A 72,089-nucleotide genomic window follows, 5' to 3' on the forward strand; every position below is an offset into this window, starting at 1 on the left:
CAGAAAAACAGGTTACAAAGTGGCTTGCTCCAGGCAGCATCAATGAACAGATTATTGCAAGAAAATACAACTCATTATTCGCGGCCATATGGTTTCATTGCTGATTTCAGTTTGGAGAGAGTGCCTTAGGTTTAACAATTACCATTAGATTCTATGGGCAAGGTTCAGCGGACTTGAAACTGGTTTCGGGCATGTTTGCGTAGTTTACATAGTTTTACATAGAACATACAGTGCAGGCAGAGTGCATGCGAACACTCTGCTGATGTCACTACACGTCACGTGTTGCAGAATCAGCAAGAATATATTCCCAGGTGCATAACAGTAATTGCAATGTAACCATAGTCCTAAAGATGGCCTGACAAGTTTGGTAGTTTGGCGGGGTGTTTCTCCATGGTTACAGCGCCGAGATTTACCCCGCTATTCACTCGCACCTCGCCAGTTATTTTGAGCCTCGAGGACGTTTCTCCCCACCGAGGCCACGCTTTAGTCGATTTCCTGAGCAGGAACCGCTCCTTGCAGATCGGGGTGCCATTTTGATCAGCAGCCCCGATCTCTGCACCCCTCTTTCAGGTCCCCCCTGCTTTCTGGGCCCTCCCAACCTTCCATTGGCCCTTGGAACCCCCTCTCAAATAGCCAATGACCTCCCCACTCCCGGGCTCAATCCCTGGAATTGCCAACCTGGCACCATGGCACGATCATCAGGGCACCCTGGCGCTGCAGTCCAAGGAGATAGATGTCAATATCATTCATAAAATGTGCCACTTTTGTCTTCATAATTTAGTCTTGGAGGAAACAACTGAACGCTTGTTGGATTGTGACCCATTCAATGTGGATTTAGACCACCTTCACTACATTGCTTACCACCCACCCGGCCGACCCTCACACTTTCTCTCTGCACACTCCTCAACCTCTCTCTCTCTACACTCCCTCCCCCCTCCTCTCTCTCTCTTTCTCTCTCTCCCCCTCTTTCTCTATGCACTTCCCTCTCTTAAAAGTTGGAACATTTTGAACTCCCTCTGTGTGTGAATCTGTGTTCGCCATCATAGCATTGATAAAAAAAACCCTGTAGCCACCTTATTGCAAAGTCATTGGAAACTGATTCTTAGATGCATCACCCCAGTAATGGGTGAACTCATCAGCAAGAGACAACTGCAGTTTCACGTTGAATACCTTTTTAAATCGGGGGTGTCATGTGGTGAGCATTGTGCAATTAAAACATGTTAATTATAGCATATGCCTATGAGATCGTAAATTGCACTCATAACCTGATAAAAGCAAATACAGATGCTGGAAATCTGAAATAAGACAGAAAATACCTGACAATTTCAGCAGGTCTAGCAGCATCTGTGGGGAGAGAAACAGAGTTAACCGGCGCGTTTGAGCGGCCAAGCTGTGCCCGACAAGCAGCGCGCCGGAGTGCAGCATGGCCGATAGAAGCCGGGAGACCCCACTCCCAGGATCTACCCAGCTCACAACATCTCGCGAGATCTAATGTAATCTTGTGAGGCATTGCGATGTAAATCCCATTAATTGTGGGTGGGATCACATATTAAAATGAGACAGCTGGACTCACTTTAATGTGCAATTGCCCAAGGTACCTGAGGCATCGGGATCTGTACCCTTCGAGAGAACGACATTCCGTATGGGTATCCACAAACGAGTACCAGATGGAACGGCATTCGTGGGGGTCTCCCAGGGCAGGCCCCCAGGTGCATGTCCCTTGGGCAAGGTGGTACCCTGGCAATGCTTGTGCCACCTGGGGTACTGCCAGCTTGGCACCCTGGCAGTGCCACTTGGGTGCCAGCTGACACTGCCAAGGTTCCTAGGTTGCACTTCCAGCTGGCAGGGGCACTGCCAGGGTGCCAGATTAGCACTGCCAAGGTGTCAAACTGGCATTTTTTGCAGGGTGACGATTGGGCCGGGGGTGCTCTGCTTGGGTGTTGGGGGGGGGGGGGGGGGTGGGGAGGTCGGGGATTGATTCAGGGACTCCACAGGCCAGGATGCCAATTAAAACTGTCGTCCCGCTCTCTTGCTGCACTGAGGCGTTCCAGTGAGCGGAGCTCCTCAGTGCACAAAACGGGACTATGTACGGCAGCGTGTTCCCCACTGAGGCCCCCTATTTAACCTGGGCACCATTTTATAGTGCTGTATTTCTCGGCTCATGCTCACCATGGGACTTTGATCCCATTTCGTTAAATCCCACCTGATGTAAATGATGTTAAATCACTGAGCTAAATCGCCGGCTTTTAAAGCAGACCAAGCAGGCCAGCAGCACGGGTCGATTCCCGTACCAGCCTCCCTGGACAGGCGCCGGAATGTGGCGACTAGGGGCTTTTCACAGTAACTTCATTGAAGCCTACTGGTGACAATAAGCGATTTTCATTTCATTTCATTTCATGTACCATCAATTGGACGCGAGGCACGATGAAGATCCAAACTGTGGCTTTAATCAGCTAGTTATTAGCCCGGTGGTCGACTACAGAGAAAGGCCGACCGCCGGGAACTCTGGGTACTAATACCCCGCCTCGGAGGCGGGGTCTACTTGCCTCTCGACCAATTGGTGAGCAATCACATGACTAGTCCCAGCCAATCAGACGAGAGGCACATGACCAGCCAGAGCCAATGGGAAACCAATGCTCTGCACCAATGGCAGTGCTCCCATTCACACCACCACGCCGCCCAACGTTTCTTCTTCGGAACTCAAGAAAAAGAGGCGTATTCAACTCAAAACATAAACTCTGCTTCCCTCTCCACAGATGACGCCCGGGCTGCTGAGCTTTTCCAGCACATCCTGGTTTGCATCCCAACTACATTGATTTTGAAAAGAGTTGAAAGCTGCTTGTATGGCGGATGCAGTACTGCTGTTGTTTAAAAGGATGTATGCAGCAAGGGGTCATATGCCTTGGCTTATCTCCTAGGTGTTTAAATTATTTACAATTAATAATATATTTATTATTTACAATTATGGACAATTGCGCAGTATGGCCTATCAAACTGCAAACTGTTCTAAGCTGGTTGGTTTATGCTGTAATGAAAGAGGAAAGATGTGTTCATACAGGTGATTGTACCTTGCTAAAGAGACTGGAAATGACATTGTAGGTTGCTGGGACTAATCGCTGGAAATTAGCTGAGATGTAATCCTCCTGTTCATTTCTCAAGGCAATTATTCAGCAGTCTAGCTGTTCACCATTGTACAGTGAGGTGGCAACTAGCAGGCACTAAAGATTTTTGTAGTCTGTTGACTGAGATAAGTGCTTAAACCTACATTACTTTTCTTTCATTTGGTCTCCGTACACTGACGGGCTTCAAATTAGAAACCATTTTCACTTTACAGTCAGTTCAGTAATATATGCATTTGTAATTGAGATTACATTTAAATTAAGGGAATCTGCAGTTATTTACAGAGTTTAGGAGATTTTAAGATTCTGTCGCGTGTTCGGACAATAATGCCAACATGGAGTATTTTAAGAAAATTATTCCTGTGACGAAACTGTGAGTGGTACAAGATAGTTTCACTTGAGGGGTGGGGGAGGATGTACTGAATTAAACCATTTTTCAGCACTACTTTGTTGAAAATTTTCGACAGACCCTACCTAGTCTGCTCTCTAGCTCAAACATGATTATTAGTGTTCAATCAGAACACCTTAACAGTGTATTTGATTTCTGTCTCCATACCGGCTTGGAACAAATTGACTACAAATTTATCAATTTATTATTGCACTGTAATGTAGGTGTTGCTTTAATTACAAGCAGTACAATTATTCTTCCATTGTGGACATGTAATATCAATAAAATGGCAATTATTGAGAACCTCGTAAAGCGGTTCTGTTGGGGGTGGCGGGGATGGTGGGGCGGGGTGGTTGAGGGGGAGGGGGGGGGGGTGAGAATTGATTCCCGGTTTACAACGCTCTGATCGTTACTTCAAAACAAAGAAACCAATTGCGACTGTCACATTTTGATTTTATTTATGGAGGGAAGGTTTTCCGAAGCAACTTCTGGAAAATAACAGTTATTGCTGCCTTACTTCGTTTTGTCAAATGGGATTTCTGATGTGGTACAAGCAACCCTTTCCAGGTTGCAGTTGCAATGCTGGCTCTCCGTTTTTATTTTATTCCGGGGTCCTCCAGCTCTTTGATGGTTCCCTCTGGACCCCTTGCTCTTATGAGCTCTGACTAAAAGCTTCTCTCAATGCCTTCTCCACCTCCAAGCAGTTTTTCTTTCTGCTTCAGATGTAATAACTACCTGGTACCAAAGGTCTCAATAAATGAGAGGATACCTACAAATAAGAAAAATTAACTTTTAATGAATCACTGTAGTTTTAAACGGGGAAAGCTGCCCGCACAAAGTGACATTAGCATTGCAATATAGGCTTGTCATCTGCAGCATCAAGAATCATGATCACTTGAGCTTTGACATCTTGCATCATGAAATACATATTGGCCTTTTGTTCGAAATAATCTGAAATACTTCCCTCAGATATCAACCAAATATGCAACCTTATCAACAATTGTTCTAAATATCACATGGTCACACCCTACAGAGTGTGGAGTTTGTAAAGCACATACGCATAATGGGTAATTAAAAAACATTTATTCGTAAGTGTTAATGATCAACTCATTGCTCTTTACAATTTATTACCGACAATAAATAATGGCATCCGATGAACAGATATTTTCAGTATTTGCCTTAAGCATTCAAAAAAATGTCATCGGTGACGAGGCAGTCAGCCTTAGTAAATGGTAGAATCGGCGCAATCCCTTAGACAGAGTTAGGGGTGGGTGTCGCATATTGCAGTGGAACTGGAGAGACAGTGGGCCCATCTTTGGAAGCACTTTGAGCTCAGAAGATGTGTCACAGCCAAGGCAAAAACCAGCTGTGTAATCAAAGTTTAGTTCTCAAAGCAATCATGCCATTATTCATAGATTTCCCGGCCAGACTTGCCCAAGGAAATATTTTGTATTAAAGTATCAAGCATAGAGAAGTGCCGAAAAAAGCCACCTCCAGATCTCCTGAGGAATATGTAACTACTGGAAGCGGTTTTCCTCTGACTCTGTGGAGCAAGTTGCCACTAGAGTGGTGATATTGGCTCTATGTGTATAAATTTTCAAATCGGTCAAGGATCATATTGTTGAGTGGGAACTATAATACAATGTTCATCCAAGCTTATGTATCCCCTGCAATTTTTAGTAAGGGACTCTGCATGCATGTTAAATTGATGACACACAGGGGTAAAAAAAAAAAAACCTCTTTACATGCACCACAACGCAAATGAATTCTCCTCGAGTTCATTTTCTTCTCCATATGGATTATCAGCAGCCCCGGGGCATGTAGAATTTCATAAACAAACTAGTGGTAATGTGAGTATCTCCAACACCATCCTTACCCCATGAAGTGTGTAGCAGAGTCAGAGAATCTGCAGTATTCACTGGCTGAAGCTGATTCTGGCCCATATGTAAGTAATGACATATATCAACACAGTTAGGTGGCATATTTCTGTAGAAATTGCTTTCCCCACGTTGAAAATGGACCATTGGCTAGATGTGAACTTAGGTTCTGTCAATTTATGGATTGCAATGCAGTCCACATTTGTACAACAGCATATTGAACTCAGAGTATAGATTTTGATACAAGATGCTGTACTTATTGGGGATCATAAGCCACACTTTGGAGCAGCAGAGATTTGAGAGGCCATTCAAACTGCGTTTGGCCAAGTAGATTGATCCCTGAAAGCTACTTAAACACAACCAGAGGAAACTTCTGTTTAGTGAGCACTGCCACTGGATTAGTGCTTTCTTGAAATGGTGCTTCTGGATATATGAAAATGGTGGATTGGAAAAGACTGATTGGTCAATCACAGGATGGGGCAGAGGGTCAATTCATTGGCACAGGATTATAAAGGCATGGGAGGGGGATGGACAAAGACATAGGTTTGCGTGGATGGTATGAGAGCCATAGGGTGAGTATATGTCGGCATGGAGTAGAGGCAAATGTGATGTAAATAGACATAAATTGACATGAAGTGTTTGAGGTGCCATGAGGGTTGGCAGAGAGGCATATGTTGTCGTAGAGGTTTGAGGAGCCATGACGTGGGCAGAGGGGCAGAGGTTGGCATGGATGGGTATTAGAGACCATGGGTGCTGGGTTTGGGCATGATAATAATAATCTTTATTAGTGTCACAAGTTGGCTTACAGCAACACTGAAGTGAAGTTACTGTGAAAATCCCCATAGCGACTGTGAAAGTCGCCACACCCCTTTCTCCCAGGCCGGGTTTGCCGGAGCTAGGAAATGTATCGACTCTGTGCTCCCGACACGTAAGAGATAATCCACTGGGGCCCAAAATGCATCTGAAAGATCAGATTGGCCATTGAGTTACATTACAAGGTAATCTCTGCCCCAGTCAGGAACAGGTCAACTCTTCGTTGAAGGAGTACAGCGAATCAGCATTCATCAAACAAACTGACAGCATGTTCGATGGTCACACTGCTCTCTAGAATAGGAAGAACCGGCCAACGTTGAGCCTACGCCTGCTCATACATTACAAGTAGACATGATTCCCTGATCCTGCCTAACCTGCTAAGTTGAAATAATTGGTCTACATGCACACAAATAATTGACTCAACTATTCACTCTGTGAATGAAGAAACTATTTTACCCAATTTAAGCATGCCATTAATTGCTTTCTCATATAACTGTGATGTTTCTGTCTCTGAGCTTATTTGAGTCAGTTATTAGTTTATTAGTGTATCGCTGAACTAAGGACATAAATTAGCATGCACTTCTGTGAAGAAACAAGTCCTCTCTAGGCTATAACCACAGTAAGTGGCAATGATTTGTTGGGATGTTGGTTGGCTCTTCTGGGAGAACAGAAGAATCATAAATTCACCTCAACATACATTGTGATGAAACCCTCAGTCATTGTGGACCAGAGTCACAAAATATTGGACATAGGACATATCATATGCAATATTTGTCAATAAATAGGATCCTATTGTGTCACAAAATTCCACACAAAGTGTTTACTGATCTCCAGCCATAACATTATCAAGATTGAAAAGAGCAAGATTCAGAAGCTTGCATTTATACAGCATCTTCCACAACCATCAACCCAGCCATCAACTAGAAACGCTAACAATGGCTGCAGGCTTAGCTCAGTTGGCTGGACAGCTGGTTTGTGATGCAGAGCAAGGCCAAACAGCGTGGGTTCAATTCCCATATCGGCTGCGGTTTTTTGTGGAGGCCCCACCTTCTCGGCCTTTCCCCTCGCTGAGGTGTGATGATCCTCGGGTTAAATCACCACCAGTCAACTCTCGCTTCAAAGGGGAAAGCAGCCTATGACCATCTGGGATTATGGACACTTTGCTTTACAATCAAGGGCCAAAGTTTGCATCAAGCAATTGTAGTGACACCAGGCACTGAGAGCCTCCATTCCAATACCTTTGATGTTTGGTCACCATTCCTAAAGTAGGGTAATTTGATAACTCAAGTAGGAAAGAAGGTTATAAAATGAACAAGTGCCAGTTAAGTTACACCTAGCTGGGACTTTAAAAACTTAGACAGGAAGGGTTAGATTGACAGAGGTAATGATGTCATGGAGAGTTTCACATGGCGTCATATAGCTTTGGAAACTTCCATTAGAAATTAGACTAAGTGTTGGTTCAGTATTGATGAACAACTGTATGCAGTTGTGAATGTTTGTCTGAAACATCCCATCACGATGAATCTACCTGAAATGATTGAGTGACATAACTATTCATAGCAGAGTAAATGTTCATTGACGATTACCGCTACCAGTTTAAATAAACTTGATTGTGTCTGTCTGGAACTGATGTCATGACTGCATTAAAACTTGCCTCGTGAATCAAAATCACTTCATGCACAAAAATTGCTGGAGGTGCTCATGAAGACAGAGCCGCTGTGGCCAGAGAACCAGATTAATAGGTGGAACACATTCTCCCCGTGTCTGCGTGGGTTTCGCCCCCACAACCCAAAAATGTGCAGAGTAGGTGGATTGGCCACGCTAAATTGCCCCTTAATTGGAAAAAATTATTGGCTAATCTAAATTTTTTAAAAAAGAAGAAAAAAAAAGATTAATAGGTGGAATGTTACCAGAATCAGACTGAAAACTGGCGTAGAACTCTCCAGTTGCGCACACCAGTTTCTTTCCAGATATTGAGCCTCCTTAGAGAAGAGTGGGTGCGGTTTACGCTGTTATCTGACGGGGCGGACTCTGAGAAAGCTGTGAGTGGGGTGCCATCTTTAGAAGGCACCCGATCCGCACTGAGACCTACGACCCCCGGCCCCCAGCCCCCATCACGGAGGTATCGGGGGCTCTCCCCCACCCCACAACAAGCATTGCCGACATGCCCCTTTTCCCCGCCCCTGAAAATCATCACCAGCATTCCTCATCCCCGCCCCAACAATCATCGCCGGCATTTCCCCACCACCACCACCGCAGATGTATCAACAGTACTCCCCATTCCTCCTCAATGCCCGCCCCCCCCCCCCCCCCCCCCCTCCTCACCACACATAAATGAGCACCCCTCCCACTCCCATGGGGTTCCCACTAGGGCCCAACCCTGGCACTGCCTCCTGGTTCAGCCAGGTACCTCCAGGCTAACTGGGCATGTCCCTCTACCCCCCTCCCCCCCCCCCTCTCCGGGGGCTATACTTACCTCTGCGCCCCCAGAAGGATCCCTTCGACTCAATCTCATTTGGCCAAATGCATTGTCACGTCGACGAGATATGGATATTTAGTTAGGGGGGATCGTAGGCGGGGTGGGGGGATGGGGAGGGGGTGGGGGGGTGGAGGGGCCTGTTAATAATATTCAAATACTCAAAACTCTATTTAAATAAGGTCCATGCCCTCTGTGGACGTGGATCGCGTGCATCGCCTGCAAGGTAAGGGGAAAATTGGGAAAAGCGATCAGCTTCTGTCGCCGATCCTGCTTACGGCTAGTGTGGGCTCAAAACTGCCCCCAACATTTAAGGTTGTTGCCTTTTTGATCACAACTGATGCTGCCTGGCCTGCTGAGTATTTCTAATATTCCCTATTTTTTAATTTGAGGTTTAGAGCCGCTGCAGAATTTTGCATTCACCTCGGGTACCGGTGTGCAAACAAATAATTGGTTTTCAGAGTGGCTATTATAGTATAAGTGGAGGTCTTGTGGTGCAGTGGCCGCATCCCAATCCCAAGTACAAAAGCTCCAGGTTCAAGTATCACTTCAGGACTTGATGGCAATAGACGGTGTATTCATAATGGCCGCGATTCAGTAGACATGAAACAAAGTCTGGTTTCGGGTGGGTTTTGGTGGAGTGTGTCTTGGCAGCTGCAGACTGAGATTCATCCCGCTATTCATCAGCACAGTGCTGGCTTTTTGGGCCTCTGGGAGTTTTTCACCACCGAAGCCACACTTTAGTCAATTACCTGCACTGGGGAGCTGAGCTCACCAACAGGATCGGCGCCCTGCAGATCGTGGCACCATTCTGACTGGCTGCCCTGATCTCTGCAACCCCCCCTTTTCAGGTCCATCCCCGGCTTTCTGTACCACACCCTCCACCCTCCCCCAACCTTCTAGTGGCCGCTGGAACCCTCCCTCAGCCCACTTCTAATGGGTTAGGCACCTCCCTGCCTAATCCCTGGCAATTCCAACCTAACACCCGGGCATCCTGGCACCCTCGCAATGCCCCTGGTACTGGGGGAGTGCCGGTTACTGCCCTGCACTGTCTCTGACTACCCTGGGATCTCTAATAGCCTGCAAGACCCCCTGAGGTGCCGTGACACCTACTCCACATTTGTGGAAACCAGTGCTTAATGACACCCAGTTGAGGTCTCAGAGGTGCGAATGTTGACTCCCGGGCGCCAGGTGAAAGCAGTGTGAAATGAGCCTAAAGACTCATTTAAATATGCTGATCTGGATCACGCCCAGTGAAGACATGATCAAAATCGCTTCTGGTGACTTGCAATTGGCCCAGAGCAGAGCCCAATTTGGGGCTTTCGCGGGATCCGGAGCTGGGTGCAACGCAATGGCTGAATCGTGCCCAACGTGACCAAGCTGGCTGATTGATTGATTGATTTATTGCCACATATACCGAAGTACAGTGAAAAGTATTTTTCTGTGGCCAAGTACGTACACAGTCGACAAAAGGAATAATTGACAAATAGTGATCGTTTACAGTGTTAAGGGCCAAACAAAGCAAATACATGAGCTAGAGCAGCATAGGGCGTCGTGAATAGTGTTCTTACAGGGAACAGATCAGTCCGAGGGGGAGTCGTTGAGGAGTCTAGGAGCTGTTCTTGTGGGGAAGAAGCTAGTTGATTATCAGCCTATAAATCCTTCCATTATGCTTGATGAGCAGGAGAGTTTCCTGGTGAGTCATATTGCAGAAGGCAAAAGCAAACCACTGCAGTAATTTGTCAAGCATAATCACGGACCAATCCAATGGGAGACCATGGTCACCAATGCCTTCTGAGGGCCTGGCACCTGGAGGAGGAGGAGAAGGAGGAATGTAGTATTAAGCATTAATGTCAAAGATATAAAAACATAGTTTATATCATCAGCAATATCACAGGACAACTGAGTATACTGAGAGAGGTTCTGTGAATAGTCTCGTGTTAAGTCCTGTACTCTTCATAGAATGTTCAATAAAAGATAAAGTTTACCAACAGCCTTACCTCCAGCAGTATCTAGAAATCCTGTTCATAGACAATCTCACCTAACACCCGCAACAATAGATGGTGGCAGCGGAGAAAATGACAGAAAATGCTCCAAGTAAAGAGCCTATTGACGGGAAGAAGCAGCAGGGGAAACAGCTGTGGGGTAAGGACAGGGTGGGAAAAATGCCAACAGAACCCGAGAAAAGGGCAAGTGAAGAAAAGCCATTGAGAAAATCTAACCTTTACCGTATTTCTGTGACCACTTGGAAGGCCTAGATCAAGCCAAGATGTGGCAGATCTGGCATTGTAGGTTAATCAGGTACAGAATAGCTTTGGGACTAGCAGAGAAGACTAGCAAGGAGTGGTCAGTACCCTGCTCTATGCCATTGGCAGCAGTGCAGACAGCATAATGGTCAGACAGGACATAAATAAAGAGGCAGTGACACAGAAACAGGTTATCAAAGCCTTTGATGCTATTTTAGCCTTAGAAGGAGCATCATTATAGAATAAGCGAAGTTCAACACATGTAATCAATGACCAGGAGAGAACATAGATTCCTTCACTAATGGCTTATATCGATAAGATGAGAATTGCAAATATGGAGCCCTGAAAGATGAATTAATTCGGAATCGCGTTATTGTCAGAGTCTTAGAAGAAAATTTATCAGATTTTCTGCCGTTGAGAAAGGATTTGACCCTATCAGAGGCTGGCAGAGATGGAAAAGCAAAATCAGGAGCGGGATTCTCTGATCCCGGGGCCGGGTCGGAGAATCACCAGGCCCGGAGTGATTCATGCGACGACGCCCCGACGCCAGTCCACCGATTCTCCGGTCAGCAGAGAATCGGCGCCATTGACGCCGGCATGGTCAGCGCAGCGCCGAGCGCCCCCCCCCCCCCCCCGGTAATTCTCGGCGCGGGATGGGCCGAGTGGCCTCCAAGATAGCCCGAGACCCACCAGCGCCATTCACGTGTGGTCTTACCTGGCGGGACCTCGCCGTTCATCCTGCGTGGGGGCGGCCTGGAGGGAGGGAGAGTGGATCCGACCCCAGGAGGGCTTCCACCGTGGCCTGGCACTTGATCGGGGCCTACCAATCGGCGGGAAGGCTTCTCCTGGTGGGGGCCTCTTTTACTCCGCGCCGGCCCCTGTTGCTCTCTGCCATGTTGTGTCGGGGCCAGCGCGGAGAAGGAAGCCAGCGCGCATGCACAGGTTTGCGGCGGTCGCAGCGCGCATGCGCTAATTCCTGCCAGCCGCAGCGCGCATGCGCTAATTTGTGCCAGCCGCAGCGCGCATGCGCAGACCCCCGGCGCCCGTTTGACGCCGGTATCGGCAGCTGGAGCTGCTGTGCTGCCCCCCTGTAGGGCTCAGGATTGCTGCTCCTAGGGGTCTGTTGACGCCATTGTAAAACGTGACGGCATTTACAACGGCATCAACATTTAGCCTCAGGATCAGAGAATCCCAGATATTTATTTGAGGTAACAAAGAAACTTCATGGAAAAAAATGGCTGATACTGTGCAGTGTGTAGGACACAGAAGTAGCAGTGCACCTAATCCAAAACAGTGACAGGATGAAGAAGGCACAGCAGCTGCCGTTATTCAGTGTTCTGGCTGTGACAGGAAAAGGTTCCACCTACAAGGATACCCCACCAAAAATGCAAAGCCTATTCCGGTAAGAAGTGAGGACATTTTAAATCCAAATGCTGCAGCAAAAAGCTCCTGACAGAAAAATGAAACGAGGAATATTGTAAATCATGTTGCATTGAAGAAGTTGAAGATGAAAAAGACAATTGAGTGCTATTCTTGGGAGGAGTCGCACGATGGGAACTAATCAAACTACTGGAATGCAGATGTTATGATCAACAGACACAAAACTACCTTCAAATTAGACACTGGAGCAGGGATTTCAATTCTTGCAGAGATAGAACAGTGGCCAAAGCAAACCTGACTCCAACCATCGACCATGCGACTTCATGGCCCAGGAGGCATTCAACAGAAGGTCAAGGGACAGTTGACTGCTACACTTCAGTACAAAGGAAGAGCAATCACAGAAACTTTGTGCGTGATCTAGAACCAAAAGTGTCTGCTGCTCAGTCGGAAAGTTTGCACAGTACTGTAAAGTAGATGAATTGGAATGCCAAGAAAACTCAGGATAAAACTTCCAAAATGATTCAAAGCTCTTGGGTAGACATTTAAATCTGTAAAGTGCTCTAATACTGCTAATTAAATTATTATTTTACTCACCTTTATCTCACTTTTGATTGCATACACAGACAAATGTGGCATTTCAGGCAATGGGCAGATTTGAACCAATTATTGGTTTTAATTTGTGGTTTTCCTATTTTTCCATTTTGTGCATTAAAAGTTATAAATGGCATACCGATCTGTAGTGCCACAGAATGGCAGGGCACAGATTTGATCCTACATTCTGCTGGCATGCCAAAATTAGATAGGAACTCATCAGGAGGCAGGCGGAGCAGCCTATTGGCAGCCAACCAATAGCTGTCACTAATGGGAGGCCTGGCAGCACGGACTCCCTTGGGCCTGGCCATAGGAGGTATGCGGACTAGAAGCGAGAAGTAGGAGGAATAAACTTGAAGGGGAAGAGAGGTAGCTAATTGGACTAAATTGCAATAATACCGAATATATTCCATTCCACCCCCACAAAAAATATTTGAACGCTGGTATCATTAAGATATCGCGCTCTGACCTCATTTAACCTGGCACACTGCACAAAGCAAATAGAATGAGCAAATTGGACTCTTAAATATTCTGTTTAATCTGAACTGACTCAAGACCATTGACCTGACAGTCATATAGAACCATTAGAATGACTGCTGGCTCAGGAGAAATCAATGGGCAAAGTGTGCATTAGTCAATTATGACTGCACTGTATTTGAAAACGGAAATGCTGTGCCTGCTCCTTTCTACATGCTGGTTTGCTGCTTGCTTCTGCCAATTCCAACAGCGTCTGCTGCGTGTTTTGTTGTTTTGGATGTAATGTCCCTGTTGCAGATTCAAATTGCTCCAGATCCGGTTCCTCATTTTGCCAAAGAACAAATTATCTCAGATTTTTTGTTTAAACTCTAAATGCATTGGATCAGCCATTAATTAATTAATTAATTAATAAACTTAACATATAGAGAAGCGATTCAAAGTGGTGGGCCAACACTATGCAAACCAGAGCAGTCTTTATGAATTTGCAAGTCTGATGCAGAGCATTTATATATATACTATATGTTTATATATATATATATGAACTTTAGGTCCAGAGGTCAGCATGCCTTTCACAATTTGGCATAAATTAATTTTAACTAATTTAAATGGACAGAGTTTGGGTGATATGCATTAACCTTTGTGTTCAAGTTCCAAATATGCATTTTGATCACATGACTTTCAGGACTGGGCAGCACAGTAGCGCAATGGTTAGCACTGTTGTCTCACGGCACTGAGGACCTGGGTTCGATCCCAGCCTCAGGTCACTTTCCATGTGGAGTTTGCACATTCTCCCCATGTCTGCGTGGGTATCACCCCCACAACCCAAAGATGTGCAGGATAGGTGGATTTGCCACACGAAATTGCCCCTTAATTGGAAAAAAAGGAATTGGATACTCCAAATGTTTTTTTAAAAATAACTTTCAGGACTGGGAGGTCAGATCCGTAAACTCTGTCCCACAAAGTCCCACAGTCGCAATGGTCGTGAATGAGCAAGTTGATATGCCTTAAATGAGTGCAGGGAATCTGCGAGTGAGCATTAATGTGAAACGTGAAGAGGCCAATGGGCCTATCAATTTCATTCCTTCTACAATTTGCTCCATCATGGAACCTACTTAACCCACTTAATCTCACAAGGCAGTGACCATCCACAAGTACAATGATAAAATTATAACATCTCTTCCCAGACCCTCAAAGGTAATCAAGCAAAAACACGGGGATATCAATCTGATCTTGAAGAGGCTGAAAGCTTATCTCGTTGATATATCTACTTTCAGAAGGTATTTCATAGCATTCATATATGAGGTCTCCCCTCCCCCACTCGTCACAAGCCTCAGTTAATCTAACAGTGCATTGTGGCTTGAGTAATCACTCTCTTGGTGCACCCTATACATTCATCACTTCCGCCCTTGTCAAGCTCTCTGTTCGTCAGTGTATTGACTTCCAACTCCTCAAACATGTTTTCAAATCCACCACCCACACACATCCACACCCCCCCCCCCCCACACCCCCATCACCCCTCCCATCCCGCACTTAATTCTCCCGTCTCATTCCACTTTATCTTTCTCCAGCAGCATATTCCTAAACTGCAAAACTCCCAGCTCCTACTGTGGGATTCTGCATCTCCTCCTGCTCTCTTTCCAGGCTATGCCATTGGAGGCAGTTCTTTCAGTAAATAAGCTTCGATTTTTGAGGATTCTCCCAAAATCACCTTGCCTTGCCACCTCCATCTTTCAGAAGTCTCTTCCACAGTTCCTCCAAGAGAACCCTTCAGGTTTCCCCACCTGCAGCCCAGTGTCCTGCTCCCTTCATTGTGCAGCACTTTTGAGATGTTCTGGTGTATGTCGGGTGCTGTATCAAAACATATTGTGCCGTACGGCAGACGACGAATTGTTGAAGAATCAAGTTGACATTGAAAGCAATGAACGATTATAATGCAGAAGGAGTCAAAATGTGGCTGGTAGTGATGTACCAGCATTTATGTTTCTCGGCCCTACTGTGTATACTATTCATAAAAATTATACAAGAGGATTGATTCTGCCCATCCAAGTTTATAATTTCCTCATCAGATCTGTGCAGCCAGGAGGTGAAGATAAAGGTCGTACGATGACATTCAAAGCAACTCAGTCCAATTTGGTGAATGACCAAAGAGTGGAAGATGGCGTTTAACATAAGGCAAATGTGCAGAAAACGTGAAGCATGCGCAATTAGCAAAATCGCTAAAGAAAATTAGTTCTGTTGTTTTAGATCCATTTTTCAAAGCGTCAGATTATTGTTAATCTGCTTTCAAGAAGCTCAACACCATACAAGGCAAAGCAGCTCCCTTGATTGCTATCACATCCACAAACATTCAATCCCTCCACCACCAATGAACAGTAGCAGCCGTGTGTATCATCTACAAGACGCACTGTAGCAACTCACCAAGGTCCTTAGACAGCACCTTCCAAACCCATGCCCGCTACCATCTAGAAGGTCACGGGTTGCAAATACATGGAAAGACCACCACCAGGATGTTCTCCTCCAAGTCACTCACCACCTTGACTTGGAAATATATCGCCACTCCTTCACTGTCGCTGGATCAAAACCCTGGAACTCCCTCCCTGACAGCACTGCAGGTTTACTTACACCTCATGGACAGCAATGGTAGAAGAAAGCAGCTCATCACCACCTTCTCAACGGCTGAGGGATGGGCAATAAATGCTGACCGAGCCAGCGATGCCCACATCCGGTGAATGAATAAAAGAAGAAGACTAATTGAATTTGAGAGCTGTTGATTATAATTTGAAACATGTTGGCTGTGATTTAACCAACGCGTTGCGCCAAGCGCAGATCTGAGCATCAATTTTGTTTGCACTTAAAATTAACGTTCGCATCAAGCATCTAAACATTTTCACTTATTGCATTTACCTAACAGAAGACAAATTGAAGAGCCATGGGAAATTATCTGGATTTCAATTGCACCGCTACCTATAACTTTTTACCAGAACAGCTCACACATGGGATATTAATCCTATCAAACAACTATCTGACCATGTGTGGTGAATATGTTGAGGCACATTTATCCTCAGGATATATTTATTCGAACAACAACTACCACGTCAGTGGAGATCTGGGCAGTTTGCAACTGTCACATGCTAGATGAGTGCATCCATATAACTGGAATGACCTGACTGAGAGAGGATGAGTACAGCTCATCACTCCCGCTGCTGTCATTGGCAACTCTGCTAACTGATGAGCCCCTCAACTGAAATCCTTTAAGATTGTGCCAACTCACTGCCTGCCTCTTATTCCATTTTTATGAAAGGTAAGGGTTTCTTTTTTTCCCGCAAGTACTTTGCATGAAAAATACTGACTTTGATTTACTTACAATGTCCTCTGTCAAATGATCTTTTTGGAATAGTTTTAATGGCTCTTTAGAACAAGGAAAACAGGAAATCCTTGGAGCCTCCATGAATTATGGTCATGCATTGGCCACTGGGTTTATGATTCTCTTGCATATTAAGTAAAATGAGATAATGCAATTGTCAAATCTAAGATCAAGTTACTGAGATGAAATCACTCCTTTAAAAATTGCTTGAAGGTTGTTGGCAGTTCGAGTGCATTTGCCTAGCAGATCATCTTCCCTCAGTGCTATTCCCTGGAAATTTACATCACTGTTCCTGGTGGACAATGGTTTCAGGGTGAAGTGGTCGAAACACAAACTAAATATGGATTAGATGTAGGCAGTAGTACAGTGAACAAAATCACCCTCTGATTTACTAATTTGCTGCAGTAATAATATTTATCATTACAGTGCTTCAGATTAATATAACATAACCATTATGTATGGTGTTTACCAGCTGACAGTTATATAATGGTATGAGATCAACGCTCATTAAACATCATTAACAAAAATTGATCAGAAATAGACATGGTATATATCGAAAACAGATTGTTAAATAATTTAACCTATTTAGATATATTTTGTTTCTGTTCAATAGCCATGACGGACGTAAAATATATTTAACTACATGTCAATTGATATCAAACATTAAAGTTATGTCTTCAATTTTCTCAACATTCTCTACTCAGATGTATTTGTCTCCAACAGAATGTTTTTATACATTTTCACATTTCTCAAAGTTTGAATCTTTTCGTATATGTTATCCTCCACAGGCATGTTACATTTTTGCAGCATAAACAGTAAAGTTTCATTTGAAGGCTAATCTGAGCTAATGCAAAATCACAGCTGCTCCCTGGAAAGAATTCAACTCGAGTTGTTTTTGAATGAATGTGCTGCTCTCCATCTCTTGGAATGTATCCATGCAATTCGCAGTCGCTTCAGTAAACATTTGCAAAAATGTTTTTTATTCGTTCATGGGATGTGGGCGTCGCTGGCTGGGCCAGCATTTATTGCCCATCCCTAATTGCCCTGAACTGGCTTGCTAGACCTTTTCAGAGAGCATTTGATAGTCAACCACATTGCTGTGAATCTGGGGTCACATGGAGGCCAGACCAGGTAAGGACGGCAGATTTTCTTCCCTAAAAGACACGACATACAGTTTTGGGGTCTTTATGAGAATCGCAATGATTTTACAATCATCATTAGATTATTATTTCCAGTTTTTTTTTATTGAATACAAATTTCAACTTCTGCTCTGGTGGGTCTCTGGATAACTAGTCCAGTGACAATACCACCACGCCATTGCCACGGTAGCATTGTGGATAGCACAATCGCTTCACAGCTCCATGGTCCCAGGTTCGATTCCGGCTTGGGTCACTGTCTGTGCGGCGTCTGCACATCCTCCCCGTGTGTGCGTGGGTTTCCTCCGGGTGTTCCGGTTTCCTCCCACAGTCACAAAGATGTGCAGGTTAGGTGGATTGGCCATGATAAATTGCCGTTAGTGTCCAAAATCGCCCTTAGTGTTGGGTGGGGTTACTGGGTTGTGGGGATAGGGTGGAGGTGTGGACCTTGGGTAGGGTGCTCTTTCCAAGAGCCGGTGCAGACTCGATGGGCCGAAAGGCCTCCTTCTGCACTCTAAATTCTATCATTCTTACGACACGATAAATTCCAGAATCGTTGGTCAATAATTAGTCTTGAATCCTGCAAACTGAATCAGCCCAAACAAAGGGACATAATATACATTTTTTTTGTGAAAAGTTTGAGAAATGTGCCAACACTAAATTCAGTCAGAGCCGAACTTGTGAGGAACGTCAAACAAACACTTCTAACTATCATACTTCACTGAAAATAGACAAATAAAAGTTAAACTGTGAGCACTGTTTAATTACTGATGTTTTCTGTATTTTCCTTTTTGCTAAATACTTTTGTGCCTGTCTATCTTTTTAGCTGATTCCATTGCCCTGTGTGATGAATTTGAAGGCAATGGTTGCATAAAGGGCCCTGGTAATTCAGCCTTCTGTCATTCTGGGAGACGAAGGTTGACACCGACTGCAAAATTGGCAGCAAGAAAGGAAGGGAAAAATCAAATATTTAAATCAAGTTTGTGATATTAAAATTAAATTCATATCTGTTGCTGGCCTGCCTATTTAGGCATTTGAATGTTTGGCTCCGAAACAAAAGGCCACAAGTTTAATAGTCATGGGCGCGATTCTCCGCACCCGCGGAAAATCGCGAAGTCGGCCGTGAAAACGGGCGACTTTTGCGACGGCCCAACACGGCCCAGTTCCAAATGGGCTAGGAACGGGCGTCAATCACGTGCGCGATGACGCTGGAACGCGGCGACGATACGAACACGCCCACGTGACGCCGCCCAACGCCGTAAAAAGGCGCGGGCGAGCACAGAAACTAGGCCAGGATGTCGGAGCTCAGGAGAACAGCCCCGCGATTCGTTGAGGCTGATGTGGAGACGCTGCTCGAATCAATCGAGCAGAGGAGGGGCATCATCTGCCCGCGTAGAGGGCATCGCCAACCTGCCAGCGCGGTGCGCCAGGCCTGGCGTGAGGTGGCTGCTGCCGTCAGTGCTGTGGGGCAGACCCCTCGCTCTGCAGAGCAATGTCGGAAGAAGATGCACGACCTCACCAGGGCTGCCAGGGTAAGTGCCAAGAGGGTGCCCCCGGGTCACAACCATCCCTCCCCTCTTTACTTAATCACCCACCTCCTTCCCCCCCCCCCCCCACCCCGGCACGGGGGGTGGAGGGGGATTGGGGCAGAGTGAGTTGAGGGTGGTTCACTAAGTAGTCACAGACCCAGCGCTCTGGCCCCCGTGGAGAGATGCAATGGTCTTATTACAACTTGACCCCCAAACTGTGCCAGTATCTGAACGGCCTGCTGATACCTGCCGTATTGTAATGATCTACCTATGCCGCCTCCCCCAACAGGACAAGACCGCTCACAACACTCATGAGCGGAACAAGACTGGAGGGGGTTCGTCCATCCTGCACCCCCTCACCACATTTGAGCAGAGGGCACTGGACCTTGTTGGGGGATCTGCCACCTGGGAGATCGCGCAATGCGAGTTTGGCGGAGCTGCAACAAGTGAGACAACACTGCATGACAAACACCCCCCACACCCCCCCCATCCTCTGTCCCTTCACACCCTGCCCACTTGGACACCTCCCCCATCCTCTGTCCCTTCACACCCTGCCCACTGGGACACCTCCCCCATCCTCTGTCCCTTCACACCCTGCCCACTTGGACACCTCCCCCATCCTCTGTCCCTTCACACCCTGCCCACTTGGACACCTCCCCCATCCTCTGTCCCTTCACACCCTGCCCACTTGGACACCTCCCCCATCCTCTGACCCTTCACACACCCTGCCCACTGGGACCGTCCAGCGCCCGGCCGAGCATATCTAAATAACCCGTTTCATTCTCTTCCCTAGGACGTGATGCCGAACGACCAGGGCCATCTGCCTCCAGGTAGACACAGGCATCTGCCCCCACCTCACCCAGGGCCGCACAACAGAGGGTGCCCGATCAGCGGGGAGTCCCATCCTCCCCAACCGAATCTGTGGAGCAGGACGCCAGGAGGGTGGCAAGAGAGCAAGAGAGAGAAATGGCCCGCGAACGCCCTGCGGCCTCTCAGCGGGCCGATGACATAGAGGAGGCGTCAACCCAAGACGACCTCGAGCTTGCGGCACAGCTTTCTCCCACACCATCCACCATCCCAGAGACACTCACCCCGGCTGGCCTATTTAGTGAAGAGTCTCCTGGGTCACAGTCTGGGTCGCACATCACAGCTGAGCAGGTACAGCAGGTGGGGGTCAGAGCAGCCGAGAGCCCGGACTGGCGGAGGCCAGGCCAGGACCAGCATGCAGCTGGCTCCCAGACGTTTTCCGAGTTCCTGGACTTTCTCAACCCACCCGCACAGCCGATGCATCAAGCAACCCAGGGACACAATGACGGGATGAGGGCTGTCTTCCAGACTCTGCAGACGCTGTTAGAGGAGTCGAACCACGTCCACGAGCAGGGAGTGGTGCCGCTCATGGCAGCAACCCAGGCCGACACCGCACGGGTGGCATCCGCGGTGGAGGCAATGGGTCAGGTTATGCAAGGCGTTGGGCTTAATGTGCACGCGTCATCCTCGGCCCTGGACAGGGTTGCCCTCTCACAGGCCGCAATGCGCCAGAGCCAACACGACATTGCCGGTGCGCTGCGGGCCTTGGCCGAGTCTCAGCAGGTCATGGCCCAGTCGCAGCACACCATGGCACAGTCACAGCAGTCGATAGCACAGTCCCAGCAGTCGATGGCACAGTCCCAGCAGTCAGTCACGGAGAGCATCAACCGCCTGACACATGTGCTGGATGGCGTCGTGCACTCACAGGTTGAGATCGCACAGTCCCTGGCGGGAATGTCTAACTCCCTGGACTCCGTGTCTGCAAACCTTCGGATCCTGGTGGATACCGCTGCAGACCTCCAGGACTGGCAGCGCCAGGTGTCGGTGGCGCGACGGGGCACCTCCCCGCTCGCACCTCTGTCCCAAAGTGAGGCCCGGGGGCCACCGGGCTCCCCGAGGGAGGAGGAGGTTTCGGGGCCCGTCCCATTAACTCCGTCACAGGACGTCCCGGAATTCTCGGCCTCCCCCCGTCCCATCCCTGGTGCATCGGGTGGGCAGCAGGCAGAGCAGGGTGGCACAACGTCACCCGAGACACCCGCAGAGCAACCTGGCAATTCAAGGCCAGGTCGCCCCAGGAAACGCTTGCCGAAGGAGAAACAAGTCGAAGGGGGCGATTCGCAGCAGTCCTCCTCCACTCCTGCTGTATCATCTGGGGAATCACTTAGACGTAGTGGTAGGGCCCATAAGGCAACTAAGAGAGACACTGAGTAAGTTGGCACGGGTGAAGGGCACAGTTTAGTTGTAGGAGCTAGGGCACCTGTAAATTATTGTTCACATTAAACGCACTGTTCCACCTTACTTGTAATACCGTGTGATTATTCCACAGCCACAGGAATCGTGATGGTGACCGAGTGTCGCTGGGGTTGATGAGCGGTGAAACTTCGGTGCCGGGTGTGCAGTCCCTTCCCCCCCACCCCCTCCCACAGCTAGCCCACGCGGGCACGTGATGGAGTGTCCGTGACGATCTCAGCGGCCACCAAGGTGGATGGTTCAGCTATTGCCATAGTGCAGACTCTCGCTAACGATTCTGAGCTCACAGCTCATTGCAGAGCGGGCTGTCATCATTCCACATGGCACTGATCACACCCGCTGACACAGCCATCAATGTTGTGCCATACCGTCTGGACCCAGTGGTAAGGGTGATGTCGAAGTGGAGCAGTGTACACTGAGAGGGGGTGGGGGGGGGGGGGGGGGGGGCTGTGGTGGTGGCAGTTGTGTGTTGACCCTCTGTACGACTAGCGATGCAGGTGGCGGTTTGGTGTTCAGCGGGGACGTCACATACGACGCGTGAACCGTGCTGCCACCAAGGCGTCGCGTGCCCGCCGGGTCCGTCGTGCCGCCTCCTGGACATCACCAGCACCTGGGTCGTGTCTGCGTGCTGCGCCCGCCACTCCACCAGCCTCCTCCTCCTCCCTCTCCTCCTCCTCCTCCTCCTCCTCCTCTGTGCTGGCACCACTGCCACTGGCTTCTCCCCTCCGCCTCCTGCAGCAGGTCATCTCCCCTCTGCATCGCGATGTTGTGCAGCGCACAGCAGACCACAACAATGCGAGCGACCCTGTCGGGCTGGTACTGCAGGGCCCCTCCGGAGCGGTCCAGGCACCTGAATCTCATCTTCAGGAGGCCAAGGCAGCGCTCCACCACACCCCTGGTTGCTGCATGGGCCTCGTTGTATCGGGTTTCCGCATTGGTCTGAGGCCTCCGTATAGGCGTCATCAGCCAATACCTCAGCGGATAACCCCTGTCGCCTAGCAACCAGCCCCTCAGCCGGGGGAGACGTCCCTCAAATAGCGCAGGGATGTACGACTGCGCCAGTATGTAGGAGTCATGCACACTCCCTGGGAACCTTACACAGACGTTCATGAACGTCATGTGGGGGTCGCATACCACCTGGATATTCATGGAGTATGTCCCCCTCCTGTTTGTGAACACCTCCCTGTCCCCTGCAGGCAGGCGCATGGGGACGTGAACACAATCGATTGCCCCCTGCACCATCGGTATCCCGGCCACGCTGGCAAATCCACGAGCTCGTGAGTCTTGAGTTGCTCGGTCCTCGGGAAAGGTGATGTAGCGGTCCGCGATGGCATAGAGGGCGTCGGTCACATCCCGGATGCACCTGTGCACTGATGACTGGGAGATCCCGGAGACGTCCCCGCTCGGAGACTGGAAGGAGCCGGTCGCATAGAAGTTAAGAGCGACCGTCACCTTGATGGCAACCGGGATCGGGTGTCCTCCCCCCGTTCCACGTGGGGCGAGGTGCGCCACAAGGTGACAGATATGTATCACCGTCCACCTACTCAGCCGGAGTCTCCTCCTGCAGGTGATGTCCGTCATTGTTAGGAAAGAGACCCGGACACGGTACACCCTCGGCCTTGGTCGTCGCCTCTGGCGCTGTGGCTGCACCCTCACTCTCTCCTCCTCCCCCTCCTCCCCCCCCCCCCCCATGCTGCTCGACGACGGGCAACTCCTCGGCCCTTCCCTCTGCTGCTGCAGCTGGCCCTGCATCCACTGCGGGTTGTGGCTGTGGATGCTGCTGCATCGCCAAATGCAGTGCAGCGGCCCCAACCACTGCGCAGAACATAGCCGTTCAGTTCACAGACATTGTGCTAACCTACAGAAGGGTGGTGGGGGGCAGAGAAACGGGACATGTTAGACGGAGGTTAGTCGACACCTCGGCAGCCGCCTGCCACGGGATACCTGTGTGTCCCGGTGGCCTGGACGCGCTGCTGACACGCGGGCAGCCTAATCCCTGGTCACTTTCTGCATCCAACGGGCAGTTAACTACGTCCTCTTCACCGGTGCGTCAGTGGCCTGTGTCCGTAAGCCACAGGGCAACCAGCGGCCGTGTCCTCATGACCGGCACGCCATGGCATGGTGGCAGACATTTGTAACTGGGGTTGGACGGGTCACTCGCTCACTCTCTCCCTACCCCCCCCACTCCCACTCCCCCCTCCGTCTCCCCCACTCCCCCCTCTGTCTCCCCCACTCCCCCCTCAGTCTCCCCCACTCCCCCTCAGTCTCCCCCACTCCCCCTCAGTCTCCCCCCTTCCCCCTCAGTCTCCCCCACTCCCCCCTCCGTCTCCCACACTCCCCCCTCAGTCTCCCCCACTCCCCCCCTCAGTCTTCCCCACTCCCCCCTCAGTCCCCCCCACTCCCCCCTCTATCTCCCCCACTCCCCCTCCATCTCCCCCACTCCCCCCCTCCATCTCCCCCACTCCCCCCCTCAGTCTTCCCCACTCCCCCCTCAGTCCCCCCACTCCCCCCTCTATCTCCCCCACTCCCCCTCCATCTCCCCCACTCCCCCCCTCCATCTCCCCCACTCCCCCCCTCAGTCTCCCCCACTCCCCCCCCTCAGTCTCCCCCACTCCCCCCCTCCGTCTCCCACACTCCCCCCCCCTCAGTCTCCCCCACTCCCCCCCACTCCCCCCCTCAGTCTCCCCCACTACCCCCTCCGTCTCCCCCACTCCCCCCCGCTCTGGACTCCCCTCCCGTTCTCGGGGATGCCTTCCCCGTTGTGGCCAGACTCCAGCAGTGCGCTGAGCGGTGCGCTGAGCGGTGCGTTCACCTACTCGAAGCTCTCGTCAGCCAGCGCGACCGGTTGACGAACTTGAAAAGCAGGTGTGTTGGCCGGCGTGAAAACAGTGCGTGATGACGTCGGGACTTCGGCCCATCCGGGCCGGAGAATAGCGGGGGGCCAATAAGTTGCGATTCTGGTCGTGTCGGGGGGGGCTTTCGAGGCCTTTGCCGGGAATGCCGACGTGTAGTTTGTGCGGGGTTCGGAGAATAGCGGGAGGGCGTCGGACCGGCGTCGCCGTGAAAATATGCGCGGCCCACTATTCTCCGAACAGGCGTGAGTGCGGAGAATCACGCCTCATATCTCTGTGTTGGGACATTATTTTCCACTCTCAGTGAAGCAGCAGGTGGAAAAATATGTGGAAGACCTATGGAGGACTGCAAGTGATAAATCCATAATTGTTCAACTGGTTCTGCTTAAGTCTGGTCCTGCTTAATTGGAGGATAACCATTATTCAAGAAGGGAGAAAGAGATGAACCAGGAGTCTGACCTCAATGGTGGGGAAACGATTGGCAGCAATTCCGAGAGACTGAAGTATACCTGCATTTGGTGAGGCAGAGATTAATCAAGAACAGTCAACATGGATTTGTTAAGGGGAGGTCATATCTGACCAACTTGATTGAGTTTTTCAAAGAGGCGACCAGGTGTGTAGATGAGGGTAATGCACTTGATATAGTCGACTTGGACATCAATGAGGCCTTTTATAAGGACCCTGATAGTGAAGGCAAGAGCCCAAGGAAATTTGGAAAATTGGATCCGAATTGGCTGGGTGGCAGGAAGCAGAGGGTGTTGATCGAGGGTTGTTTTTCTGAATGGATGCCTGTGTCCAGTGGGGTCCTGCAGGGATCAGTGTTGCTGTCTGTGGTTTATATAAATGATTTAGATATGAATATAGGCAGGTTGATCAGTATGTTCGCGGATGATATGCAAATTGGTGGGGTGAGGTGGATAGCCTTCGATTACAGGAGGATATAGATAGGTTGGTCAGATGGGCTGATCAGTGGAAAATGGAATTCAATCCGGATAAGTGTGAGGTGATGCAGTTGGGCAGGACAAACAAGGCAAGGGAATACATGATAAATAGCAGAACCCTGGGAAGCACTGAGGATCAGGGACCTTGGTATGCATGTACAGGTAGCTCGGCAGGAAGATACAATGGTTAAGAAAGCATATGGTATACTTGCCTTTATTAGCCAAGGCACAGAGTTTAAGAGCAGGGTGGTTATGCTGGAACTGTACAAAACATTTGGTAGGCCACAACGGAGAATCGCCTGGGGCCGCCTAAAATCCCGCCCCCGCCGTGGCAGAGATTCTCCGCCACCCGGGAAATGGCGGGGGCAGGAATCTCGCCACTCCGATCGGAGAGGCCCCTGCAGCGATTCTCCAGCCTGGATGGGCCGAAGTCCCTCCGCTGGGAGGCCTCTCCCACCGCCGTGGTTTGAACCACCTCTGGAACGGTGGGATCAGCGGCGCGAGCGGGCCCCCGGGTCCTGGGGGGGCGGGGGCGATCGAACCCCGGGGGGGTGCCCCCACGGTGGCCTGGCCCGCGATCGGGGCCCCCCGCTCAGACTCCGGGCCAGTGCCCTGGGTGCACTATATTCTTCCGTGGCCGCCACTGCCTTCGCCATGGCGGAAGCGGAAGAGAACCCCACATCGCGCATGCGCCGGCAGTGACGTCACCGGCCAGCTGCCGCTGACGTCACTGCCGGCGCATGCGCCGACCGGTGAAAGCCTTTCGGCCAGTCCCGCTGCCGGGGGCACCGTTTTTTGTGCCAGTCTTCTGGTGCAAACCGCTCCGGCACGGGGCTGACCCCTGAGTGGTTGGCGCTACTCCCCTACGCCGGCACCCTCCGTCACGCCGGGTAGGGGAGAATGCCGCCCATTGTGTGCAGTACTGGACTCCACATTATAGGAAGGATGTGATAGCACTGGAAAGGGTGCAGAGGAGATTTACCGGGATGTTGTCTGGGCTGGAGAGTTTTAGTTATGAAGAGAAACTAGATAGGCTGGGGTTATTTTCATTGGAGCAGAGGAGACTGCGGGGGGGGGGATATGATTGAGAAGTATAAAATGATGAGGGGCTTAGAGTAGGCAGGAAGAAACTTTTCCCCTTGGTAGAGGGATCAACCGGGGGCATAGATTTAAGGGAGAAGAGGTTTAGAGGTGATGTGGGGAAACCTTTTTCACCCAGAGGGTTGTGGGAGTCTGGAACTCACTGCCTGATAGGGTGGTGGAGGCAGAGACCCTCATAACCTTTAAGATGTATTTAGATCTGCCATTGAGATGCCATGGCCTACAAGGCTATGGGCAGGTGCTGGAAAATGGGATTAGAATAGTTAGGTGGTTGTTTTTGACCGGCGCAGACGCGATGGGTCTTTTCTGTCCTGTGGAGCTCTATGACTCTAAGTTATCTTTACCAGCTCTTTTGATTGCTGCAATAGAAAAGCTTAGCTTTGACAATCTTCTGTTAGAGCTGGATGTGTATACATTGCTTACCTCCATGAGAGGGACAGAGGGGCATCGGGTGGCACGGTAGCACAGTGGTTAGCAATGTTGCTTCACAGCGCCAGGGTGGATTCTGCACCTTCTGGGCGGCCCAATACCAGAGTGGTTCACGCCCCTCCTCGGCGATGGAATGGCCCGCCCCGCTGGGTAGGGGAGAATCCCGCCCTTTGCTTATGAGGATAGATTGGAGAGATTAGGACTATTCTCCTTGGAAAGAAGAAGGCTAAGAGGAGATTTGATAGAGATGTTCAAACTCATGGGGGAGGTGGATAGAGTAGACGGAGAGAAACTGTTCCCACTTGTAAAAGGATCGAGAATGAGAGGCCACAGATTAAAAGTGATTTGCAAAAGATTTGGGGCAGTACGGTGGCATGGTGGTTAGCATAAATGCTTCACAGCTCCAGGGTCCCAGGTTCGATTCCCGGCTGGGTCACTGTCTGTGTGGAGTCTGCACGTCCTCCCCCTGTGTGCGTGGGTTTCCTCCGGGTGCTCCGGTTTCCTCCCACAGTCCAAAGATGTGCGGGTTAGGTGGATTGGCCATGCTAAATTGCCCGTAGTGTCCTAATTAAAGTAAGGTTAAGGGGGGGGTTGTTGGGTTACGGGTATAGGGTGGATACGTGGGTTTGAGTAGGGTGATCATGGCTCGGCACAACATTGAGGGCTGAAGGGCCTGTTCTGTGTTGTACTGTTCTATGTTCTATGTTCTAAGTAACCGTGATGTGAGCAAAATCGTTTTCACACAGCAAGTGGTTCGAGTCTGGAATACCTGGAAGCACGGTGGAAGCAGGTTCAATCAAATTTATCTAAATCGATTAAAAACAATGGGCAGGGTTACAGGGAAAAGGCAAGAGAATGGCACAAAGTCATGATGTTTGTTTGGCGGTGGCGCAGTGGTTAGCACTGATGCCTCACAGCGCCGAGGACTCGGGTTCGATCCCGGCCGTGTGGAGTTTGCACATTCTTCCCGTGTCTGCGTGGGTCTCACCCCCACAACCCAAAAGATGTGCAGGGTAGGTGGATTGGCCAGGCTAAATTGCCCCTTAATTGTGAAAATATTTTTTCAATGATGTCGGTTTGGCGAGCCGGTGCAGACACAATGGGCCAAATGGCCTCCAGCTGCACCGTGATGATTCTGTGAAAATAGGAGAATGGCACGAATAAATTAGCAACCGGTACTCAGATTAATTTGGCTCTGAATAATGAGAATACTTGAAAAGATATTACTCTGTACTTGAATTTCATAAGATAAACCATTCGTATCCAACATATTGTTAATGTTACTCCTTGGGAAGATGGATTTGGAAAAGCAATATGGGACTGGACCAGTATACAATGAATCATCGTAGAGGATATTTTCTAGCAATACACAGTCTGTAGAAACCTTATGGTACATGTCACCTAGAGCAGTTCATAGCATGGGTCACAGACAAATTTGCTACACCAGGACTTGAAGTGAAAAGTTAATCCCCATGGAATCTTGCAGCACAGAAAAAAGGCACTTGGGCCATCAAATCGGAGCTGGCTGTTTGAAAGAGCCAATCAATTAATCTGACATGAACAAGGTGGAAAAATAAAATTAATTTGTGGATCATCTGGGTGTAAGCTGTGCTAAATTTGAAGTACAGAGATAATAATAATGGAAACTTCTCTGAAGATGTTGAATGATAAAAGCATGCAAGTGTATTAAAGTATATAGTATTACGGCATGTTTTGGATTTAAACACCTTTGGAATTGCTTTTAACAGCACCCGATACGTTTGAAAATTTATTTTAAAAAGTTGTCATAATAAAAGTTGTGAAGAAATTGAAAAAAAAGTCACGTTTTTATTTTGACATTATCAGTTGAAACTTTTGGCAGCAGTGATAGGAATGTAATGATAGACACAAGGCCCATGATCAAACTTGTATCAACCGCTGGCACTTCATTTGTTGCCAATCTGGGAGAGTTTTATTGTTGTGTGGTGAATAGTGAGCAATGAATTGTTTGACAGGTGTGCTGCAACACATTCATGTGTGCATCTGTAATCCATTACCCCGACCATCCCTAAATTAAAGAAACTTAAAGAAAGTGGTAAATTCTTTAGTTTAGTGCTGCTTTTCTCTCTCTCCCTGGTCCAACAGATGGTGATGTACATTTGGCGGAATTCTCCATTTCAGAGACAATAGGTGGGATTCTCCGCTTGCCGACACTGAAATCGCGAAACGCGATCGGGGGGCAGAATCTGTTTTTACAACCGAATCCGGGGCGGCAGCTGTTTTTGGATGCCCCGCCCCCTCCAAAACAGCATCGTCGAGGAGCAGGCCGCATGCCTTTGGGAGGGCCTCAGGGCGTTACCTAAAGACCCTCCCCCGGTGCTCCGTCCCCGATGGGCCGAGTTCCCGACGGGTGCGGGGGGACGTGTCGTCTCTGCTGTCAGGAACCCCGCGTGGCGGCTGTGGACTATGTCCAGTGCCGCCACAGTCGGGCGGGAGCCGTGCTTCTGGCCGGGGGGAGGGGCTTCCGCGAGGGCTGGGGGGGACTGGTGGGGGGGTCACCTAGGTGTGGCGACGCGGTGTCCAGGTGGCACGATCTGGCAGGTCGGGTCCACATGCGGCCGGCTCTATGTTGTATGGCACGATCGGTGCAGGTCGTCACCGTGCGAATGCGCCACCAAGGACCTGGCAATTCTCCAGGCATTTATATCGGGAAGGCCGTGCTTTTTAACGTGGTGTGGCTCACAACCCCTCACCAGTCGGAGGATCGGTGCTGGGGCCTCGCCGATTTTTCCCACGTAAGACGCCATGGACATGGCCCCAAAATCGGAGAATCCAGCCCGAAGTGCTGATGCCAGGATTGCATTGGTGGTGTTCTATGACCTTGAAAACGGTGTCGATCCGGAGCAATTCAGGATCTGTTAATGGGCTAGCACCGGCGCCCCCCAACTAGTGCAATTCCAATGCATGGCACCGTCCGATTCACCGGAGTTTGGTTTGACACTCGAGAGGCTGACAAGCTGCAGCTGCAGGTAAACACTCCACTCCCCACACACACTCATTCCAGCCAGGAAGATGACACCCCTGAGAACGGCACCCCATTTCGCCTATGCAGAGCTCGAAACTCTGCTGGACACCCTGTTCACCGGGGTGGGAAGGAGGCTGCCACTTGCTATACATGGGCCTGGGTTCAGGCGGCAGAGGCCGTGAGCGCCATGGTCCATACCACCCGGTTCAGACAGTAGTGCTGTAAAACGCTGCACGGTCTCCTCAGGTTGTCCAGGGTGAGCAAGCATCACCATGCCCCGGCACCAACGCCCGTCCCACAAACCCGTATCCCCCCACCCAGAGGGCGACCGAACCCCACCCTCCGGCAGTCTGTTCACACTCCACCCTGCACCACATTCCAACATCCATACTGGCTGCCATGGCCGGGGTCTCTGCGCACACAGGCCATTAGCTGCCCACCCCCTGTGCTGACCGCATCCGGCTGCGGCACACTGTGCATTTCCCCAGCCCCTCTCTCCCCCCCTCTACCCCTCCCCCCAGGAGAAGGCGGCAGACAACCACAGAGAGAGGGAGCAGACTGGAGGGGACCGCCCGACCCACGGCCTCTCAATGCGGGCGGTGGACCTGGTCAGTGAACCCAGACAGCAGGCCGTCACCGAGGCAGAGGTTGGCATTGGGCAATCATGTGAGCCACGCTGAGTTGGGGTGTCCCTATTGCATGCATGGCACCACCCCCACACCACCCACTGCCCCTCACCCCAGAAATCCACCACCTTCACACCGCCACCTTCACACCACCCCTTTACCGCCCCACCTCAGAACCCCACCACCTCCACACCACCCTACCCCAACACCTTACCACCCACCGCCCCCCATCCTAGAACCCCATCACCTCCACACCGCCCCTCCAACACCCTACCCCTGCTCCCACCACCTCCACATCACCCCTCCACCAACCCCACCCGCTATCCAACCATGCGAGGGGCTGGTTTAGCACAGGGCTAAATCGCTGGCTTTGAAAGCAGACCAAGGCAGGCCAGCAGCACGGTTCAATTCCCGTACCAGCCTCCCCGAACAGGCGCTGGAATGTGGCGACTAGGGGCTTTTCAGAGTAACTTCATTTGAAGCCTACTTGTGACAATAAGCGATTTTCATTTTCATGCACCATGTCTTGTGTCTGGCAGGATCACCTGGCGATGGGGGCGGGCCCTTCTGGTGCTCCCCCACCCCCGGCCACAACCCCAGGACACATCCAGTGATGAGGCGGGACCGGACAGCGACGAGAGCCCCCAAACGGCAGTCCGCGACACTCCGGAGAACCGGGGACGACACCGACTTCCCATCACAGCTGTCTCCAATACCCTGCACCATCCCAGAGCCACTCACCTCGGTTGACATTATAGTGAAGAGGCTCCTGGGGCACTATCTGGTGCGCACCACACACGTGCAGCAGTACATCAGGTGGAGGTAGGAATCCCTGAGGGGATGGACGAGTCTCTAAGTTAGATTATCAGATGCTTCCAAGTGCTCAGTAATGACCCATCAGACATTGGAGCATCCTGGGCAATTCCCATTCAGTCACTGCGTGGCGACCACCAAAGGGTTTCCCGGCACATATTCCAGGGTACATCCAGGGTACAACTCCCCTCTCTGCTCCCCAGAGAATGGACCTCCGATGGGCCTTTTTATTTTAAATTCTCCCACTCACTGCTCCCTCTCCTAAACGTTCCCTATGAATGAGAGCTTGGAAAAAGAGCAGCGAGAAGCCACATTTAAAAAACAATATGAATTGTAGAAGCCCGAGCTCGATACTTCTGCCCCATTGGGACCCACGCTTCCACAATATAGACACTCCGGCTACAGGTCCAGGAGTCGGAAGCAACAAGAGGATGAGTCAGGGAGTGGGAGGATCAGTGAGAGGGTGGATTAGGGAGGGAAGTGGGGAAAGAGAGTGGGGAGGGAGGTCGCAACCACGGCAAGGTTTAGCAGGATACGTCACCCAGAACCATCTCTCAGTCAGCTCTATATCATATGTCATATGATCTCATATTAATAATCTATTGTCACAAGTAAGCTTACATTAACACTGCAATGAAGTTAATGTGAAAAGCCCCTAGCCGCCACAGTCCTATTCAGGTACACTAAAGATTCAGAAATGATACCTCTTAAAACTGAATAGTTAGCATGCCACTAGAGTAGTTTTACTTAAGTTATTTTATTGAAGATTGAGATGAGTTATAGGACTGAGTAATCATTATTAACCATTAAACATGTAATTTTAGGACATAGCAGTAATAAGTAATCGAATGGGGTTTAGGATAGCTAACTTGTCCGGAAGGACAACACTTCTGATATCTTGTCATACACATAAGGGAGAAGTCAGGATGTCCAATTCATCTAACAAGTACATCTTTCGGGACTTATGAGAGGAAACCGGAGCACCTGGAGGAAACCCACGCAAACATGGAGGGGAGAACATGCAGACTCCGCACAGACAGTGACCCAAGCCGGGAATCGAACCCGGGTCCCTAGCGTTGTAAAGCAACAGTGCTAACCACTGTGCTACCTTGCCAGCCACTGATAATGTGGACTATCTATTTAGATGTTAAACATTGGGTTGGGTGCCCAGCGCTGTGGATCTTAGTGGCGTGCCATTCGCTGGCAGCGGGATTCTCTACTCCCGCTGCTTGTCAATGGCATTCCCCATTGAAGCCACACCAAACCGCTGGGAAACACGCGGATGGGGGTCCTCTGCCAGCAGGAACAAGGAGCGCGATTCTCCGCAAAGGCGGAGATTCGTGAAGGCTGCCACGAAAACGGCCGTTTCACGGCAGCCTCCGCGCCCCCTCCCGGGACCCAATTCTGCTCCCCGGTCGGGGCTAGCATCGCGGCCCCGTGAACTCCGGCATCGCGGGCTTAACGAATTTCGCTAAGCCCGCGCGCCAAAGTTAGCGACGGCTGACGCATATGATGATGTCAGCCGCGCATGCGCGGATTGGACGACTCCAACCCGCGCATGCGCGGATGACGTCATCCGCGCATATGCGTCAGACATGCGCATGCGCGGTCCGTAATGCCCCTCAGCCGCCCTGCGGACTTATCCTGCGGGGCGGCAGAAAGGGAGAAAGAGTGCACGGGAATCGAACCCGCTGCCCACAATCGGTGCCCACCGATCGCGGGCCCATGCCACCCTTGGCACGACCATGGTGCGGCCGTGCCAATCGGTGGCATGGTTGTGCAGAACGGTACTTTGCCGTCGTTTTCACAAACTTGTATAGCAGGTGTATTAAAATTTGTGAAAACGGCCGTAAAGGCCTTCGAAATCGGCCCATCGGCCAGGGGAGAATCGCAGCTCGCCGTAAAAAAACGGCGAGCAGCGATTCGTGTCGGGGGGCGAGCGTGGGGGGGGGGGGGAGAATAGCGGGAGGGCGTCGGACCAGCGTCGCCGTAAAAATTTGCGCCGCCCGCTATTCTCCGCCCCGTCGTGAGTGCGGAGAATCGCGCACAGAGAATTCCGATGGCTGGAGAATTCCGGCCATTAACTACGGTACAGCTACACTTCCCGTGTAGGCAAAGGCACCAAAGAGTCTCTACACAGCCCTGGCCCACGATTAATCAATTTTGTTTGATTTACTTAGATTTACCCATTATTATTATTTTTTAAAACACACATTTCATGCAGAGCCTGTGTACCCAGACCCTTGGAATAAACCAGCTGTTTGAGAAAACTGTACATTGCTTTGTAAATTGGCCCAGCAGTTTATCAAGCTTTGTTTTATTTCTTTCAATAGAACCATCCTCATTAACACTAATGGTCATTATTTCCACTGTTGACAAAATGCTAAATTGGGGAATTGTATTTCACACGTGCACCTGTATCGTCTAATGTGCTCATAACCCTGCAGTGCCAGTGAGGTTTATTCAGTCATTTTGAAGAACGCTACATTTTTAAATAATCAATTACTCCCGCATCGCAGGAGAGAAGCAAAAATAGGTGAATAGACGCTGGAGATCATGATACTAAACAAGCTCCAGGGAAATCATTTAGTAATAATGAACAATTTATTTTCATTTTGGAAATGTGTGATTCAACGTCGCTGAAGATGTGTGTGATATTCTTGTGAAGCAAGTGAGGGGAAGATGGAAGTCTTAATGAAGTGCAGGATACCACCAACACAGAAAACCACAGGATGGAAGGTGAGATTGGTTAAGAAGTGAAGTGAGGGCAGTGTTTCCGCCAAATGTGGGCTTTGTGGAGGAAGGAAACACTGTGGGACATGCAAGATTTCCGTGGCTTTGTTGACTTGGAAAGCATTGAGTCACAGCGAAGAAGAAGAAGCAAGGGGGTCTTTATTTGAAAAAGAGGATGCAGGGAGGCGAAGTGAGTGTGTAAGATATGTGTTTTGACCCTGAGCACAACGACAGAGTAAAGTTCACACAGCAGTGACCATTAAAATGTAAATCTCACGGCATCCTTTCACTTTTCACTTTTGCAATAAATACATTTTATCTGGCCCTTTCATATAAACAAGAAGGTATAAATCTCCACTGTAGATAACAGATTTTAAACAAAGGGCTGCCTGCCATAAACTCCAGTTAGCAAACATAACCTGAAGCTATTTCAGCTTTCTGTGGACTAGCCGGTTTAAGCGCACGGCAAGAATATGTGCAGACTTTTTAAAAACTCAGCCAGGGTCTGTGGAGCAAAGTCTATTAACTTACTTGGCTCATGGAGGCTCCTGGATTTCTAATTATTTTATGTTTCTGGCAATTTTCAATCTTGTTTCCTATTCAATTTGTAAAAAAAATAATTATTATTCCTCGGTTTTCATAAAATAACAGTTGAAGTGAACAAAACGATTTTAGTTTTTGATCCTTTGATTTTTGATGTTTTTTAAAATTTCCCTTAAGGATCCTGAGCTGACTGTGATTTAGTGAAATAGCACCTCATGTTAAAATCTTTAATGTCTTACCTTCTGACTTGAAGGTTAATTAAGAGTGACTTGAGGGTTAATTAACAATCTATTGAGCTTTTTTGATCTTAATTACCTTAGACCAATATTTGTTTTTCACATGATATATACTCGGTACTAATATGCTTTATAAATCATGCTTTGCTGGCATTCTGCTACGCTACAGTTGGCAGTGAATGAATTTGAAGACATCCTTTGCTGTGCTTTTTATACATAGTAGGAACGAGGAATCCTTGATATGTTTTGGAAAACCGACTTCCAAACACGTAAATGAAATCTCACTTTTCACCCCAGTGGAATGATCAATTCAATTCAACATATGTTTTAACTTAAAGACAAATTGCCAATTGAAGAGAGGGACAGAAAGGGTTTACTGACTGAAAAGATTTAGAAAGATTCAATCAGCCACCCGAGTCTTCAGCACACTATCCTACAATTCTCGCAGCGTGATGCTATCTCACCTTTCATTTTTAGACTCCTTTGGTGGACAAAGGTGACAATGCAATTCGCAGAGTCACAGAATCATTACGGCGCAGAAGGAGACCATTCGGCCCATCGTGTCTGCACTGAGTTATAAGGAAAGGCTGGATAGGCTGGGACTTTTTTCCCTGGAGCGTAGGAGGCTTAGGGGTGATCTTATAGAGGTCTATAAAATAATGAGGGGCATCGATAAGGTGTCTTGCAGAAAACAGGTGGCCACTTGGCCCATCGCCTCGATTGAACCTGCCTCCACCACACTTCCAGGCAGTGTGTTCCAGACCCAAACCATCTGTTATGTAAAAAGGTTGCTTCGATAGTCAACATTTTTTCCCAAAGGTAGGGAGTCTAAAACGAGAGGGCATAGGTTTAAGGTGAGAGGAGAGAGATACATAAGGGTCCAGAAGGCAATTTTTTCACACAGGGTGGTGAGTGTCTGGAACGAGCTGCCAGAGGCAGTAGTAATGGCAGGTATGATTTTGTCTTTTAAAAAGCATTTAGTTACATGGGCAGCGGGGGTATAGAGGGATATGGGCCAAATGCGGGCAATTGGGACTAGCTTAGTGATAGAAACTGGGCGGCATGGACAGGTTGGGCCGAAGGGCCTGTTTCCATGCTGTAAACCTCTATGGCTCTATGACCTCTATGGCTCTCCAAATGAGCATTGTGAATAAGTGCCAATCCCCTACCTTTCCTTTGCCCCTTCCACATTGTTTCCACTCAAGCAATCATCTGATGCCCTTTTGAATGCCTCGATTGAACCTGCCTCCACCACACTTCCAGGCAGTGTGTTCCAGGCCCAAGCCATCTGTTATGTAAAAAGGTTGCTTCATTTGCAAATCACTTTAAATCTCGGCCATCTCGTTCTTGATCCTTTCACGAGCGGGAATAGTGGACGGGATTCTCCGACGCCACGCCGCTGGGCCGGAGAATCACCGGGGGGCGGCGTGAATCCCGCCCCGCTGCTGGATTCTCCGGCGCCGGTTTTTCGGCAGGAGTGGGAACCGCGCCGCGCCAGTCGGAGGCCGTTGGCAGTGCCCCCCCCCCCGGTGATTCTCCGGCCCGCGATGGGCCAAGTGGCCACCTGTTTTCTGCATACACCAGGCCCTTACTGGCAGGACCTGGCTCTGCAGGCGGCCTGAGGAGTCCTTCGGGGAGCGCAGGGGGATCTGGCCCCGGATGGGGGGCCCCACAGTGACCTGGCCCGCGATCGGGGCCTACCGATCCACGGGCGGGCCTGTGCCGTGAGGGCACTCTTTCCCTCCATGCCAGCTGGTGTAATGGTCCGCCATGGCTGGCACGGAGATGAACCTCCCTGCGCATGCGCTGGGATGACGCCAGCACACGCTGGCACTCCCGCGCATGCGCCAACTCGGGCCTGCTGGCCAATGGGTGGTCAAAGGCTGGAAATGGGGTCGTAAGGAGGAAGGGAGATGTGAGTCTAGATGCATCAATGATCAGAGATAACCCAGTCTAAGATTGAGATAATCGTTCTTTGCTCCTTGCTCATCAAAACAATCTTCATAGAATTTACAGTGCTGAAGGAGGCCATTTGGCCCATCGAGTCTGCACCGGATCTTGAAAAGAGCACCCTACCCAAGCCCACACATCCACCCCATCCCTGTAACCCCACTTAACCTTTTTGGACATGAAGGGCAATTTAGCATAGCCAATCCACCTAACCTGCACATCTTTGGACTGTGGGAGGAAACCGGAGTACCCGGAGGAAACCCACGCAGACAGGGGGAGAATGTGCAGACTCCGCACAGACAGTGACCCAAGCAGGAAATCGAACCTAGGACCCTGGAGCTGTGAAGCAACTGTGATAACCACTGTGCTACATGCTGCCCTCCTCCTAAATCTTCTCCTAAAACAAACCCCATCCCCCGCCCGAACTTTGAACTCCCATATTTCTTCCAGTTTTTCTTCCATCTGCCTCTGGGCTCAACCAATTAAGGAGATCCATTCCTTGCTCCCATTAAACTGAGGATCTCCCAATTCCTACTCTCCGGCCCAGCTGCTAATTGTTTGCGCTAGCATGTACTGGCCCCGGCTTTTCAAATCTGTCATTATCAGAAACATCATCAAATAAAAACGCCATTATCTAATCTTGAAAACTAGTTTCCTATCTCCACCTTATCATTCTTCTCTGAAGTATTTGAATATTTTGGCACCTCCAGCCTTTTGCCTATTTTTCAGAATGCTGTGTTTGAATGTGGGCAATCTGCTCACCAGCTCTGCCGCAGAAATGTCCTCAATCAACCCACAATTGACATGCTATGTGACTGTCCTTTCTCATCTTTCTCAACCCCTCTGTTGGCACAGTTCACCACACCATCAGCATTCAATGCATCTCCTATGTTATCCAGACGAGTTTTAAAAAATTATTTCCAGGGATGTGGGTGTCGCTGACTACGCCAGCATTTATTGCCCATCCCTAACTGACCTTGCGAAGATGGTGGTGAGCTGCCTTCTTGAACCGCTGTAGCCATTATGGTGAAGGTACAATGGATTTTACTCAGTGACAGTGAAGGAATGGCAAGATATTTCCAAGCCAGGATGGTGTGTGGCTTGGAAGGGGACTTCCAGGTGGATGGTGTTCCCAAGTATCTGCATTCCTTGACCTTCGAGATGAGAGCAGTCATGGGTTTGGCAGGTGCAGTCTAAGGGGCCTTGGTGAGTCATTGCAGTGCATCTTGTAGATGTTTCACACTGCCACCACTGTGCGCCAGTGGTGGAGGGAGTGAATATTTGGGGATGGGGTACCAGTCAAGAAGGCTGTTTTGTCCTGGATGGTGTCAGGTTTCTTGAGTGTTGTTGGAGCTGCACTGATCCAGGCGAGTGGAGAATATTCCATCACACTGCTGACTTGTACCTTGTAGATGGTGGACAGGTTTTGCGGAGTCACTATTCACAGAATGCCCAGCCTCTGACCTGCTCTTGCAGCCACAGATATGGCTAGTCCAGTTTCGTTTCTGGTCAATGGAAACCCTCAGGATTTTGATATTGGAGGATTCAGCTTTGGCAATGCCATTGAATGTCAAAAGGCTATGGTTAGATTCTCTTGTTAGAGATGGTCATTGCCTGGCATTTGTGTGGCACAAATGTTACTTGCCACTTGACAACCCAAGTCTAGATGTTGTGCAGGCCTTGCTGCATTTGGACATGGACTGCTTCAGTATCTGTGGAGACATGAATGATACTATACTAAACATTGTGCAGTCATCAGCGAACATCCCACTTTTGACATTTGATGGAGGGAAGGTCATGAGGAAGCAACTGATGATGGTTTGGCCTTGGACACTACCCTGAGGAATTCCAGCAGTGATGGCCTGGGACTGAGATGACTGACCTCCAATAATCACAAATGTATTCCCGGACCAGCCTCCCTGAACAGGTGCCGGAATGTGGCGACTAGGGGCTTTCCACAGTAACTTCATTTGAAGCCTACTTGTGAAAATAAGCAATTTTCATTTCATTTTTCATTTGACTCCATCCAGTGGAGATCTTTCCCCCTGATTTCCATTAATTCCAGTATTGCTAGGGATCCTTGATGCCACACTTGGTCAAATGCTGCCTTGATGTCAAGGGCAGTCACTCTCATCTCATCTCTGGAGGTCATCCCTTTTGTTCAAACGGATGTTTGAACCATTGTTGTAAAGGAGCTGAGCATCCCTGACAGAATCCAACTGAGTGTCAGTGCACAGGTTATAGGGATATAGGTTGGCATTAAGGACATGAGGGGACATAGCGGGTTGGCAGGGACTCAGAGATTGACATGGTGCATATGAGGGGTAACGGGTAGGTGGGGGGGGGCACAGGCTGGCATGGAGGATATGAGGGCCTATGGGGTTTGAATGGAGGAGCATAGAATGGCATGGAGAATATGAAAGTCATAAGGATGGGTGAAGGGGCTTAGATTGGCTCGGAGGGCTTCAGGGGACATGAAGGTTTAGTAGACAGGAATAAATTTGCATGGAGAGGTGGGTGAATAAGGTGGCATTGGTTGGCATCAATAGGGCATGGGCGGGGTGAGAGTGTGAGGCATTTAGGGACAGAGGGCTGCTTTTTGGTTTTATTTGCAACTGAGAAAAAATGTAGGAGTTCTGTGATGGGCCTTTCTTCCATCCCATCTCTGCATGTGATAGCCCCTGTGCTGCCTCTGAACTGTTTCCAGAGACGGTGGGCGGGACTCCTGTAAACACCCATCCCCCAATAAAATGAAACTGACCATCCGGGGCACTTTTCCCCCATTTCCCAATTCTGTATAGACCTGGGAGGGAAAATTCAGGCCAACGTGAGGAGGCACTGTAAGCTGTGTAGTAAGGTACAGAAAGTTACAAAAGGACAGAGGCAGACTAAATTAGTGTGAAAAGCAATGGCAGGCGTGGAGTTCAATGAGGGTTAAGTGTAGGTTCATCTATTCTGGATCCAACCAAGATAAAATTTGAATATTTTTCTGATGGTGAGAAAGTAAGAAAGTGGAGGAGAAGGACTTAGGAATTCATGTGCACAGGTCATTAAGTGGAAGTGCCCGAGCAATTAAAAAACTCTAGCTGAAGAACAAAACTTTGTCAGGACTTTTCTGCATTCCGTTTTAGCATTGACTTTCCTTCAGTGAGCAACCAGAAAGGAGTCATAATATCAGACAGCATTACAACAACCAGCTGCTTCAAACATAGCTGAATCTAGCATGGATTTGTTAAGCAGAATGTTTCCATGCTGTAAATGCCATGCAATAGTTAGATGACATTATTCACATTTGTGTATGAATTGAGAAAAGACGGCACATTCCTTGCAGAGTAATACACACGAGTAGACTGCAATTATCAAGAGAGGATGGCATTTTGAACAGGCATTTAAGATAAATGTGGAAACTTGAAAAGCAAATCTACATGTGTCAGATCTCCACCCAACAAAGCAGCTGTGAAAGTATCAAAGAACACCAGGTGACTCTGGATAGAGGCTCTCAAATCCATGCATATAAAAAGATGTATTGTTACACAATTCAGCACGCTCTTCCAAATAATTAGGGCGAGCTCCTTTGTACCTTTCAAAAAAAACGTACACTTTATCGGTAAGCACTCCAATCGGTGGATTATATTTACTATTGAGCAGTAATCAATTTATTTGGCTGTTACTAAGCTCTCACATTCTCAAAATGTTTGTTCAATAAAAACAACAAATGGCTAGAATTCTTTGGCCATTACGATTCTCTCTTTATGGTTTCAGAGTGTTTTAAAATTAATTCTGCACCGCGCTGTATCATTTTATCTACCTGCAGAGCATGGGCTGGATTCTCCGAACCCCGATGCCGAAATCATTTTCACGATTCCCCACCCCTTGAAAACCAGCGTACTCTAGCAGTACACCGCACGCCGTATCCACGGCCTCGGGCCATTCTCCCCGACCGACCGAGTTTCTGACGGCATGGGACGCGCGTGGTCTCGCCCGTCGGGACCTCAACGTGATGGCTGCAAACTCAGTCGAGCACCATCACAGTAAGGGGGAGGGCCGATCCGTGGGCAGGAGGGCACTATTCGGGGCTAGGGGCACTTTGGGGGGGGGGGGGGGGGGGCAATCTGGGGTGCACGAGCCGACCGAAGGGGAGGACAATTTTTGCGGTACAGGTCCACGGGCTGCATCCGCCATGAAGCACAGCGCAGCTGCTGCAGGCCGCTGCTGTGTGCATGCACGGCCACGGACCCGGCAATTCTCCGGGACTGGCTTCTAGCATCCCACCCCCCGGGGCAGGGAATTGGTGGCCGTTTTGCGTCAGTTTTCCTTGCATAAAATACCACTGTTTTCACGCCAGCGTGGAGACCTTGGGCGGGATTCTGCGAAAGCCGGCGGGTTGGCAACACCGGCGCAAAGGAGTGGCGTGAACCACTCCGGCACAGGCCGCCCGAAAAATGCGGAATCCTCCACACCTTCAGGGGCTGGGCCGTCCCCGGAGTGGTTTGCGCCGCGCCGGCCGGTGCAGAAGGGGCTTGGTGCCACGCCAACTGGCGCCAAAGGGCCTCCGCCGGCTGGCGCAAGTTGCATGTGCAGGGAGGTTCATCTCCACGTCGGCCATCGCAGACTGTTACAGCGGCCGACGTGGAGGAATACAGTGCCCCCACGGCACAGGCCCCCCGCAGATCAGTGTACCCCAATCATGAGCCAGGCCACCATGGGGACACCAGCCGGGGCCACTTCCCCCCGAGGACCCCGGAGGCTGCCCGCAGAGCCAGGTCCCGCTGGTAAGAACCTGTTGTAATTTACTCCGATGGAACTGGCCAAAAATGGACGGCCACTCGGCCCATCGCGGGCTGGAGAATCACCGGGGGGGTGGGGGAGGGGGGGTGCTGCCAATGGCCCCTGACCGGCACGGCGCGATTTCCCCCCCCCCCCCCCCCGCCAGATCTCCGGCGCCGGAGAATTCGGCAGCCGGCGGGGACGGGATTCACGCCACCCCCCAGCGATTCTCCGACCCAGCAGGGAATCAGAGAATCCCATCCTTTGTCTCCCAAACGGAGAATCCATCCCCATGTTTTTTTTCCCGTGTCACAACAGGCTGAGATCTAATTCTAAGCATAACCCTGGAAGCATTGGATCCTTACAGAATTAGTGTGTTCCTATGTTGATGCTTGTGATTTTATTCTTGAAACTTGAACAACATTCCTATGAGACAATCAGCCTTGTCCATGAACAAAAGCAAATTACTGCGGATGCTGGAATCTGAAACAAAAGAGAAAATGCTGGAAAATCTCAGCAGGTGTGGCAGCATCTGGAGAGAGAAAAGAGCTAACGTTTCGAGTCCGATTACTCTTTGTCAAAGCTTTGACTCGAAACGTTAGCTCTTTTCTCTCCCTACAGATGCTGACAGACCTGCTGAGATTTTCCAGTATTTTCTCTTTTGTCCATGAACAAGTGCATTTAAATAGCATGTATTAATGTTGTACTACTCATGTCATGTATTGTTGTTGGTTTTCAGTTTTGCATTACATAGTGTGATGAATGTAGGAATTTCAGATGAGTAAGGATTGAAACCTGGGTTAGTGTGTGTTGACTGCTGCAATAGTGTTTTTAAAAATCCTGGTTTGCATTCAGCTAAGCTGTGTGGCTGCAAGAGGTGCAGTTAAAGCATTGTAAAAGTTAGGGCTAATGGAATTTTGTTTATATAAAGAAGGTTCCCCCAGGAGTAGATAATTAACAACATTGTATTTAGCTATAGTAAGATGATGTAGTTAATAGGAGGAGCCAGGTGTTGGATTTTGTGGTTCAATTTTGATCTGTCTGTGAACAGACTAGCAGTTTCTATCAAAGCAGTTTAATTAAAAAGGTTTTGCCTGTCAACAGAACAGCAGTTTCTGAAAAGGCTGGCAGGTTAAACAATATTTAGACACGGGTAAGAATCTGCAGCTGGTTCCTGAAGGATCTCTCTTTCTCAAAGTGGTTTATCCAAGACACCTCTTTACAAAAAGTACTCCTGAGTCTGCTAACTATATTTAAAAGTGGATTGTGACCAGAGTTGGGTTTTACTTAAGTGGAGATAAAATATAGCAGTTAGGAGTTAGTGTTTCATTGTTATTGTTAAGCATTGTTTAACTGATAACTGTAAGCTATTTTCTTTATGATGTTAAAGTTAGCAATACTGTGTTAGTATTGTTTGAAAATACCATATCCCTATGTGTTTGTGGAATAACTCCTGGAGCGAAATATCCTTTCTATAATCTTTTATAATCTTTATTAGTGTCACAAGTGGCCTTCCATTAACACTGCAATCCAGTTACTGTGAAAAGCCCCTAGTCGCCACACTCCGGCACCTGTTCGGGTACACTGAGGGAGAATTCAGAATATCCAATTTACCTAACAAGCATGTCTTTCAGGACTTGTGGAAGGGAACCAGCACCCAGAGGAAACCAAGCCGGGAATCGAACCTGCGTCCCTGGTGCTGTGAAGCAACTGTGCTAACCATTGTGCTACTGTGCTGCCCCACAATCTTACAAATAAATTAAATATTGGGAATTCTGTCCAGTATCCTAGCAACTGTTGGGGTCTGAGTCAGCATTGTAGTAAAATGGACCTTATTAAACACGATATTAACTCTAAACATCACCAGTCAAGAATGTTACAAAAATGCTTGAAATGCTATGTACAGCAGGGAACAGTGGAATTTATTTTAACAAGTGCTGGTCAAATTCCTTGCTATTTAGATTGACCAACCAATTGATAAAATTGCACTGGCCCTACTTAGTTAAGGTTTTATGCTCTCACACAGGTTGATGCGAACCTTGCATTGTCACAATTGTACAAATTCCAGCAATTTTGACACAGAGCTGAATGATGAGGTGAATGTTATCAAGTGGGTCTTATCAAACCACTCACATTACAACTGTAGCTTAGGTTTGAAGCAGGTGTAGGTTACATGGATGTTGCAGTTATAGTATGATGATAGGCTGAACCTAGGTCGATACTGTCACGGAAATAAGGGAGGAGGGGCGATTTTCCCACCCTGTGAATCCCTTTATAGCTGCGAGAGGGCCATAGGGGGGATTTCCGCCAGCAAGAACCCAGAACACAATGTTCCCGGGCCCTCCCTACTGACGTAGTCAAGGTTCACCCCCAGCGAGGCATGAACCTGGTTGCCATGCATTTAAATGTATTTACATGTTCAGAAATGGCTCTACGTTGTTGCTTCCAGGTTCGCCGTATGTTCCCCAGCGGGAATCCCTAATGAGTTCAAAAAACGGGAATCAGTCATGGTGGTCATGCCGGTGGTTTGGAACTAAATATAGCTCCTGGGTGGTGAGGGACACCCACTGGCATCCCGGCAGTGCCAAGCCCCCACTATCGGGGGACAGGGGGGATGATGATAGTGAGGAGGGGGGGGGGGGGGTTGCTTGCATTGCAGGGGTGAGGGGGGGAGATGCCTGCACAGGTGTGTGGAGGCTCTGATTCACTGATGCCGCTGATGATAGGGTAGTGGTGTCTTTCACTTCAATTTGACATCGGGGCATCCTTTAAAAATGACGCCTTAATCTCGGGGCAGCACGGTAGCATGGTGGTTAGCATCAATGCTTCACAGCTCCAGGGTCCCAGGTTCGATTCCTGGCTGGGTCACTGTCTGTGCGGAGTCTGCACGCCCTCCCCGTGTGTGCGTGGGTTTCCTCCGGGTGCTCCGGTTTCCTCCCACAGTCCAAAGATGTGCGGGTTAGGTGGATTGGCCATGCTAAATTGCCTGTAGTGTCCTAAAAAGTAAGGTTAAGGGGGGGGTTGTTGGGTTACGGGTATAGGGTGGATACGTGGGTTTGAGTAGGGTGATCATTGCTCGGCACAACATCGAGGGCCGAAGGGCCTGTTCTGTGCTGTACTGTTCTATGTTCTATGTTCTCTGTGGAGCCAGGCTTACCAGCATCTTTAAGCCCCGCCCCTCAAGAACGATGGCGCAAAACATGCCCCCCTGCTTGTTTCTGACAGAAGACGTGGTGTAAACCTGGCTCAGTTTCTCTGGGGAGAGACAGGCCGGTTTTCAATCGGAACCTGACACTTTGTCAATTTTTGGGGAAAATTGCGCCTCAAATGTCTTACTCCCATTTCATTTTGGAATGAGTCAGGCCTCACACTCCATGTACACTCCAGTTTTAATGTTGGAAGAAGCAGTTTCAACCTTGCATCCAGTGTAGATTTGTGGAGTATGAATGCCCCATAAGAAGTAATCGTCGCTAATTTTGAACCAATCAACTGAACTTTCCAATTACAATTTTCTCATGGTCTGTGGTCAATTCATATAAAGCTTGCGATATAGTGGATTATGGAAAACAAACGACTGAGTGGGTCATAATTTATAAATGTTCCATGCTTCACAATTTGTATTCATTGTGTGTTTACCTGGGAATGGGCCCAGCTAGAGTGCCCTTTCAGTGGGTGGGTGCAGACTCAATGGGCCGAATGGCCTCCTTCTGCACTGTAGGGATTAGAATTAGAATTAGAACAGTACAGAACAGGCCCTTCGGCCCTCAATGTTGTGCCGAGCAATGATCACCCTACTCAAGCCCATGTATACCTATACCAGTAACCCAACACCCCCATTAACCTTATTTTTTTTTTTTTAGGACACTAAGGGCAATTTAGCATGGCCAATCCACCTAACCCGCACATCTTTGGACTGTGGGAGGAAACCGGAGCACCCGGAGGAAACCCACGCACACACGGGGAGGATGTGCAGACTCCGCACAGACAGTGACCCAGCCGGGAATCGAACCTGGGACCCTGGAGCTGTGAAGCATTTATGCTAACCACCATGCTACCGTGCTGCCCCATAGATTCTATGGATTCTACTCAATGGAATATGGGTTCAGCTGTGAATATAAATGCAAATAACCGTTTCTGTTTTTCTCACAATTTAAAAAAAAATATGTTTTTTATTGAAGTGAGATTGCTTGCAACACATTGCCGATGTGGTTCGTCGAGATTCCATGGAACGTGGGCGTTTGGTGTGTTTCTTTGAAGGTTGCAACTGGTGAGTTGTTTAAGAAAGGTGAGATGGGCAGCACGGTGGCGCAGTGGGTTAGCCCTGCTGCCTCACGGCGTCGAGGTCCCAGGTTCGATCCCGGCTCTGGGTCACTATCCGTGTGGAGTTTGCACATTCTCCCCGTGTTTGCGCGGGTTTCACCCCCACAACCCAAAGATGTGCAGGCTAGGTGGATTGGTCACGCTAAATTGCCCCTTAATTGGAAAAAAATGAATCGGGTATTCTAAATTTATTTTAAAAAAGAAAGGTGAGATGGAGGGGCAATGACGAAGAGAGAAAGGAAAGGTGTGCAAACAGGCACAAGGAGAGAAATAGCTCAGAGGAAACGAGAATAAGCATCACAAGTGTTGAAAAGGGGGCGTTTGACAAACTCAGCAAAATGACAAAAAGGATTTGGTAGTTCAAAGGCAGTGGGAAAGGTACGGGAAGGAGAATTAGACTGACAAAGCCAGTTCATTTTGCATAATTTGGATGCTTGTTTACCTTAAAGAGGGAGGAGAGCTATCTGAGACACACGGAGGCTTTACTTTCAGTGCAGTACTCCAGAAATGTAATCAAGTGTTGGATTTGTGAAACAGTTCATACAATATTGAATGCACAACCTATGGCAACTATATTACTTCCAGCTCATCCATCCGTCTATCCTCCATCGAAGTGGGCTTGAGCTGTAAATGCACAACTCCAAATGAAGTTTATCCAGTTCCATCTGTCGTGGGCTCTAAGTCTACTGGTATAAATCTTTTGCCAGCTCACGGCTTAATACCGCTTTCTGCAGATGTCCCCATTTCTTTTCACTGAGCTGTCTGGCTAAGGCTGTGCTCGTCAGTTCATCAACGCTGCCATGAACTTCATGGCAAAAATAAGTTAGCCTAGAAATCGCACAATAGAAACAGGGAGCTGTGCAGTCAAATCTTTAAAACCATTAATATTTTTACCTTAGCCCATTAACTTGCAGTCACACCCAGTCCTTTAAAAACTGTGTCATTAATAAGTCCAACTGTCCAAGGTAAAAGTCCTGCGGCTACATTTCCAAAATTTAGCTGACTTTTCTATTCCGGGATTATTAGTGAAAAAGTCACTAATTTTGAGCCAACAAAATTCTCGGCAAGGAAAAATATAATTGCTAAAGAACATGTGCAGTCATGCCATAAACCTTTCTTGTGGTGATAGTCCTGAGAACAGTAGCATAAATAGCTCATCAGCACTCACCACAGGGACTTGTTAGAATGGTTTATACCGTGCATTAAAATGCATTTTGGAAATCTAATTTACTTTAATTTGCAGCTCTGCAAAGATAAAGGACCGACAGCCTGGCAAAGGCCACATCGCAGAACAGATGCAGAGAACAGAATTTAGAAAATGATTTTGCTGGTGGCGCATGTGGAGGAGTGGTCATTTCCCCTGTTCCCTTTGAGGAGGATTCTTCTGAAACGAGAAAACCCCTGTAGGTACCAGCACCGGTCATCAAAGGGAAAGTAGCTTGTCCAGAAACTAATGCTCTGTCGTCTCCTCTTTAGGCCGAGTGGAATGAGTCAGCAAGTGTGAGCCACAACCGTTAATTTTAAACGTTAGCTGATTGTACTGCACAATGACATCATCCTGGAATTGATGTGTATCCAATTCCTGAAAATCTTCTAATTGTGAGGGTCAAATATGTCTGCAATGAATGCTCCTCCGAGTATTTGAGCACTTTTTTCCCGGAGAATTGCATGTTTCAAATTGGCACGACTGAGATCTTCCTGGAGAAGCAGGTCATTTATATCGGCTTAACAACAAAAGCTTCTGATATTTTGAACTCACACTGGGACTTTGATGTCTGATTAATCTCTGCAGTGCCTGCCTCTGGAAGGGTTGGAAGATTCCACAAACGTAGCCATCCCCAAGGCCACAGTGACCTTGATATGAATTGTGAATGAACGAGAATGGACAGTGCCGCACTCACCTTAATGTTTTTAATTTGTCACAGAGGTCCAACTCTGTTTTGTTGTTGTATAATCAATGTATCCTGATAACCCACAGTTCCAATTGCTCCCGGTCAGTAACCCTTGGCTTAGAGATCTCTCAGAAGTCTGTGTTAATTAGCCTGCTGTCTTTCCTGTATATGCAAAGCCATGGTGTAAGAATGGTGGCAATGCAATGTGCTGTTCATGTTATTTTAACTGAACTAGGAGGCTTTTGCAATTAGATTCCCTGCTAAGTGGTAATTTGCAAATCAGCAAAGTTTGGTTCGACATCTGCTTCGAAATCTTGATCCCAGAAAAGCTTCTAGTCTGATGGCATATGTGATCAGGATGTCAAAAGCTGCTCTTCTGCCTCATACGTTTCAACCAGTTTCCCCCCGCCCCCCGCCCCCCATCTGACTGCAAACCAGTAAACACCCTGCCTGTCCACAAGGATGAATCAAATTCACACATTAATAAAAATGGACACACATCCCCGTGACCAGACGGGTGCGGACAATACTGAAGAGTAGTTGGAAAAATAGTGCATTCTCTTCAGAGCTGAGAAGACCAACTCATTGATTCTCAGAAGGTGATGTTACAAACTCTCATCCCATCTCTACAACATTGCCAAGTGACCTTCAGTTACAACTGATTACTTCTGAGCTGCCTTGGGGAGCGTCAGTGATAACGAACCAGTGGTTTGTTGGTCTGGGGGTATGATTCTCTCTTTGGGTGTTATAATGGTGAGCTTGCAAGAGGTCCAGATTCCAATCCCAGATGAACTCTCGCTTCTATGGGGCGGCGCAGTGGCACAGTGGTTAGCACTGTTGCATCACAGCTCCAAGGTCCCAGGTTCAATTCCGGCCTCAGATGACTGTCTGTGCGGAGTCTGCACTTTCTCACCATGTCTGCGTGGGTTTCCTTCAGGTGCTCCGGTTTCCTCCCTCAGTCCAAAGAAGTGCAGGTTAGGTGGATTGGCCATGCTAAATTGGCCCTTAGTGTCCAGAAGGTTAGGTGGTGTTACTGGGTTATGAGGATATGGTGGTGGCATGGTGCTCTTTCCAAGGGCCGGTGCAGACCCGATTGGCCAAATGGCCTCCTTCTGCACTGTAAATTCAATGATCTATGAACTGACATATCACAAAGCAGACTTGAAGAAAAAAACTAGTGGTTAAAAAGAATGGGGATCCTCCAGAAAACCCATCAGCAATCTGACTGACCTACAAATATTGTGATGAATGCAGGAATTTGAGATATATATTGTTTTACATGTATCTGGTACAGTACTAGTTAAAGCCTGGGTTAGTGTGGGTATGTCTACTGCAGTAAAGCTTTTTAAAATCCTGGTTTAAAAGGCAAGCAAACACTGTGGCTACAGAGTGGGTAATTAAAGCAGCATAAAAGTAAGATTTAGCTTGTTCAAACCAAGTATTTATCTAAATAGGGCTAATGGAATTTTGTTTATAGAAAGAAGGTTTCCTGGGGTTTGATAATTGAAGGGTTGTGGTTAACTTAGTAAGACGGTCTTAACCCAGTTAGTGGGATACAGATGATGTAATTAATGGGAGGAGTCAGGGGCTGAAGCTGTCATGGAATCATATTTACACAGTAGAAGGAGGCCTTTCGGCCCAGCGAGTCTGCACCAACCCTAGAAAGAGCACCCTACTTAAGCCCACGCCTCCACCCTATCCCTGTAACACAGTAACCCCACCTACCCTTTTGGACACTAAGGGGCAATCCACCTAACCTGCACATCTTTGGACTGAGGGAGGAAACCGGAGCATTCGGAGGCAACCCACGCAGACATGGGGAGAAAGTCAGGTGTTGTGTTTCAGTTTAGATTTTGCTGTGAACAGAACAAGAGCTTTCTAATAAATGCTGGGAAATTAAACAGTAGTTTAACACAGGCATAGATTTGCAGGCTGTTTCCTGAAGGATTGCTCTGTCTCAAAGCAGTTTGTCCAAGACCATAGAATTCCTACAGTGCAGAAGGAGGCACATCTTCTGTCCATTTCCTCTGAAATGCCCACTCCCAAACCCTGTCCCCATAACCCCATCTAACCTGCACATTCAGGACACTAGGGGCAATTTAGCATGGCCAATCCACCTAACCTGCACTTCTTTGGGCTGTGGGAGGAAACCGGAGCACCCAGAGGAAACCCACACAGACACGGGGAGAAAGTGGAAACTCTACACAGACAGAGACCCAAGGCTGGAATTGAATCTGGGTCCCTGGCGCTGTGAAGCAGCAGTGCTAAACACTCTGCCACTGTACCACCCTTAGATATCTCTATATAGCAGGTATTCCTGTGTTTACTAATTGTATTTAAAAGTGGATTTTGATCTGAGATGGATTTTGCTTGATTGGAGATTAAAAAAGAGAAAGCAGTTAGGAGTTGAAGTGTTTCAACATGGTAGCACAGTGATTAGCACAGTTGCTTCACAACTCCAGGTTTCCCAGGTTCGATTCCCGGCTTGGGTCACTGTCTGTGCGGAGTCTGCACATTCTTCCCGTGCCTGCGTGGGTTTCCTCCGGGTGCTCCGGTTTCCTCCCACAGTCCAAAGATGCGCAGGTAAGGTGGATTGGCCATGCTAAATTTGTGTCCAAAAAAGATTAGGTGGGGTTACTGGGTTACAGGGATAGGGTGGAGGTGTGGGCTTGGGTGGGGTGCTCTTTCCAAGGGCCAGTGCAGACTCGATGGGTCGAATGGCCTCCTTCTGCACTGTAAATTCTATGATTATATGATTTTATTGTTGATCATTTTTTTACTGGTAATTGTGAGATTTGTATTGTATGATGTTAAAGTTAGTTTTGTACTATGATAATAATAAAGTTTGTTTTAATATACCATATCCCTATTTGTGCGTGGAGTCACTCCTGGAGCAAAGTATCCTTTCCTCACAGTCTTACAAATTAAACTAAATGGTGGGGTCTCTGTGGGGTGGAGTCTGGTCCAGGATCCTTATAAAATATTCTGCCCCGTGGGAACACTAGCATGGTCTTTCTGTTCAAAACCTCTGTACAGACGAGAGCAATAATATAGCTGACAATGGGCTGATCCATCAGTGTATATCTGCAACACTGCAAAGATGTCTGTCTTCTAAACCACAACTGCAGTAGAAAAACAAATTTAAACAGATTTCCATGGCATTGTCAGGAACACCAGAGATGCTGCAGCTGCAATTCATCCGATAACGATTGGAAAGATTCATTTGAAATATCCATGGTCAAACTTTACACATTCCGTCCACATCTTGACTTTAGCTACCCAGGCAGTGGCACAACATGTGTACAGTGCCTGAGCCAATTCATAAATTTTAAAGCCTGAGGGGCCAAAGCCATGCACTAAAATGGATATATTGCATGTTTGAAGCCTTTTTCAATTGGGCCTGGAGCCAGCAGTTAACCTCAGCCAGAATGTGCAGTGCCAGATTCTGGCCAAAAAGGGACCTTAATTCTTATCAATATCCTTCTTCAACTGAGGAGGTTGCCTTTCCACCAAATCTAAATGCTTTCCTGGCTAGCGAATGGAAATAAATTCAATGTTCCCAAGTCCAGCCAGCATAAAGTAAAAGTGCCAATGGGCCTCATTCCAAGCACTCTTTTGGAACTGTGACTTGACCTCAGCACCGAAAGGACAAAGGGTAGCCTGTCATTGCAGAATCTGAGGGGAATTGGGACAGGCCAAGTGATCGGACCGGCACTGCTGAGAAAAATCAATACGTATCTACCAAATTTGAAACCTATTTTCACTGGTTTGATGCAACACTGTTGGATAGGATAAGGATAGGGTAACACTAGAAGGATAAGGCCAGCAGGTACACGGGAACACCACCAGCTGGAGGTTGCCCTCCAAGCCATTCACCATCCTGACTTGGAAATATATTTCTGTTCCTTCACTGTCACAGGGTCAAAATCCTGGAACTCTCTCTCTAACAGCACTGTGAGTCTAACTACACTTCAAGGACTGCAACAGTTCAAGAAGGCAGCTCACCACCACCTTCTCAAGGTCAATTAATGATCGGCAATAAATGCTGCCCTAGCCAGCGATGCCCACATGCCATGAATGAATAAAAAAAAGTATTTTATTTTTGTCATTGGGAACCATAAATTCAGGCACAAAATGGGGCTTTTAGCTTCATTTCTGCGCACACTTCCTCAATTTTCTGTGGGGGTGGGGAGCATGTAAAATAGGACAGATTGCCACCCCACCACCTTCCCACCTATTCCCAAGCTCACCTCCCACAATGCACTACTACGAAGCCAATTGACCCTGATAGCATGCTGCCTATTCCCTCAAATTGTTGCTGTGGTCAGGGGAAGCCCACCTAAGATGGAACCTCCCGCCCCTTTCTTCCTAACCACCTGCAGCCTTCACCTCAACCCTCCCCACCCCCTCTCTGGCACAGTGAAACCCTCCCTACGCAAGGCCCACGGACTTACCGGCTTCGGGGATGACTAGGCTTTCTTCCTCCTCCTCTTGCAGTACCAGCTGTGGCCACTAACCTGCCCTTGGCACTGCTGGGACTGATGAAGCTGCCAGCCAATTAGGGCAAGCAGACATGGAGCTTTGCTTCTTGGGGGGGAGGGTACATCCCCACCCTATGTTATTCAGCTCATTGTCAAAATGTAGGGAATCTATTAAGTCTGGGGCTGGATTCTCCATTTGGGAGACAGTGGGCTGGATTCTCCGCAGCCTTGCGAATAAACTGCGAAACGCGATTGGCCGGAGAATCGGCTCCTACGCCGAAATCGGCCTAGTCGCGAGTTTTGCGTTGATTTCCCATTCTCCGGAGTCCCCAACACGACGCAATTGCGGCGCCCGCCAAGCGGCCCGGAGATTCGCATGACGTGCCCGACAACCGATTCTCTGGGGCTTTCGCGATTCTGGTGCCCGGATGTTCCGAAGTCCCGAAGACGTGGTTCTAATAATGTAAAAAAATTCATAAAGCCGGAATGATGGCTGATGGCAGGAGGAGATAGGAGTTGGCGTGGGGGGGGACCGTGGGCTCCTGAAACGGACACCAGTAGTGGCTGCTGCGCGGGGGGGGGGGGGGCTGCCAGGGTCGGGGAATGGTCGGGGAAGGGGAAGAGAACCGGCCGAGCAGTTGGGAACCAACCACCCCCCCCCCCGCCATGACAGGGCGGTGCCCACGCAATGGGCTCTTTCATGGCGGCCATGTTGTTGGGCACCCACCCCGGGCACTGGGTGAGCACAGGCATCACTGCCGTGTGGGTGGGTGCTGGCCCACTCCTCGACCATCCCACCCAACTGGCGACACCCACGGGGGCGGGGGGGGGGGGGGGGGATCCAGGGCCACAGCCAAGGCAGCCCTTAGTGAGGGCTGTGCCATCAAACGTTGGCCATGGTAGCAGGGACGGGCATCAGAAGCGCGTGCATCGACGTGTGGGGGTGGAGGACATGCGAGACTGGGTGCACGCTGCCAACCGGGGCGACCATGTAGCCCATGGCACCTGGTTATGCACGGGTGTATGCGCCATGATAGCATTGTGTTCCCTCACCCTCTGCAGATCACAATGTTTGGGAACCAACCAGCAATGTTGGCCGTCATGGCTGGGGACGTGCCCTGCATGGAGCCCTGTGACAGCCTGAGCGCATGCGACTCAGAGAGGAGGCGGAGGCCGCAGCAGAGGAGCGGGCTGCAGAGGGGCAGGTGCCAGCCGCTCAGTCTGGAGGGCCACCCGCCTGACAGGCTGAGGGGAAGGTGGAGGAACAAGACAAGGAGGGGGGGAAACAAGATGAGGAGGGGGGGGAAACAAGACGAGGAGGAGGAGAGGGAGGACGAGGAGGGGGAGGGTGGTGGTGGTGCCAAGGAGGCGCCTGATGAGGCTCCGCGTGTACCGGCACCGCATGTCCTTCGATAACCTCCCGGACCGGGCATGGAGGAGGAGACTGCGGATGAGCCAGGAAACCGTCGTTCACATTTGCCACGTGATTGCACACCTGGCACCGTGTGGGACTGAGGGGGGTTTGAGGGGGCAGCATGGCGCACTCATTGGGGCTCAGTCTTCCATCACTCATCACCCACAGTGGCCCTCACTTCCGCCCCACCCCCACACCCATCAGACAGAGCACAGGGCGGCTTTCATCAGTGATAACGTGTGTTTAATGTGAAGAGTTATACAGGGCGGGATTCTCTGAAAATGGGGCTATGTCCCTACGCCGCGGGAAAACTGCCGCCAATGACTCCGGCGTCAACGGCCCGTCCCAAAGTGAGGAATTCTCACCTTTCTAGGGGGCTAGGTTGCCGCCGGAGTCGACCCCACTGCTCCAGCCGCTGCCGAAGTTCGCGCATGCGCGGAATGGCCAGCATGATCTCGCGCATGCGCGGACCAGCCGGCGTATTTCCGCGCATGCGCGGGGTTCCCTTCTCCACGCTGGCCCCCGGGCAATATGGCGGAGGCCTCCAGGGGCCCACTGTGGAGGAAAGAAGGCCCCCCCACTGAACCAGCCCGCCTGCAGATCGGTAAGACCCGATCGCGGGCCAGGCCACCATGGGGGGTCGGATCCCCCCTCGTACCCCACCCCCAGGACCGCCCCCGCACACTTACCTGCCAGGTCCCGCTGTGCGCGAGGTGAGTAATTCACGCCAGCGGGACTGGCCAAAACTTTACGGCCGCTCGGCCCATCGGGACCCGGAGAATCGCCGGGGGGGGGGGGGGGGGGGGGGGGGCTGTCACCCGCCCTCACCGGTGTGGTGGGAATCCAGCCAGCCCACGAAAAACGGCACTGGAGAATAGGGCTGCCGGCATCGGGGCGGCGGGGCGGGACTCGTGCCGCCCCCCGGGGATTCTCCGATCCGGCGCAGGGAGCTCAGGGAGTGGGCCATCCCTGACTGGGGCTGTGCCACTTCCCTCTGGGTCTGTGCAATGCCGGCCGGCACTTGGGCAATGGCACAGATGCTCTCAGCTATGTCCAGGGCCACGGCCCCCGCCTGCACAGAATGCCCAGGCCTTGCATAGCCTGACCCATGTCCGACACCTTCGCCCCCATTACCTCCACTGCGGACGTCACCCGGGCAATTTCGGACTGGGTGGCACACATGACCGGCACCACTTCCTGCTCCTGCAGGCGGTTCAACTCCTCCACCTGCGTCTGCAGGTGCTGGAATCCGGCCATTATCCCCTTATCTGGTCCATGGGTCACTGACTGCACCTAATCTGTGGGTGGGAGAGGATATTCCAGGAAGCCGGGACCCATCTAGACAGCAGCTGGTTGCTGGGGCTGGTCTGCCCTCCGACCGTCCGGCCCCTCGGCTGCTCCTACCTCCACCTGCTGTACCGGGACAGCTGTGATGTGCGCACCAGATAGTGTCCCAGAAGCCTCCTCACTAGAGAGCGCAGCCAAGCTGATAGTCTCTGCGATGGTGGGGGTTATACGAGATAGCAGTAGCGGGGAGTCTATGTCCGCATCGGACCCTAACTCGGGGGTCTCCTGTGTCGTGTTGTGCTGTCTGTCCCCTGTGTGTCTGTCCCGTGTGTTGTTTCCCTGTGCAGTTGTGTGCTGTGTATCCATCCCCCTATGTGTTGGTTCCCTGTGTGTTGATTCTCTGTGTTGCTGTGTGCTGTGAGTCTGTCCCCTGTGTGTTGGTTCCCTGTGTGTTGATTCCCTGTGTCGCTGTGTGCTGTGTGTCTGTCCCGTGTGTTGGTTCCGTGTCGTTCCGTCCCGTGTGTTGATTCCCTGTGTCGCTGTGTGCTGTGTGTCTGTCCCGTGTGTTGGTTCCGTGTCGTTCCGTCCCGTGTGTTGGTTCCCTGTGTCGCTGTGTGCTGTGAGTCTGTCCCCTGTGTGTTGGTTCCCTGTGTCGCTGTGTGCTGTGTCTGTCCCGTGTGTTGGTTCCCTGTGTCGCTGTGTGTCCGTCCCCTGTGTGTTGGTTCCCTGTGTCGCTGTGTGCTGTGTGTCCGTCCCGTGTGTTGGTTCCCTGTGTCGCTGTGTGCTGTGTGTCTGTCCCCTGTGTGTTGGTTCCCTGTGTCGCTGTGTGCTGTGTCTGTCCCGTGTGTTGGTTCCCTGTGTCGCTGTGTGTCCATCCCCTGTGTGTTGGTTCCCTGTGTCGCTGTGTGCTGTGTGTCCGTCCCGTGTGTTGGTTCCCTGTGTCGCTGTGTGCTGTGTGTCTGTCCCCTGTGTGTTGGTTCCCTGTGTCGCTGTGTGTCTGTCCCCTGTGTGTTGGTTCCCTGTGTTGCTGTGTGCTGTGTGTCCGTCCCCTGTGTGTTGGTTCCCTGTGTCGCTGTGTGTCCGTCCCCTGTGTGTTGGTTCCCTGTGTCGCTGTGTGCTGTGTGTCTGTCCCCTGTGTGTTGGTTCCCTGTGTCGCTGTGTGTCTGTCCCCTGTGTGTTGGTTCCCTGTGTCGCTGTGTGCTGTGTCTGTCCCGTGTGTTGGTTCCCTGTGTCGCTGTGTGCTGTGTGTCTGTCCCGTGTGTTGGTTCCCTGTGTCGCTGTGTGTCTGTCCCCTGTGTGTTGGTTCCCTGTGTCGCTGTGTGCTGTGTCCGTCCCCTGTGTGTTGGTTCCCTGTGTCGTTCCGTCCCCTGTGAGTCTGTCCCCTGTGTGTTGGTTCCCTGTGTCGTTCCGTCCCCTGTGTGTCCGTCCCCTGTGTGTTGGTTCCCTGTGTCGCTGTGTGCTGTGTGTCTGTCCCCAGTGTGTTGATTCCCTGTGTCGTTGTGTGCTGTGTGTCTGTCCCGTGTGTTGGTTCCCTGCATCGTTGTGTGCTGTGTGTCTGTCCCCAGTGTGTTGATTCCCTGTGTCGTTGTGTCGCTGTGTGTCTGTCCCCTGTGTGTTGGTTCCCTGTGTCGTTGTGTGCTGTGTGTCTGTCCCGTGTGTTGGTTCCCTGTGTCGCTGTGTGCTGTGTGTCTGTCCCCTGTGTGTTGGTTCCCTGTGTCGCTGTGTGCTGTGTCTGTCCCCTGTGTGTTGGTTCCCTGTGTCGCTGTGTGCTGTGTGTCTGTCCCCTGTGTGTTGGTTCCCTGTGTCGCTGTGTGCTGTGTGTCTGTCCCGTGTGTTGGTTCCCTGTGTGCTGTGTGTCTGTCCCTGTGTGTTGGTTCCCTGTGTCGCTGTGTGCTGTGTGTCTGTCCCTGTGTGTTGGTTCCCTGTGTCGCTGTGTGCTGTGTCTGTCCCGTGTGTTGGTTCCCTGTGTCGCTGTGTGTCTGTCCCCTGTGTGTTGGTTCCCTGTGTCGCTGTGTGCTGTGTCTGTCCCCTGTGTGTTGGTTCCCTGTGTCGCTGTGTGCTGTGTGTCTGTCCCCTGTGTGTTGGTTCCCTGTGTCGCTGTGTGCCTGTCCCCTGTGTGTTGGTTCCCTGTGTCGCTGTGTGCCTGTCCCCTGTGTGTTGGTTCCCTGTGTCGCTGTGTGCTGTGTGTCTGTCCCTGTGTGTTGGTTCCCTGTGTCGCTGTGTGCTGTGTGTCTGTCCCGTGTGTTCATTCCCTGTGTCGCTGTGTGTCTGTCCCCTGTGTGTTGGTTCCCTGTGTCGTTCCGTCCCCTGTGTGTCTGAGGCACTCTCAAATACGACACGAAAGTTAGGTCAGTAATCAAAGGCTTTAATAAGCAGTGATCAATGGCAGCCTCCATGAGAAGTGTGCTCGCAAAATGGAGTCTCATCTTAAGTACTGTTTCCCAGGGGGCGTAGCCAGAGGCGGAGTCCCCCAGGGTTCCAAGCCTCTTAAAGGGGCAATGTATTCCGATCATCACAAGCCTCTTAAAGGGGCAAGGTATTCCGATCATCACAGTGTCTGTCCCCTGTGTGTTGGTTCCCTGTGTCGCTGTGTGCTGTGAGTCTGTCCCCTGTGTGTTGGTTCCCTGTGTCGCTGTGTGCTGTGAGTCTGTCCCCTGTGTGTTGGTTCCCTGTGTCGCTGTGTGCTGTGAGTCTGTCCCCTGTGTGTTGGTTCCCTGTGTCGTTGTGTGCTGTGTGTCTGTCCCGTGTGTTGGTTCCCTGTGTCGCTGTGTGCTGTGTGTCTGTCCCCTGTGTGTTGGTTCCCTGTGTCGCTGTGTGCTGTGTGTCCGTCCCCTGTGTGTTGGTTCCCTGTGTCGCTGTGTGCTGTGTGTCTGTCCCCTGTGTGTTGGTTCCCTGTGTCGCTGTCCCCTGTGTGTCCGTCCCCTGTGTGTTGGTTCCCTGTGTCGCTGTGTGCTGTGTGTCTGTCCCCTGTGTGTTGGTTCCCTGTGTCGCTGTGTGCTGTGTGTCTGTCCCTGTGTGTTGGTTCCCTGTGTCGCTGTGTGCTGTGTGTCTGTCCCCTGTGTGTTGGTTCCCTGTGTCGCTGTCCCCTGTGAGTCTGTCCCCTGTGTGTTGGTTCCCTGTGTCGCTGTGTGCTGTGTGTCTGTCCCCTGTGTGTTGGTTCCCTGTGTCGCTGTGTGCTGTGTGTCTGTCCCCTGTGTGTCCGTCCCCTGTGTGTTGGTTCCCTGTGTCGTTCCGTCCCCTGTGTGTCCGTCCCCTGTGTGTTGGTTCCCTGTGTCGTTCCGTCCCCTGTGTGTCCGTCCCCTGTGTGTTGGTTCCCTGTGTCGTTCCGTCCCCTGTGTGTCTGTCCCCTGTGTGTTGGTTCCCTGTGTGTTGATTCCTGTGTCGTTGTGTGCTGTGTGTCTGTCCCCTGTGTGTCCGTCCCCTGGGTCATGGTGTCCTGGCTCGTCTCGGGCAGAGTGCTGTTGTTACGGCTGCCTTCCCCGTCGGTGCTTGCGTCCCTGGGGGACACCGGCCCTGGCACTGGCCGGGGGCGGGAGACGGCGGATGGGCCGGGACCATCGCCGGCTGGTCCTGCAAGTCACAAGACAGCATGTATAGTTAGGCAGATGGACGGGGGTGAGGTGTGATGTGGTGGGGCTGGGGTGGACGGGTTGGGAACACATGTGTTGTGACGGGCCGCAACCAGGCAGGGGGTTCTTGCTTGGTGGCGCGCCTCCGACCTCAGCTTCGGCAACCTCCCCCTCCTCCAGTCCGCCATCAATGTCCAATACCCTCAGCTCAGGCACGGTGAGGGGTCGCAGTTCTAGTGGTTATCCTCCGGTCTTCACACGCTCCCGGCGGTTATGGGCAGACTTCTCCTGCGGGGGGGGGGGGGGGGGGGAGCACACAAACAGTAACAGTGTTAGACGGTCCGATGCATGCAGCCCAGGGGTTGGGCCTCTGATAGCATCATTGCACAGGGCACCCGGCCATTGCGGCTGGCATGGGTGGGTGCAGCCATGTGGGTCAAGGCGGGGGTGGGACCATCCTCCGGGGGGTGGGGGGCAGGTCACATGTGTGTGTGTGGAGGGGGTGGGTGTTGGTGCCAGTTCACAGTGCTGGGTACTCACGCTGACTGCTCTGAGGAGGTCATGCAGCTTCTTCCTGCACTGGTCCGCAGTCCTGGCCACCGGCCCGACGTCGCTGACGGACTCTGCCACCTCTGCCCATGCACGCCGAACGATGGCACCTGTTGTCCTGTGGCCCGGCCTCCTCTCCTCCACATGTGGGTGTCCAATTCACAGTCTCTGAATCTCGGGGTTGCTTGTCGGGTGGCCATCTTGCCTGCGACGGCTGTGTGTATGGGGGGGGGGGGGGGGGGGGGGGGGGGGGGGAGGATAATGTTTTTCAGCTGCAGCAGCGTCGCGTCAATGACGCAACCCGCTTATCGGCGGGTGATAGGCGGCCGTTCTGTCGGGCGCTTCATGCTGCACCCGGGCTGGTCCCTGGAGAAGGTTCGAAGGTGGCAGAGGTGGTCAGGGCTGCCAGACTCACAGGAAGAACTGGGACCCAGCGCGGTAAAAAGATGAATGATCTCCTCAGGGCAGCTCGGTTGAGTCACCACCTCTGTGCCCCTGGCATCGCTGTCATCCTCCACTCCTCGCACCCCCCCCCCCCCCCCCCCCCCCGCCCAATCCCCTAGAGGCCAATCCCACCCCACCTGCCTGCAGCTCCCTTACAACCCACCCACCACCAAACCCCAACACATATATTGCCCTCTTTGGCCAGGAGCTTTGCATGAGCTGCAGACCCTGCTGTCGAACTCTCCTCCCAGCATCTCACTATGTCCTGTGTCCCCCAGGACAAGACGGCCCATGGGCAGCACAGTAGCACAAGTGGATAGCACTGTGGCTTCACAGCGCCAGGATCCCAGGTTCGATTCCCTGCTGGGTCACTGTCGGTGCGGAGTCTGCACGTTCTCCCCGTGTCTGTGTGGGATTCCTCCGGTGCTCCGGTTTCCTCCCACAGTCCAAAGATGTGCGGGTTAGGTGGATTGGCCATGATAAATTGCCTTTAGTGTGCAAAAAGGTGAGGTGGAGTTACTGGGTTAAGGGCACAGGATGCAGAGAGCAGTGGTTAGTGGATAACGGGTAACAGGCTGGCTCTGAAGTAAGTCGATTAAAGCCTAGATTCATATCGGAAACATGTGTCTGGTGAATTGATGTTTCCATCACCAGGCCAACACTGAAGAGGTGGCGTCCACACAGTGGAAGGCCTAGGGCAAGACGTCACAGTCATGGGTCAGGATGTCCAAGGCTTCGGTACACTGTGCAGTCGATGGTTGAGGCACAGGACATGGTAGACCACTCACAGGTAAACATGTCCGGAGCCCACATGGATATTACTGCGCTGCTCCAGAACTTGGCCCATTCAAAAAGGGTTATGGCTGAGACCATCGGGAGCATTTGTCAGATGCTGACTGACCTTAACCAGTCACAGAGGTGCAATGTCAGAGGCACAGAGGGACATGACCGAGGTAGTGAGGGACATGATTCACTCGCTGAGACATGTCCTAGTCTCAGCGCTCCATGGCTGACGGCATCAAGACCGTGGTTCAGATGAGGGTGGCCTCCAGGACTGGCAGCACCAGGCGATGATAGTGAGCATAGCACATGTCCCTCACTCACTCCCATTTGTAGGACCTGCCCAAATACAAGCCTCTAAGCGTGAAGGCAACTGACAATTTATGGTGACCGGAGAATCGGCGCCTGTCGCGCGCGCGCGGTCGACGAGGCGCCGGTTGGGGGCCGTTGAACAAGGCCCCCGTGGCGATTCTCCGCAGTCGACCAGCCGAGTTCCCGTCGGGTTCCGCCAAGTCCCGCCGGGGTGGTCCCATATGGTTTCACCCGGCGGCCTCGCGGCTGCGGGGGCTATCCTGGTGGGGGGGGGGGGCGATCAGACTCGGGGGGGGGGGAGTGAAGGCTCCACGATGACCAGGCCCGCGATCGGTGAGCGCGCGCATTCCGTGGGGGGGGGGGGGGGACTATCTTCTCCCGCGGTGGGTCGCTGTAGGGCTCTGCCATGTGGCGCAGGGGCCGGCGCGAAAACGGTCGGCGCGCACATGCACCGTGCTGGGGCCCATATTGGCAGCCGGAGATGCGTGAAGCACTCTGGCGCCATGCTGGCCCTCTGTGAGTTGCAGAATCGCTGGGCCAAGAGGCCCGTTGACTCCGGCCTGAAACACTCCGATGTTTACTCCGGCGTCAACAGTTCGCTTCGATTTTGGAGAATACCGGCCATGGACTCTGAAATTCATTATCTGCGGGTGGGAAGAAAAGCCACCAGGTTACATGATCACCCTGAGTTGTACTACGCCTCCCTCAACACATCCCCCCCCCCCCCCCCCCCCCCCCACCCAACCGTCAACCCACCCCCACCCGGCTCCCTTTATATGTTGTCGTCTGCATTACACCCCTGTCCCCATCAGTGAGTGGCACCTGGCCTGTGATGCAGGGAACCTCGATACTCACCAACCATCTCTGTCAACATGTGGCCCCTTTCTTTTCCCCCCAGTGGGGTCTGCTGTTGGTCTCCTCACTGGGTGGGCCGTGTGTTATTCCGCCAGCAGGGTGTATGTGGGCAGGTCCTGCAGATGGGGGTGAGTGAGGGAAATGTGCGTCTGCTGGGAAGTTCGCTGTGGGGTGACGTGGGGCCTGAGTGTCACACACAATGTGCGACAGGGAGCTGGTCATGTTTCCTGGCCAGGGGCAGGATGGAGGGGAGCAGGGGCATGATAGACAGGCAGTGCTTGGGCAGCCTGTGGTCCTGAGGGGTAGGCCAGCAGATAGTCTCACAGATGGGGCTTCCACTTTTAGAGAGGCTGTGTGCCAGATAAGATGCCATAGGCATGTATCCTTTGTGTGACATGAGCTCTGCTAGTCCCTTGCTTCCGCTGCAGTGGGGCTGTGCTTCTCATGAGTGCAATGAGGAGTGGCAGCACCAGGTGGGCCACTGATTAAGCTTTACCACGCCCATCCCGTTGATGATTCAGCTGGGGTATGAAGTTTCCAGAGGGGCGGCCTGGGTGGTCTCCCACATCATAGAACATAGAACAGTACAGCACAGAACAGGCCATTCGGCCCTCGATGTTGTGCCGAGCAATGATCACCCTACTTAAACCCACGTAACCCGTATACCCGTAACCCAACAATCCCCCCATTAATCTTACACTACGGGCAATTTAGCATGGCCAATCCACCTAACCCGCACATCTTTGGACTGTGGGAGGAAACCGGAGCACCCGGAGGAAACCCACGCACACACGGGGAGGACGTGCAGACTCCACACAGACAGTGACCCAGCCGGGAATCGAACCTGGGACCCTGGAGCTGTGAAGCATTGATGCTAACCACCATGCTACCGTGAGGCCCCATCCAGCTTGCTACCGTGAGGCCCCATCACCAGAGGCTCTCTGAACATTCACAGGATATAGTGAACAATCAGCAGTGTGAATAGCCAGGAGCCTATAATCAGATACTGCAGCAATGGCGGTCTGAGCCAAACCAAGCCTATCCCGACGGGGGCCACACTGAGTCCACAACTTGGTAACAAGTCCTTTCCCGCAACTCCCCCTGGGCCAGACAGCCGCACCCCAGCATGCCCAACAATGTTTGAGAGTTTTTCAGACTTTTCTTGCCTTCCTGCTCCCCCTCAACAACCATGGCGCCCAGGTCCCGCTGGCATATACATGCACCAATTCACACCCATGTGATCTCAGCCTGAGAGGGGCGGAGTATCGCGGAGGGGTGTCGCATAATGCCCAACCCATTGATGAGATTTAAATCCATGCAAATGACGGTTTAGCATGAGCCCATCGGCGTGGGGCGCAAACCTCGCTTACACCGCCAGCAGGGGACTGGAGCTTAGCGGCGGAATCGGCGCTGGGCGTAAATTGCGATTTTTCACTTGCGGGCTATTCGCCGCCCCATCCCAATTCTCACTGCTGCCAGTGGGAAGCGGGGAATTCAGTCCCTGTTTTAATCATGCTGCTGTTTTATTCTGAGATTCAACGTAATGCAAATGAATGCTTCGGTCTTGGAATAAACCTGGATTTCTCACCTCCACTCAGGTTTGCAGGCAAGCGTGGAACTCCTTGCAGCTGCAAGGTAAATCAAATATTCAGAGGCAATTAACTACTGATTTAACCCAATAATTTGGCTTCAACAGCCACACATACATTTCCCAAGCTGTGAGGAACACACCAGAGTGAAGCAGGTAAGAGTAGAATACTTATTCAGTGAGATTGACACGCTGGATCTTGTGGTTAAGATTTTCTTTCCCTTTGAAATATTAAAGAAAAGTGTTGAAAGTTACTCAGCTTCTTACCAGTTTTAGCAAAATGCTATCTCAGGAGTTCCTGGAAGTTCGTATACAAACGAAGGTTTCTAAGTACAGCATTACACAAATTCTCAGTCAGCACAGTGGTTAGTACTGCTGCCTCACAGCTCCAGGATCCTGGGTTCAATTCCGGCCTCGGGTGACTGGCTGTGCGGAGTTTGCACTTTCTCCCCGGGTCTGCGTGGGTTTCCTCCGAGTGCTCCGGTTTCCTCCCACAGTCCAAAGATGTGTGGATTAGGTGGATTGGCCATGCTAAATTGCCCCTTAGTGTCCAAAAAGGGGGGCTACTGGGTTACGGGGATAGGGCGGAGGTGTGGAGCTTAAGTAGGGTGCTCTTTCCAAGGGCCGTTGCAGATTCGATGGGCTGAATGGCCTCCTTCTGCACTGTAAATTTGATGATTCTACGAAAAAAAGATGGAGTGACTTACCCTTTTAAACTCCGTCCAAGTTTCATCGATGTTTGATTCCAAGTCTCCAAATCCTTTGGCGAAATGCCTTCCTCTCATTAATGATAGCTCCAGCTCTCCCCTTTCCCGCGCGCCCCCCCCCCCCCCCCCCGCCCTCCACCCATGCAAAGCAGATTCTTTTCAGTACCGTAATTGGGCACATTTGGTGCCATCTGCAAGGCCCATTGAGGCCCTTAAATTGCCAATTCATGGCCGCATTCTGCCTGAATTTTAACTGTGGCTAGGAGAAGCCTACATAACGTGAGAGATCCAGCAGCTTTAGCTGTGTGGGCTGATGTTGAACAAGGTAAGGGGAATTCCGACACAGTTCCCATGATTCCCCCAGCTCCCTCGCTGAAACCCCTGATTCCAGACTTCCCTGAATTCCTTGTGGTGGTGGGACTGGCTGCTACCCCAGCTGTGGCCACTGCTCCCTGCTGGCACCGCTGGGATATTTTCTTTGTTTATCCTTTCATGGGGTGTGGGCATCACTGGCAAGACCAGCATTTGTTGCCCATCCCTAATTGCCCTTGAACTGAGTGACTTGTGAGTCCATAACTGAGAGTAATTAAGACTCAGCCACATTGTCGTGGGTCTGGAGTCACCTATGGGCTGAGCAGCTTAGAATGGCACATTTGCTTCAGTGAAGTACACCAGTGAACCAGATGAGTTTTTTTTTTTTAACAACAATCGATGATGGTTGCCATGCTCACCATCACTTTATATTCCAGATTTATTAATTGCATTTAAATTCCACCAGCTTCTGTGGTGGGACATGAGCCCATTGCAAGGACAATAGCCAGGATCTCCGGCCTACTCGTCCAATGACATAACCATTATGGGGGTGTCAATTACAAGGGGTCACGATTTCAAGGTGAGAGGGGGAAAGTTTAAGGGAGATGTGCGTGGAAAGTTTTTTACGCAGAGGGTGGTGGGTGCCTGGAACGCTTTGCCAGCGGAGGTGGTAGAGGCGGGCATGATAGCATCATTTAAGATGCATCTAGACAGATATATGAATGGGCGGGGAACAGAGGGAAGTAGATCCTTGGAAAATAGGCAACAGGTTTAGATAAAGGATCTGGATCGGCGCAGGCTGGGAGGGCCGAAGGGCCTGTTCCTGTGCTGTCATTTTCTTTGTTCTTATTATGCTACCAATTCCCCTCGATTGCCCGGCAGCTCTCTAAGGTGGGACTTCCTCCCAAATAAGGGGCGGAAGGCTCACTTTAATGCAATTACTGCGGCTCCCAGCAAATGCTGGGAGCAGCAATGTGGATTGTGGACAGGCTACCCACTGCCTCTCCTCCTCCACCCTTCCATCCCCGACCCTTTAGCTGTGGGTGGGATGGGGACCACAGCACTTCAGAAAACTCAGTCTTGGAGTCGGCATGCAGTTTTGGTGTCCGGGCCCAAGGAAGGCCATTTTTGCCTTGGAGGTGGTGGTTTAGGTCTCTAGATTGACTCTCTGGATGAGACGGTAGTCCTATGAGGAGATATTGAGGCCGACGTTCTATGGAGTTTAATAAAACGATATGGCACCTCATTGAAGTGTTTAAAATTCTGAGAGGGCGGATGCTGGGTGAGGGCTGTTTCGCTGATGGAAGAACCCAGAACCAGGGTCCAGAATCTCAGGACAAACTATCGGCCACTTCGGACTCAGATGAGGAGTAAACACCTCACTCAGAGGGTTGAGTATCTTGGGAATTCTCAACCTGGAATCACAGTGAATGCTCCGGGGATGGCTACATTCACAACTGTGATGGATAAACCTGTGAGCATTAATCAAATCTGGGGGGAAAATGGAGTGGATGTAGAAGATCAACCATGATCTTATTGAATGGCGGAGCAAGCTCGTGGGTCCATACAATCTGATTTAGGGGCTGGTTTAGCATAGTGGGCTAAACAGCTGGCTTGTAATGCAGAACAAGGCCAGCAGCATACTGGCCTCCCCAAACAGGCGCCGGAATGTGGCGACTAGGGGCTTTTTGCAGTAACTTCATTGAAGCCTACTTGTGACAATAAGCTATTAGTATTATTATCCAGAACAAAGAACAAAGAAAAGTACAGCACAGGAACAGGCCCTTCGGCCCTCGAAGTCCGTGCCGACCTTGCTGCCCAACTAAACTACAATCTTCTACACTTCCTCAGTCCGTATCCCTCTATTCCCATCCTATTCATGTATTTGTCAAGATGCCCCTTAAATATCACTCTCGTCCCTGCTTCCACCACCTCCTCCGGCAGCGGGTTCCAGGCACCCACTACCCTCTGTGTAAAAAACTTACCTCGTATATCTCCTCTAAATCTTGCCCCTTGCACCTTAAACCCATGCCCCCTATTCTACTCCTGTTCCTATTTTGTTCCCTCTTGTTTTCGTATTTGGGCGAGGTACCGAGGATTAACAGCAGCAGCAATCAAGGTACGAAAGAAAATTAGGGGAAGATGAAAAAATGAAAGAAAATAAATTCATTGAAATATTTGTTAATAGTACTTCAGCCTCCATAAACTGGAAGATAAACCCATCTGGCATTTTGTACAAAGATATCACATTTGCATCCCTTAAATAATAAAGAATTAGTCCATTGTAGTGGCTGCCTGCCCTCTTCCACTGTTGAGAGATCACACTGAAAGGTGTAATAAAACTAAAACATTTGTATGCACATAATAGTTAGAATGTGCATTGAAAAATGGCAAAAAAAATGCAAATATCAAGAACAGACGAGCTGAGTGGATTAGGATGCGTAGCTTGTAACTTGATTGTAAAAGGTTCTTATCCATCTCACAGCAGCTATATAATAAAGTATAATTCATTATCTTTTGTTCACTGGAAGCGACTATACTTCTTGTGCTACACCATCAGCTGAGGAGGCTGTAATATCAGGAAATATAAAATATTACTAGAGTTTTAAAACAGCAGCAGTTTCACCATTTTGTCTTTTGATTGTTCAGACAAATGTGTTGGACAATGAATCTTTGTATCATGATGCACGGTATTGACAGGCTGTCAGCTTCTTTATAGTGCAAACCTTGTGAGGAAGAGGGAATATTATATTGTGTAATTGTTCATTCACTCCATGGACTGGATTCTCCGTTTTGGAGACTAGGTCCCCAAGCCGGCGTGAAAACAGTGGTAATTTGTAAAACGGCCACCGATTCCCGGTTTTGCTGGGGGATAGCAGGAAGGCAGCGTAGAGCCCGCAGTTCTAGCCGCCGATACGGCCCTCAGCACTTCCGTTTCCGAGACCGCACATGCGCACGATGGCAGCCTGCAGTGGCCGTGCCGTGCTCCATGGCGGACCCAGCCCATGGACCTGGACCGCTAAAGTAATGCCCCCTTTTGGCCGCTCGCACGCCCCGGATGCCCGCACGCATTGCCCCCAGCCCTGAATGAAGTCCCCCCTGACTGCGGATCGGCCCTCCCCCGACTGTGGCAGCCCAGGACTGAGTCCGCAACTGCCACGCCGAGTTTCCGGACAGTGTGAGCACACATAACCCACACCATCGGGAACCCGGCCGGTCGGGGACGGGGCATTGCCGGGCCAGCCTCAGGCAATGGCCTGAGGCTGTGGATAATCGGGAGGAGTACGCCGCTTTTCAGGAGGCAGAGAATTCAAAAACTGCTGCCACTCCCGATTTTGCTGCCAAACCGGATCTCCGCCCTGTTGCCGAACGGGGAATCGGGGAATCTGGCATCAGGGAACAGAGAATCCAGCCCCATGTATTTGCATCAGAGTTAAAGTGGTAAAGAACAAGCTGCTTAGTAACTCTTTGAAACCATACCCTAGGGGTGATTCTCCGAGCCCTGTGCCGGGCCGGAGAATTGCCACAAATGCGCCACGACGCCCCGACGCCGCTGCATAATTCTCCGAGGTGCGGAGTATCGGCGCCATTTGCGCTGGCACGTTTGGCGTGGCACCGGCCACCGGAATCGATAGGGCCGCCGATTCTCCAGCGCAGATGGGCCGAGCTGCCGCTCCGATACGACAGAGTCCCGCAGGCGCCATTCACCCCTGGTCGCTGCCGGCAGGAACTCTGTGGGAATGCTTGGGGGGGGGCGTCCTGTGCGGGGGGAAGGGGGTGCCTTCACCGGGGGGGCCTGCGATGGGGTCTGGCCCGCGATCGGGGCCCACCAATCGGCGGGCCGGCCTCTCTCCCCCCCCCCCGCCGGGCCTACTTCCTGGCGCGGCCGGCCCCTGAACACCGACCCCATGTTAGGTCGGGGCCAGCGCACATAAGAAGTTTCCCGCGCATGCGCAGGATGGCGCGGCCCAACTGTGCATGCGCAAGATTGAGCTGCCCCAACTGCGCATGCGCGGGTTGGCGCGGTGCCCATTTGGCGCCGTGTAAGGAGGCTGGAGCGGCGTGAGCCACTCCAGCGCTGTGCCAGTCCCCTGTGGGGGCCAGATTAGATCATGCCTGGGCCCTGTTTGCACCGTCGTCAAATGCGACGATGTCCACGACGGCGCAAACACTTGGCCTCCATATCAGAGAATCGCCCCCCTATGTACATGAGTAAAATGAATGCCTGAGCGTCCAACATGTTGGACACTGTGCATGTATTCATTAGGTGGTGGAGCATACACATTCAAACAGGCCGTTAGTTCCTCTACCTGACATCAGGCTGCCCTGATGGTGCAGGACCAGCTGCATTCAGGATCAGCACGTGTGTCAGTGGCCCCTTCAAGGAGAAGGGCTGGCAACTAAAAGATTAGGGGCGGAATTTTCCTTTAGGGAGACTCCATAGCTCAATGCCGAAGTCGGGATCGATGATTGGAGGGAGAATGAAATTCGATGCCAGATCCGGGGGAGGTGCCGGATTGGCGCCGGTTCGCGATGGTCCGCCCCCTCGCAATGCCGTTGCCGCATCTTCAACCAGCCCACCTGCGATGCTCCACCCCCGATGGGCCGAGTTCACGACGGCGCGGGCCATGTGTGGTGCCAGAGGTCGCGAACCCGGCGTGCCCATTGCGGACAGTGTCCAACACTGCCACACTCGTCCGGGGTCCGTGCCACTGGCCGCCGGGCTTCTGCTAGGGCTGGGGAGGAGTGGTGGGGGATAGACAGGCGGTGGGTGGGCTGAGGGGCGGGTTAGGGTTCCAGCGCGACCAGCGCCATGTTTTTCGGCACGACCGGTGAAGGCCTCCAGCTCTGTGCATGCGTGGCTCGGGACCCGCAATTCTCTGGCCATTTCCGCGCAATCCGCGAGTGGTTCACATGCCACCGGTGCCGATTTTTCCGTCGTGATCCTCCCATGGATTCTCCGTTGAGGCCAGGATTTAGCCGCTGGAACGAAGATTTCCGCCCTCTGTACTCCCTCCGGAGCTTAATTGCACCAGTTTTACGATCACCTTGGAGTCGTTATGTGGGACACAATTCAGTGTTCCACGCCAAGCAAATTTGTGTATGGTGTGGAATACGAGAGATACTCAGGGAATCCCGTGATTAGGTCGCCATCTTGAGCGGGCAGCCCGATATCGAGGTCCTGCAGCCAGCCACCACTATCCGCGCCTCACACCGCAGATTGTCCCCAAAGCCCCCCCCCACATTATCTGGGTGCACCCCTACCCTCATGCACAGGGGTGGCCAGACCCTCCCTCCCCAGTGAACCCAATAATAGGCGGACCTCCCCAAAGAGACCCCTGTAATAGGAAGACATCCCACATGGACCCCTGTAATAGGGAGACCCCCCTCTCCGACAGGGACCCCTGCAATAGGGGGACTCCCACATGGACCCCTGTAATAGTGCCCCCTCCCCCAGGGACCACATTATAATATGGGGACCCCCCAAAGAAACCCATGCAATATGGGGATCCCTGCAATAGGGGGATCCACTTCAGGGACCCCTGTAATGGGAGACACGCCCCCAAGGACCCCTGTAATAGGAGACACGCCCCCAAGGACCCCTGTAATAGGAGACACACCCCCATGGACCCTGTAATAGGAGACACGCCCCCAAGGACCCCTGTAATAGGAGACACGCCCCCAAGGACCCCTGTAATAGGAGACTCGCCCCCAAGGACCCCTGTAATAGGAGACACACCCCCATGGACCCCTGTAATAGGAGACACGCCCCCAAGGACCCCTGTAATAGGAGATTCGCCCCCAAGGACCCCTGTAATAGGAGACACACCCCCATGGACCCCTGTAATAGGAGACACACCGCCAAGGTCCCCTGTAATAGGAGACACACCCCCATGGACCCCTGTAATAGGAGACACGCCCTCAAGGACCCCTGTAATACAAGACACGCCCCCAAGGACCCCTGTAATAGGAGACACGCCCCCAAGGACCCCTGTAATAGGAGACACACCCCCATGGACTCCTGTAATAGGAGACACGCCCCCAAGGACCCCTGTAATATGAGCCACGCCCCCATGGACCCTGTAATAGGAGACACACCGCCAAGGTCCCCTGTAATAGGGAACCCCCCAATGACCCCCTGCCTAAAGAAACCCCCTCCACAGACCCCCAACCCACACACAGACTCCCCACCCCCACATCAACCACGCCCCTTAGAAATGGACCCCTGTCTGGAAGCTGGAGAGCGGTCCAGACAGGGGCAGTGGGAAGCATTATAGCTGTAATACTTACCTTGCAGCTCCACTTGCCCATTCCCACAAATCCATTAGCTGCAAGCCAAGCCATTCATAGCTTTCTCGAGTATTGCTCTGTTATTGACAGCTTGTAAAAATCATCTGCAGCTTTGATCAATTCACATCCTTCCAGACTTCAGCGGCCTAAGTGGTGAAACTCCAAAGTGCGTGAAAATTGACCGCATCAAAGAAAGTTAAGTGCAATGAAATCACATACTTGAGTGATTGGAATGCACTTACATCCTTTAGGCAGAGGGTGGTTGGGGGGGGGGGGGGGGGTCCCCCTATTACAGAGGCACAGAGGTCCCTGGGAGAGGGGGGCCTCCTATTACAGGGATCCCTGGGGTCCCCCCTATTATAGGGGAACCTGGTGAGATCCCACTATTAAAGGGATCCCTGCGGGGGGTGGTCCCCATATTACTGGGGCCCCTGGGGAGATCCCCCTATTATAAGGGTCCATGTGGGGAGGGGTGGGGTGGGGGAATCTGCTGGAGGGGGCGGGGCAGGGAGTGCATTGTTGGGGGGGGGGGTTGGGTGGCTCTCGGATAGGCTCGGATGGTCTCTAACAGCGTGACCTTGGCGTGGTGGACCTCGCGTTTGGCCAACAGGCACCCAGCGCTGATCCCAGTTTCCCCCCGACACCTGATTCTCCGTCTCATCGGGGAATGCATTCCGTGTGTCCTGGGGTAGGGAATTCCGCCCTAGTTTTTGTTAAAATTACTTGCCTCAGAGGCTTGGAGCTCCACTTTGGCTTCACAGCATTCCCAAATAGTGTTACTGTCTCCCACTTGGCCCTCCCCAATCAAAACCCTTCCACCCTCCTGATCGCCTCAAACATAACTGGACCTCCCCAACAGCTGCTGCCAAACAACTGGCCCAAGTTTAATCTCAGGGAACTGGCAAATTGCCTTGGGCAACATTGGCGTTGACAACTTTCCACCATTGCTCCAATGAGGCCCAATTTCAGAAGGGTGGGGTTGTTCTGACGCCCACTCCATGCGTGCCATCTATTTCAGGCTTGGAAGTGGAGCAAAACAAATTCGCACTTGAGTACGTCCAAGTCTTTGGGCTAAATTCCCTGCTTTGTGACGCTGAAAACGCGAACCATGACTGGGCGGAGAATTGGGCAAAACCGAGGTCTGCGCCCAGCGCTGAATCGGACGCCGACGGCAGCATGCAAACCTGGGGCGCGATTCTCCCAAACAGGGAGAAATCGTAAGGCTGGCGTCAAAAACAGGCGGGTTTGACGCCAGCCTCCCCCTCCCCGACCGGGAACCGATTCTGGTCCCCGGTCGGGGCTAGCATGCCGCGGCTGTGAACTCCGGCATCGCGGGCTTAACGAATTTCGTTAAGCCCGCTTGCCAGAGTTTGCGACAGCTGACGCATCGCATGACGTCAGCCGCGCATGCGCGGATTGGAAGACTCCAACCCGCGCATGCGCGGATGACGTCATCGCGCATTTGCGCGAAACCCGCGCATGCGCGGGCCGGGATGCCCCTCAGCCGCCCCGCGAAGTGATACAGCGGGGCGGCGGAAGGACAAAGAGTGCGCGGGAATCGGACCCGCTGCCCGCGATCGGTGGGCACCGATCGCGGGCCCATGGCACCCTTGGCACGGC

General features: G+C 51.0%; 1 long non-coding RNA gene across 1 annotated transcript; it reads left to right on the forward strand.

Moving 5' to 3' along the window:
* Nucleotides 1-16,553: 16,553 nt before the first annotated feature.
* On the forward strand, nt 16,554-48,801 carry LOC119964136. Its single transcript, XR_005460257.1, has 3 exons — nt 16,554-16,668; nt 45,847-45,935; nt 47,232-48,801. It is a non-coding gene; the product is annotated as an uncharacterized LOC119964136 (long non-coding RNA).
* Nucleotides 48,802-72,089: the final 23,288 nt, after the last annotated feature.

This window comes from Scyliorhinus canicula, chromosome 4 (genome assembly GCF_902713615.1).
Source record: "Scyliorhinus canicula chromosome 4, sScyCan1.1, whole genome shotgun sequence".
In the NCBI taxonomy this organism is placed as follows: Eukaryota; Metazoa; Chordata; class Chondrichthyes; order Carcharhiniformes; family Scyliorhinidae; genus Scyliorhinus; species Scyliorhinus canicula.